General features: G+C 37.5%; 2 protein-coding genes across 2 annotated transcripts; both read left to right on the top strand.

Annotated features, from left to right (window-relative positions):
- Window positions 1–31,321: 31,321 nt before the first annotated feature.
- Window positions 31,322–38,623, top strand: LOC131627970 (uncharacterized). Its single transcript, XM_058898825.1, has 4 exons — window positions 31,322–32,120; window positions 35,395–35,489; window positions 37,956–38,091; window positions 38,607–38,623. Exons 1-4 carry the CDS (start codon window positions 31,322–31,324, stop codon window positions 38,621–38,623), a joined length of 1,047 nt encoding a protein of 348 aa, XP_058754808.1.
- Window positions 38,624–40,925: 2,302 nt separating this feature from the next.
- On the top strand, window positions 40,926–44,802 carry LOC131627969 (uncharacterized). Its single transcript, XM_058898824.1, has 3 exons — window positions 40,926–41,027; window positions 41,075–41,723; window positions 44,711–44,802. Exons 1-3 carry the CDS (start codon window positions 40,926–40,928, stop codon window positions 44,800–44,802), a joined length of 843 nt encoding a protein of 280 aa, XP_058754807.1.
- Window positions 44,803–72,089: the final 27,287 nt, after the last annotated feature.

The raw sequence follows: 72,089 nt of genomic DNA, 5'->3' as shown, positions 1-72,089 counted from the left end.
GATGTTGACAAAAAATTTCATTTTTGACTGTCTGTTGACTTTTCGGTCAAACTGGTCGTCTGTTGACTGTTTGAGCTGCTGACTGTGCGTCCGAGCGAATTGAAGTTTGAAAATTTGTCTGGTGGTACTTTGAGACATATGGAGGTCCATGAAATCCATTTGAGGTCTCAAAAAACTTGTTCTCCTGAAAAAAAAAACAAAAACCCTAATTAGGGACTGTTTGTGTAGGAGTCAGTTAAGCGTACCTGATTTTTGTGCAGTGTTGAGGCTCTGCTGATTATGTGATTATCAGAAGACTTTTAGGACAAAAATCTTGGAATTTTGAAATATGAAAGATTGATTTGAATGATGATACAAAACACGGAGAATCGTGCTGTCAGCGGGTTTGACTGTTAACTAGTTGTCCGGGCATTAACGTAACAGTTAAAGTGAAAACTTAACAGTTAAAGTTAATTTTTTTTCTTTTTGTTTTTGTTGTGTTAATGGTGAAAATTTATTTACATGAGTTGTTTAGAAAAACACAAACATAATAAATAAATAAAATATACCGTACGCGAACGAAATTACCGATAATAATCTTGAAAAAGATTTAATGCACAGAAAAATAAATATTTAACTAGCAATAAACACACATAATACTATCTTGATAATTAAACGACGGTACGACAGACAATACAATATTTAATACTGACAGTACAAATATTACATAATAATATAGCGAACAATACGACAAATAAAATGAACGGTACATTATTTGAAAGCAAAAGATACGTCAAACTTTAAGTATGACGATTGAAAACCCATGCTATAAATAACAATATATAGATGCACGGGAGTGTAAACATCCCATGTCCGCATTTTTCAGGACTATGCAGACAGAAAAAAGACATGATCACCACCAAAACAGTGATGACCATAAGAAAAAATGTGTCCATCCACTTTGCCATTTTTGTCGGGGAAGAAGAGAAAATAATTATGAGATAGAAATTTGGGAAATGAGTGAAATTTGATGTGAGAATTTATGGAAAAAATGAGGGGAATTTATAGAGTGAAAAGAAAGATAGAGACGTTGGGGTATTAAGCTTGATCGTATACCTATCATGTACGATAACACAAGTGCCATAAACTTGAGCAAGAATCCTGTTTTACACTCACGAACCAAGCATATTGAAATAAGGCATCACTTCCTAAGAGATCATGTAGAAAAAGGAGAAGTTATATTTGAACATGTAGAGAGCAAGAAGCAACTAGCTGACATCTTCAGCAAGAAGCAACATGTAGAGAATAAGCATACATCTAACATGTTTGGGCAGACGTTAGCGAGCATTGCATTAGTTCATTTCATGGCATTGCATCTCATTTCTGTCATGGTATTATGTCTTTTATTACTTGAACTTCAGCTTGGTTTGTACCTTTAAATATGTCTGGACATTATGCTCTATTTCTTTACTATTATGTTATGTAAGACATTGTTTTGTTTAGATTATTTTGTTATTCTCTTCTACTATTCTCCTGGTTTCTTTCTTTTGATGTTGTCAAAGGGGGAGATGAGTTGAGAGTACGGGGGAGCTTAGTACGGGGGAGCTTACACATACAAGACCGGGGGAGATTTCGTCATTTAATCAAATGTTTGCCATCATCAAAAAGGGGGAGTATGTAAGTACAAGCCTATACTTACCAAGGAGTTTTCGATTCATGGCAAACATCATAAGTGAGCAAACACAAAAGCACAAGTGGATAACTCAAGGAAAATCAAGTTTTGGCTATCTAAGACAATGTAGGTCGACCTACCCTGTGTCAAGGTCAACCTATAAAGCTCAAATTACTCAACATATAGTTTTGCATCAACTAGGCCGACCCAGTGCATCATTTGGTCGACTCAAATTAAGGCAAACAAAGAAGATACAAACATGCCACTGTTAGGTCGACCCACTCACCTTCCTAGGTCGACCTAAACTGAAGGAATTTACACATGTCACTGTTAGGTCGACCTACCCACACTCCTAGGTCGACCTAAACTGAAGAAAAGTCCCAAGAACGCATTTCAACTGACTTTAGGTCGACCTAACTGGCAACAACTGACTTTAGGTCGACCTAAACCTTCAACAGGTCAACCTAACTGGGAACAATTTCAACTCAACTAAATCTGCTTCTGTTAGGTCGACCTAGTAGGTCAACCTATCTGCTCAAAAAGTGCCAAATTGAATGTTTGCTCAGCACCAACATATCAGCTCCTTATATATCATCTTATGTTAATTATTTTCTCAACAACACCAACAACTGAAAGATACACAAAGGCTTCTCATCTTCGATCATCGACACAACTCCAACACAACTACACACAATCATTTTTGCGTTGAGGGTTTGCGTTCAAGATCGATAACGTCCATGGAACGGAATTGAAGATTCCTAGTGAGTGAAGATTTGTGGGTTTTATGGTGAATAAAATCTGAGGGTTTTGTCCTCTAAGATTGGTGAATTTTGGGGGTTTTTATCAAGAGGCTTTATCAAAGATTCAGCTGAGTGTGAAGATTGAAGAACAAGGGTTCAAGGAATTCAATACACTGCAGCAAGGAAATCAAAGTGAAGCTCTTGGAAGACCTTGATCTGGCTCAAGATTAAGGGGGAAGAAGATTCAAAGGATCAACATAATTAGTTTATCGTTTATCGCTTTGTTATCTTCTTTGTATAAACTGTTTTCAATAATAATGAAAGACATCCCAATTCCCGTTTGGAATTGGGGGCAGATGTAGTCGTAGCGAGGACGATCGACGAACTGCCTGAACAAATATCGTGTTCTTATCGCTTTTATCTTTTCATTTACGTTCTGTTCATATTTGGTTATAATTGCAAATTGATCAACGATTCAAGTGTTAAAATTGTGTATCAAGAACTTGTGTAAACATCACTATTCACCACACATTGAATCATAATCAATTTGGATATTATCACCAAGTGTTTGTCTTTTTGCTTCATCCATTATCAAAGCATTGGAAACAAAGTTTATCAATATTGAAGTTAATCGTTTTTCATTGGTGTAACGAATTGATTCAATAGTATATCCTTTCATTGTTAATCCTAATTATTTTGTGTTTTTATCACATATACAACCTTTTCAATAGTGGTCCGGAATAGATGCGAGTCGATTCAGAACCGCTTTCGCGTAAGTTTGAAATAATTCCGAAAAACTCTGAGAGATCTATTCACCCCCTCTAGATCCTTAAGCCTAGCGTCTAACAAGTGGCATCAAGAGCTCTGGTTTATTCCGTGCTACGTGAAACACTTATTGGAAAAATGGCTTCCGGACCTAAAGGGGCTCACAATAGAGCTCCAGTTTTCAACGGTGAAAACTATGGCTATTGGAAGGATTGTATGTGCGTTCATATCAATGCCATTGAAAGGAACATCTGGGCAGCAATTGTCAATGGTCCCTTTCAGATTACCATGACAAATGCAGCTGGTGCCGTTGTTCCAAAACCAGAAAATACTTGGGATGCTGAAGATGAAAAGAGATATGGATACGATTGGAAAGCGAGAAACAGTCTAATCTCAGCTCTAGGAGTTGATGAATACTATCGTGTTTCTCATTGTAGATCCGCTAAAGCTATGTGGGACACATTGCAAGTTGCCCATGAGGGAACGGATGATGTCAAACTAGCTAGAATCAATACGTTAACTCAAGAGTTCGAACTATTTCACATGGAAGATGGTGAATCCATCGAAAACATGCAAAAGAGATTCGTACATTTGAAAAATCGTTTAAATTCTCTTGATAGACCTGTTTCCAATGCAGTTGCTACTAACAAAATCTTGAGATGTTTGAACAGGGAATGGCAACCCAAGGTTACGGCAATAAAGGAAGCAAATGATCTAAATACCTTAGACATCACCACTCTCTTTGGTAAACTAGAAGAACATGAACAACATCTTAAATGCCTTGACATGCATGAGAAAAGGGCAAAGAAAGATAAGAACATGGAGAAAGAGGTAGAGAAGAAGTCAATAGCTCTAAAAGCTTCAAGCTCCAAGACCTCAAAGCAAGAGCTAAAGGATAGTGATACTAGTGATGATGAAGATTCGGATGATGAGGAAATGAGACTGTTCGTGCGAAGATACAACAAGTACATAAAGAAAAATAGAGCAAAACACTCCGGAAAAAGCTTGATTAATCATAAGAAGCAATTCGACAAGTTCAAACAAGGTGAGAATAACAAAGGAAAAACCAAAGGTCCTTGTTTCAATTGCGGCAAAGATGGTCATTACAAACCGGATTGTCCATATCTCAAGAAGGAGAAAGACAAGAATCAAAGCAAAAGTCACAAAAAGTCTAGAAAAGCTTATATAGCATGGGAAAGTGATTCCTCAAGTGAATACGCATCAAGCGATGAAGAAGAATCAGCAAACTTATGTCTTACGGCTCATCAACACAAGAAAAAGAAACGTGTAAGTCATCTTAAACCTGAACTTGTAGATAAGGTATCTCATGCTCAATTAAAATTAGCCTTTGAAGAACTACATAGAGATGCAATTGAAGCTTTCAAACTTTTGGCCTCAAATAAGAAATTTTTTTCATATCTTGAATCAAAAGTTGAGAAGACCGAAAAGGACATGGAAGCTTTGAAACAATCTATGCTAGATATTCAAAAGGATAAAATTGAGGAAGATCCTGCATCATGGTTTGGTTGTGAGACATGTCATATTTGGCAAAAAGAAGTGAGAGATCTAAAGGCCAAATTAGATAAGGCTCTACAACCAAAAGTGACCTTTGCGGTTGATCCAAATAAGTTCAAAAGATCGTATACTCCTTTATATAGTATATACACTTTTGTACCAAAAGTATCAACTAGCATAATAGCATACTCTCATAATATTACTTGTCACTATTGTTGCAAAAAGGGACATACCATTGAAAAATGCAAATTTAGGAGGATTTTAGTTCCTAAAGGAGTATTTCAATGGTTGCCTAAGTGCAACAGTTTATGTACTCACCACCTAGGACCCAATGAAGATTGGGGACCTTCCACTCTAAATTAATTTTGCAGGAAATGTGTCTTGACATTGCCGAAAGGTTGTGGTTCCTTGATAGCGGATGTTCAAGACACATGACGGGAGACATATCACTCTTTGTTGAGTTCCACGCAAAGAAAAAGGGGTATGTCACCTATGGAAACAACAATCGGGGAGCTATACTTGGTAAAGGAAGTGTAGGTAACCCGTCTACCACAGCTATAACTGATGTGTTACTAGTAGAAGGTCTTAAACATAATATCCTAAGTATTAGTCAATTGTGCGACAAAGACTTCAAAGTAACTTTTACAAATTCTGGCTGCACAATAGAACATATTAAGAAAAGTGAGATCATGTTTAATGGCACATGAGTAAACCATATTTATATGCTAAAACTTGGACGAAGGCATATTTTTTTGGTTACTCTCAATCTAGTAAGGCGTATAGGCATATAGGTTCTCTCAATTCAGTTACTACTTATTGTTGAAGAGTCAGTTCATGTGTCCTTTTGATGAATCTTATGCAAAATGTGTCGAGAAAGGTATATCTTTTGATAGTGCAGGCCCATCTACTGAAGACATTGTCAAAGATAAGGAACACGAAAGTGAAAGTGTTGCAAAGGAAGATGTTAAGAAAGAGAAAGATGAGTCTCATGATAGTGTTGAAAAAGAAAGCATCTCAAACAATGAAGAACTTCCTAAGGCCTGGACAAATGTAAAAGATCATCCAATCGACAACATAATAGGGGACATCTCAAAGGGCGTGACAACACGCTCCAAGATAAGTAACTTTTGTCATCATTTTGCTTTTGTTTCACAAGTTGAGCTGAAAAACTCTAAGGACGCATTACTTGATGAGCATTGGCTAATGGCCATGCAAGAAGAATTAAACCAATTCAAACGGAATGATGTTTGGGACCTTGTCCCTCATCCGGGAGATCATCAAGTAATTGGCACTAGATGGGTTTTTCGTAACAAACTTGATGAAAACGGAGTTATTACTAGAAACAAAGCTAGATTAGTTGCTCAAGGTTACAATCAAGAGGAAGGTATTGATTATGAAGAGACATACGCTCCCGTAGCACGTCTCGAAGCTATTCGTCTCTTACTTGCTTATGCTTGTTCAAAAGACTTTAAACTATTTCAAATGGATGTTAAAAGTTCCTTTCTAAATGGCTATATAAATGAAGAGATCTACGTCGCTCAGCCACCCGGCTTTGAGAATTACATGTATCCAACTCATGGTTATAAGTTGAAACGTGCTTTATACGGTCTCAAACAAGCCCCTAGGGATTGGTATGAACGTTTGAGCAAATTTCTACTTAGTCAAGGGTACTTTAGGGGTAAAGTTGACACTACTCTCTTCATTAAAAGAAAATATAAAGATATACTCTTGGTTCAAGTTTATGTAGATGATATTATATTTGGGTCGACTAATGCAAAACTTGTCAAAGAATTTTCTAAGCTTATGCAGAGTGAATTTGAGATTAGTCTCATGGGAGAGCTGAATTTCTTCCTTGGCCTACAAATCAAGCAACTTAGTCATGGAACGTTCGTAAGTCAAACCAAGTATTGTACAGAGTTGCTTAAAAGATTTGGAATGAGTGAGGCAAAGGAGATTGACACACCTATGGCAACAAATAGTAACCTAGACAAAGATGAGAAAGGTAAAGAGGTTGATGTGAAATTGTACCGAGGTATGATAGGTTCACTATTGTATCTCACAGCTTCAAGACCGGACATCATGTTTAGTGTATGTATGCAAGAAACCAATCTTGTCCAAAGGAATCACACTTAAAAGCTGTAAAAAGAATTCTACGATATCTACGTGGAACTACTACATATGGTCTATGGTATCCTAAAGGTAATGAATGTTATTTGGTGGGATTCTCCGACTCAGACTTTGCTGGATGCAAATCCGACAGAAAGAGCACCAGTGGGACAAGTCATCTATTCTCAAATTCATTGATAAGCTGGCATAGCAAGAAACAAGTATCAGTTGCATTATCTACCGCTAAGGCAGAATACGTAGCTGCCGGAAGCTGCTGTGCTCATTGACTTTGGTATTAAGCTTGATCGTATACCTATCATGTGCGATAACACAAGTGCCATAAACTTGAGCAAGAATCCTGTTTTACACTCACGAACCAAGCATATTGAAATAAGGCATCACTTCCTAAGAGATCATGTAGAAAAAGGAGAAGTTATATTTGAACATGTAGAGAGCAAGAAGCAACTAGCTGACATCTTCACCAAACCTCTTGCAACGGAGCAGTTCTTCAACATTCGTAGGGAATTAGGGATATTAGATATCTCTAATTTGAGCTAAAGGCGTTTGTTTTCTTAATTTGATTCCTTTACTTTATATATATTGATTATGCTCAAGCTAACATCTCTCTTAGTATGAAGGTAGTTCATCATCAAATCAAGCATCATTTCACATTGACTAGATAATTATACTTCATTCTACGAAATGATGACGAGATACCTACAATTGAGAAAGTGGTAACATGTTTGTTGTTCACTTCCAAGACTATCATTGATGCTATAATATGCTATCAATTAACATGTTTATAGTGACTTCTTATATGCTTCTCAACCTATCTCATTTACATGTATATGTTGTTCATCATTACTCATAACATATCATGTTTGGGCATAAAAATAGTAGAATAAGCATACATCTAACATGTTCGGGCAGTCGTTAGCGAGCATTGCATTAGTTCATTTCATGGCATTGCATCTCATTTCTGTCATGGTATTATGTCTTTTATTACTTGAACTTCAGCTTGGTTTGTACCTTTAAATATGTCTGGACATTATGCTCTATTTCTTTACTATTATGTTATGTAAGACATTGTTTTGTTTAGATTATTTTGTTATTCTCTTCTACTATTCTCCTGGTTTCTTTCTTTTGATGTTGTCAAAGGGGGAGATGAGTTGAGAGTACGGGGGAGCTTAGTACGGGGGAGCTTACACATACAAGACCGGGGGAGATTTCGTCATTTAATCAAATGTTTGCCATCATCAAAAAGGGGGGTATGTAAGTACAAGCCTATACTTACCAAGGAGTTTTCGATTCATGGCAAACATCATAAGTGAGCAAACACAAAAGCACAAGTGGATAACTCAAGGAAAATCAAGTTTTGGCTATCTAAGACAATGTAGGTCGACCTACCCTATGTCAAGGTCAACCTATAAAGCTCAAATTACTCAACATATAGTTTTGCATCAACTAGGCCGACCCAGTGCATCATTTGGTCCACTCAAATTAAGGCAAACAAAGAAGATACAAACATGCCACTGTTAGGTCGACCCACTCACCTTCCTAGGTCGACCTAAACTGAAGGAATTTACACATGTCACTGTTAGGTCGACCTACCCACACTCCTAGGTCGACCTAAACTGAAGAAAAGTCCCAAGAACGCATTTCAACTGACTTTAGGTCGACCTAACTGGCAACAACTAACTTTAGGTCGACCTAAACCTTCAACAGGTCAACCTAACTGGGAACAATTTCAACTCAACTAAATCTGCTTCTGTTAGGTCGACCTAGTAGGTCAACCTATCTGCTCAAAAAGTGCCAAATTGAATGTTTGCTCAGCACCAACATATCATCTCCTTATATATCATCTTATGTTAATTATTTTCTCAACAACACCAACAACTGAAAGATACACAAAGGCTTCTCATCTTCGATCATCGACACAACTCCAACACAACTACACACAATCATTTTTGCGTTGAGGGTTTGCGTTCAAGATCGATAACGTCCATGGAACGGAATTGAAGATTCCTAGTGGGTGAAGATTTGTGGGGTTTCTGGTGAATAAAATCTGAGGGTTTTGTCCTCCAAGATTGGTGAATTTTGGGGGTTTTTATCAAGAGGCTTTATCAAAGATTCAGCTGAGTGTGAAGATTGAAGAACAAGGGTTCAACGAATTCAATACACTGCAGCAAGGAAATCAAAGTGAAGCTCTTGGAAGACCTTGATTTGGCTCAAGATTAAGGGGGAAGAAGATTCAAAGGATCAACATAATTTGTTTATCGTTTATCGCTTTGTTATCTTTTTTGTATAAACTGTTTTCAATAATAATGAAAGACATCCCAATTCCCGTTTGGAATTGGGGGCAGATGTAGTCGTAGCGAGGACGATCGACGAACTTCCTGAACAAATATCGTGTTCTTATCGCTTTTATCTTTTTATTTACGTTCTGTTCATATTTGGTTATAATTGCAAATTGATCAACGATTCAAGTGTTAAAATTGTGTATCAAGAACTTGTGTAAACATCACAATTCACCACACATTGAATCATAATCAATTTGGATATTATCACCAAGTGTTTGTCTTTTTGCTTCATCCATTATCAAAGCATTGGAAACAAAGTTTATCAATATTGAAGTTAATCGTTTTTCATTGGTGTAACGAATTGATTCAATAGTATATCCTTTCATTGTTAATCCCAATTATTTTGTGTTTTTATCACATATACAACCTTTTCAATAGTGGTCCGGAATAGATGCGAGTCGATTCAGAACCGCTTTCGCGTAAGTTTGAAATAATTCCAAAAAACTCTGAGAGATCTATTCACCCCCCTCTAGATCCTTAAGCTTAGCGTCTAACAAGTGGCATCAAGAGCTCTGGTTTATTCCGTGCTACGTGAAACACTTATTGGAAAAATGGCTTCCGGACCTAAAGGGGCTCACAATAGAGCTCCAGTTTTCAACGGTGAAAACTATGGCTATTGGAAGGATTGTATGTGCGTTCATATCAATGCCATTGAAAGGAACATCTGGGCAGCAATTGTCAATGGTCCCTTTCAGATTACCATGACAAATGCAGCTGGTGCCGTTGTTCCAAAACCAGAAAATACTTGGGATGCTGAAGATGAAAAGAGATATGGATACGATTGGAAAGCGAGAAACAGTCTAATCTCAGCTCTAGGAGTTGATGAATACTATCTTGTTTCTCATTGTAGATCCGCTAAAGCTATGTGGGACACATTGCAAGTTGCCCATGAGGGAACGGATGATGTCAAACTAGCTAGAATCAATACGTTAACTCAAGAGTTCGAACTATTTCACATGGAAGATGGTGAATCCATCGAAAACATGCAAAAGAGATTCGTACATTTGAAAAATCGTTTAAATTCTCTTGATAGACCTGTTTCCAATGCAGTTGCTACTAACAAAATCTTGAGATGTTTGAACAGGGAATGGCAACCCAAGGTTACGGCAATAAAGGAAGCAAATGATCTAAATACCTTCGACATCACCACTCTCTTTGGTAAACTAGAAGAACATGAACAACATCTTAAATGCCTTGACATGCATGAGAAAAGGGCAAAGAAAGATAAGAACATGGAGAAAGAGGTAGAGAAGAAGTCAATAGATCTAAAAGCTTCAAGCTCCAAGCTCCAAGACCTCAAACCAAGAGCTAGAGGATAGTGATACTAGTGATGATGAAGATTCGGATGATGAGGAAATGAGACTGTTCGTGCGAAGATACAACAAGTACATAAAGAAAAATAGAGCAAAACACTCCGGAAAAAGCTTGATTAATCATAAGAAGCAATTCGACAAGTTCAAACAAGGTGAGAATAACAAAGGAAAAACCAAAGGTCCTTGTTTCAATTGCGGCAAAGATGGTCATTACAAACCGGATTGTCCATATCTCAAGAAGGAGAAAGACAAGAATCAAAGCAAAAGTCACAAAAAGTCTAGAAAAGCTTATATAGCATGGGAAAGTGATTCCTCAAGTGAATACTCATCAAGCGATGAAGAAGAATCAGCAAACTTATGTCTTACGGCTCATCAACACAAGAAAAAGAAACGTGTAAGTCATCTTAAACCTGAACTTGTAGATAAGGTATCTCATGCTCAATTAAAATTAACCTTTGAAGAACTACATAGAGATGCAATTGAAGCTTTCAAACTTTTGGCCTCAAATAAGAAATTTTTTTCATATCTTGAATCAAAAGTTGAGAAGACCGAAAAGGACATGGAAGCTTTGAAACAATCTATGCTAGATATTCAAAAGGATAAAATTGAGGAAGATCCTGCATCATGGTTTGGTTGTGAGACATGTCATATTTGGCAAAAAGAAGTGAGAGATCTAAAGGCCAAATTAGATAAGGCTCTACAACCAAAAGTGACATTTGCGGTTGATCCAAATAAGTTCAAAAGATCGTATACTCCTTTATATAGTAAATACACTTTTGTACCAAAAGTATCAACTAGCAAAATAGCATACTCTCATCATATTACTTGTCACTATTGTTGCAAAAAGGGACATACCATTGAAAATGCAAATTTAGGAGGATTTTAGTTCCTAAAGGAGTATTTCAATGGTTGCCTAAGTGCAACAGTTTATGTACTCACCACCTAGGACCCAATGAAGATTGGGGACCTTCCACTCTAAATTAATTTTGCAGGAAAAGTGTCTTGACATTGCCGAAAGGTTGTGGTTCCTTGATAGCGGATGTTCAAGACACATGACGGGAGACATATCACTCTTTGTTGAGTTCCACGCAAAGAAAAATGGGTATGTCACCTATGGAGACAACAATCGGGGAGCTATACTTGGTAAAGGAAGTGTAGGTAACCCGTCTACCACAGCTATAACTGATGTGTTACTAGTAGAAGGTCTTAAACATAATATCCTAAGTATTAGTCAATTGTGCGACAAAGACTTCAAAGTAACTTTTACAAATTCTGGCTGCACAATAGAACATATTAAGAAAAGTGAGATCATGTTTAATGGCACATGAGTAAACCATATTTATATGCTAAAACTTGGACGAAGGCATATTTTTTTGGTTACTCTCAATCTAGTAAGGCATATAGGCATATAGGTTCTCTCAATTCAGTTACTACTTATTGTTGAAGAGTCAGTTCATGTGTCCTTTTGATGAATCTTATGCAAAATGTGTCGAGAAAGGTATATCTTTTGATAGTGCAGGCCCATCTACTGAAGACATTGTCAAAGATAAGGAACACGAAAGTGAAAGTGTTGCAAAGGAAGATGCTAAGAAAGAGAAAGATGAGTCTCATGATAGTGTTGAAAAAGAAAGCATCTCAAACAATGAAGAACTTCCTAAGGCCTGGACAAATGTAAAAGATCATCCAATCGACAACATAATAGGGGACATCTCAAAGGGCGTGACAACACGCTCCAAGATAAGTAACTTTTGTCATCATTTTGCTTTTGTTTCACAAGTTGAGCCGAAAAACGCTAAGGACGCATTACTTGATGAGCATTGGCTAATGGCCATGCAAGAAGAATTAAACCAATTCAAACGGAATGATGTTTGGGACCTTGTCCCTCATCCGGGAGATCATCAAGTAATTGGCACTAGATGGGTTTTTCGTAACAAACTTGATGAAAACGGAGTTATTACTAGAAACAAAGCTAGATTAGTTGCTCAAGGTTACAATCAAGAGGAAGGTATTGATTATGAAGAGACATACGCTCCCGTAGCACGTCTCGAAGCTATTCGTCTCTTACTTGCTTATGCTTGTTCAAAAGACTTTAAACTATTTCAAATGGATGTTAAAAGTGCCTTTCTAAATGGCTATATAAATGAAGAGATCTACGTCGCTCAGCCACCCGGCTTTGAGAATTACATGTATCCAACTCATGTTTATAAGTTGAAACGTGCTTTATGCGGTCTCAAACAAGCCCCTAGGGATTGGTATGAACGTTTGAGCAAATTTCTACTTAGTCAAGGGTACTTTAGGGGTAAAGTTGACACTACTCTCTTCATTAAAAGAAAATATAAATATATACTCTTGGTTCAAGTTTATGTAGATGATATTATATTTGGGTCGACTAATGCAAAACTTGTCAAAGAATTTTCTAAGCTTATGCAGAGTGAATTTGAGATTAGTCTCATGGGAGAGCTGAATTTCTTCCTTGGCCTACAAATCAAGCAACTTAGTCATGGAACGTTCGTAAGTCAAACCAAGTATTGTACAGAGTTGCTTAAAAGATTTGGAATGAGTGAGGCAAAGGAGATTGACACACCTATGGCAACAAATAGTAACCTAGACAAAGATGAGAAAGGTAAAGAGGTTGATGTGAAATTGTACCGAGGTATGATAGGTTCACTATTGTATCTCACAGCTTCAAGACCGGACATCATGTTTAGTGTATGTATGTGTGCAAGAAACCAATCCTGTCCAAAGGAATCACACTTAAAAGCTGTAAAAAGAATTCTACGATATCTACGTGGAACTACTACATATAGTCTATGGTATCCTAAAGGTAATGAATGTTATTTGGTGGGATTCTCCGACTCAGACTTTGCTGGATGCAAATCCGACAGAAAGAGCACCAGTGGGACATGTCATCTATTCTCAAATTCATTGATAAGCTGGCATAGCAAGAAACAAGTATCAGTTGCATTATCTACCGCTGAGGCAGAATACGTAGCTGCCGGAAGCTGCTGTGCTCATTGACTTTGGTATTAAGCTTGATCGTATACCTATCATGTGCGATAACACAAGTGCCATAAACTTGAGCAAGAATCCTGTTTTACACTCACGAACCAAGCATATTGAAATAAGGCATCACTTCCTAAGAGATCATGTAGAAAAAGGAGAAGTTATATTTGAACATGTAGAGAGCAAGAAGCAACTAGCTGACATCTTCACCAAACCTCTTGCAACGGAGCAGTTCTTCAACATTCGTAGGGAATTAGGGATATTAGATATCTCTAATTTGAGCTAAATGCGTTTGTTTTCTTAATTTTATTCCTTTACTTTATATATATTGATTATGCTCAAGCTAACATCTCTCTTAGTATGAAGGTAGTTCATCATCAAATCAAGCATCATTTCACATTGACTAGAGAATTATACTTCATTCTACGAAATGATGACGAGATACCTACAATTGAGAAAGTGGTAACATGTTTGTTGTTCACTTCCAAGAATATCATTGATGCTATAATATGCTATCAATTAACATGTTTATAGTGACTTCTTATATGCTTCTCAACCTATCTCATTTACATGTATATGTTGTTCATCATTACTCATAACATATCATGTTTGGGCATAAAAATAGTAGAATAAGCATACATCTAACATGTTTGGGCAGACGTTAGCGAGCATTGCATTAGTTCATTTCATGGCATTGCATCTCATTTCTGTCATGGTATTATGTCTTTTATTACTTGAACTTCAGCTTGGTTTGTACCTTTAAATATGTTTGGACATTATGCTCTATTTCTTTACTATTATGTTATGTAAGACATTATTTTGTTTAGATTATTTTGTTATTCTCTTCTACTATTCTCCTGGTTTCTTTCTTTTGATGTTGTCAAAGGGGGAGATGAGTTGAGAGTACGGGGGAGCTTAGTACGGGGGAGCTTATACATACAAGACCGGGGGAGATTTCGTCATTTAATCAAATGTTTGCCATCATCAAAAAGGGGGAGTATGTAAGTACAAGCCTATACTCACCAAGGAGTTTTCGATTCATGGCAAACATCATAAGTGAGCAAACACAAAAGCACAAGTGGATAACTCAAGGAAAATCAAGTTTTGGCTATCTAAGACAATGTAGGTCGACCTACCCTGTGTCAAGGTCAACCTATAAAGCTCAAACTACTCAACATATAGTTTTGCATCAACTAGGCCGACCCAGTGCATCATTTGGTCGACTCAAATTAAGGCAAACAAAGAAGATACAAACATGCCACTGTTAGGTCGACCCACTCACCTTCCTAGGTCGACCTAAACTGAAGGAATTTACACATGTCACTGTTAGGTCGACCTACCCACACTCCTAGGTCGACCTAAACTGAAGAAAAGTCCCAAGAACGCATTTCAACTGACTTTAGGTCGACCTAACTGGCAACAACTGACTTTAGGTCGACCTAAACCTTCAACAGGTCAACCTAACTGGGAACAATTTCAACTCAACTAAATCTGCTTCTGTTAGGTCGACCTAGTAGGTCAACCTATCTGCTCAAAAAGTGCCAAATTAAATGTTTGCTCATCACCAACATATCAGCTCCTTATATATCATCTTATGTTAATTATTTTCTCAACAACACCAACAACTGAAAGATACACAAAGGCTTCTCATCTTCGATCATCGACACAACTCCAACACAACTACACACAATCATTTTTGCGTTGAGGGTTTGCGTTCAAGATCGATAATGTCCATGGAAGGGAATTGAAGATTCCTAGTGGGTGAAGATTTGTGGGGTTTCTGTTGAATAAAATCTGTGGGTTTTGTCCTCCAAGATTGGTGAATTTTGGGGGTTTTTATCAAGAGGCTTTATCAAAGATTCAGCTGAGTGTGAAGATTGAAGAACAAAGGTTCAAGGAATTCAATACACTGCAGCAAGGAAATCAAAGTGAAGCTCTTGGAAGACCTTGATCTGGCTCAAGATTAAGGGGGAAGAATATTCAAAAGATCAACATAATTGGTTTATCGTTTATCGCTTTGTTATCTTCTTTGTATAAACTATTTTCAATAATAATGAAAGACATCCCAATTCCCGTTTGGAATTGGGGGCAGATGTAGTCGTAGCGAGGACGATCGGCGAACTGCCTGAACAAATATCGTGTTCTTATCGCTTTTATCTTTTCATTTACGTTCTGTTCATATTTGGTTATAACTGCAAATTGATCAACAATTCAAGTGTTAAAATTGTGTATCAAGAACTTGTGTAAACATCACAATTCACTACACATTGAATCACAATCAATTTGGATATTATCACCAAGTGTTTGTCTTTTTGCTTCATCCATTATCAAAGCATTGGAAACAAAGTTTATCAATATTGAAGTTAATCGTTTTTCATTGGTGTAACGAATTGATTCAATAGTATATCCTTTCATTGTCAATCCCAATTATTTTGTGTTTTTATCACATATACAACCTTTTCAATAGTGGTCCGGAATAGACGCGAGTCGATTCAGAACCGCTTTCGCTTAAGTTTGAAATAATTCCGAAAAACTCTGAGAGATCTATTCACCCCCCTCTAGATCCTTAAGCCTAGCGTCTAACAAAAAGAAGGATAGAGACGTTGGGGAATGAAGTGATACCGTACAAAAAAGGAAAATTTGAGTGGTAGTAGGATTTGAAAGAAAGTGTATGGAATAAAGTTAGGATTTGATTAGAAAGAAATAGATTTGAAGAGAAAGGAAAAGATTTGAAAACAATAGTATAGTACAAAAATTAGTGGGAAACAAAAACTAATAATAATTTAATTGTTACCTGTACAGTCTGAATCCCCGGACTTTGCGCCTGCAAAATTTTAATTCTATACCAATTGCGTCAGTATTATTTATCTGAAAATAAATCTCAAATAAACAGCGTGTGTGAAGTGATAAACAGTACTTGGCGTTTGTGTAAGAATAAATTCATGAGCGAATCAAAGTACCGTATAGAAATATTCTAAAAATTGAGTATTCATAAAATCAGGATATTTATGAAATAAAATCCCAGATTATATGAAACTCCCAATTTTTAGACAGAAGTCTGTTGCCTTCTCTCTGAAAAAAAATGCGGGCAAATTTTGGGGTATAACAGTTGCCCCTATTCAATCTTCTTAAACCTGAAGAGACCGATTGGAATCTGAAGGTAGAAGATGATTGAATATTTAGATGCCATGAAATTTGCACTTACCTCTGCCAGATGTGATGCTGGAATTTGCATTGAATGCTGTCTGAGAAATGTCGTTGGTGGATCCTAACATTACCTGAGATGGGCTTTCAGATGCCATCTAGCGAATGTGTTGATGGTTTGTTCATCAGAATGAATCCATTGATTATATCTTGATGAAGGATTTGAAAACCTCTGCGTTGACCGTTACGGAACCGTCCGAGGTTACCGCTTTAAATCTTGGAGGCTGATCGTTGCGGAACAGTCCAAAGTTTTTCCGATTTAGATTTTGAAAGTTTGATCTTTGTGGAACCGTCTGAGGTATCCGTTTTTAGATCTTGAAGGTTGATTGCTTTAAGGAACCGTCTGAGGTATCGACTTAGATCTGGAAGTAGATCATCAAGGAACCGTCCAAGGTATTGACTTAGATCTGAAGGTAGATCATTAAGGAACCGTCCAAGGTATCGACTTAGATCTGCGTTGCTTGTTTTGAGTTGATAGGTGGTTTGAAAAGAGAGAGCTCTTCAGAATGAATCTTTGGTTTGATTATATCTGAGGGGAATACTTTTCTGGACAGAACCCAGAAGAATATTGCATGTGATTGAGAATAACTTGCTGAGGATATTCGTCCACGTGAAAAACCAAGTTAGTGACATGCAATGTCATGATGCATGTAATGTATATGTTGAAATTCTCAATCTTAATGAGAAACGTGCATGTTATGTATGCGTTTGTCATGAATCATTATATGCTATGCATGAATATGCGTATGATGTATGCAGTATGGACATGACTTATGTAGTTTAGAGCGTATCAAACTTCTGGCTGGGAAAATAAATCCCTGCTTATTATTTTGGAAACGAAGGCATTATGATCGTTGATGATCTTTTCTATCTTGTTCGAGCATACTCATCTGGGGGAACTTCCTCACGGACCAGGATGCTCTGTTGAGGGATCTTTAATACCGCTTGAGGATGAAGGTAATTTGAAAATTTTGATTTTGATGCACCTTGAATGGGAATAAGAAAGATGTGTGATCCTCCGATGCACTATTTGATCAAACCTTGGTGTGGAGGATCACGCCTTTTGGGGATAGTGATCTTGAACAGCTTTGCTGGGGAATAAGGTTTCTCGAATCACTTTGTTGGAGAGAAAGATCTCATTGAGGAATCTGCCTGAGAAACGTATCTCTGTTGGGGAATTTTTCTTCTGATGCTGATTTCGGGATGATGTCCATATGATTGGGACATTACCTGAATGCTACTCCTGTTTTTCTTATAAACATCAATCATATTCAAATGCATATGTTCATTCAAAATTATTATGGGGATGTTTACGCGTTCAAAACAGAAAAAATGAAAGCATTGATTTTGAGCATGAACTGTATTGATTTTGAAAGAGAGCCATAATAGGCGGATTAGTACAAGGAGACAAAAATCCTAGTAGTAGGAAGTTGTCATAAAACTTTGAAAAGTACTTATAAAGGGAAATAGCTATGTGAAAACAATCTAGTCAAGTTTCAACTCTGCTATTGCCAATCTGTCTTCGAGTATCTCATCCCTCATTTGTTGGAAGAAAATGATTGGACTGATTGGTGCCTTTGATGTGTTGAACCTTGAAGGTGAGTAGGTTGCCAAACGGGACATAGTCGTACGCTTTTATTCCCTAACTTTTGCCTAGGCTGCCTTTTCAGGTTTTCAGCCTACCGGAATAATTATTATTTTTTTAGTCTCTAATTTTTGCCTGGATTGCCCTTTCAGGTTTTCAATCCACCGAGACGCTCATTTTTGCCTAAGTTGCCCTTTCAGGTTTTCAATTTAGCGAGCTTTTCTTTAAGCGAAGTACTTTTTGACTATGTCCGCATTTACAGGGTGTGGGAAATCCTCGCATCCATAGTGGTAAGCAACATGGCTCCGCCGGAGAATACTTTCTTGATTACAAATGGTCCCTCATAAGTGGGAGTCCACTTGCCCCGGGGGTCGCCTTGTGGTAAGATGATACGTTTGACAACCAAATCACTGGTTTGGTATGCCTGACTTTTGACTTTCTTGTTGAAGGCTTTCATCATACGTTTCTGGTATAACTGACCATGACAAATAGCTGCGAGCCTCTTCTCATCAATCAAATTTATCTGGTCCAACCGAGTCTGAATCCAATCGTCTTCGTCTAGATCGGCTTCTTTCATGATCCTTAGGGAAGGAATCTGAATTTCAATTGGAAGAACTGCCTCCATACCATAGACTAAGGAGAATGGAGTTGCCCCTATTGAGGTACGATAACCGTGAAGAGCAAAAGGTAACATCTCTTGCCAGTCTTTGTAGGTTACTGTCATCTTCTGTATGATCTTCTTGATGTTCTTGTTGGCAGCTTCCACGGCGCCATTCATCTTTGGCCGATATGGAGAGGAATTATGATGTTTAATCTTGAACTGCGTGCAGAGTTCAGTAATCATCCTGTTGTTTAAATTTGTGCCATTGTGTGTGATGATCCTTTCAGGGATGCCATACCGACAAATGAGAATATGCTTGATAAACCGGGCCACCACATTCTTGGTGACAGAAGCAAACGAGGCTGCCTCTACCCATTTGGTGAAGTAATCAATAGCGACCAGGATAAAACGATGTCCGTTGGAGGAAATAGGCTTGATTTCTCCAATCATATCGATTCCCCACATTGCAAAAGGCCAAGGAGCCGTCAGAACGTTTAATGGGACTGGAGGTACATGTACTTTGTCGGCATATATCTGGAATTTGTGACAAGTTCTGGAGTGATGATGGCAGTCTGTCTCCATGGTAGACCAGTAGTAACCTGCTCTCAGAATCTTTTTAGCCATTGTATGTCCACTTGAATGAGTACCAAAGGCACCATCGTGTATATCTTCCATAATCTGTTCCGCTTCTTTCTTGTTCACACAACGAAGCAAAGTCGAGTCATGGTTGCGTTTGTACAGAATTCCATTACATAGAAAGAATTTAGCAGCAAATCTTCTTAAAAACTTTCTATCGTTAATGGATGCCCCTTCAGGATATTCTTGGGCTTCGAGATATCTTTTTACTTCATGGAACCATGGTTTTTCTTCCACTCCTTCGGTATCAATCTCATTGCAATAGGCTGGTTCATCTTGTCTGTAAATGGTGATCATTGGCGCCACATTGTCCCACCTGACTTTGAACATAGATGACATGGTAGCTAGGGCATCAGCCAGTTGATTTTCTTCTCGCGGGATATGTTCAAAAGTGATTTCTTCAAAGTAAGGAATCAAACTCAGCACACATTCTTTGTAAGGAATTAGATTCGGTTGCTTCGTGTCCCATTCCCCTTTGACTTGATAAATTACAAGGGCCGAGTCTCCATAGACCTCCAGGAACTTGACTCTCAGATCGATTGCAGCAATGAGACCCCGAATACATGCTTCATACTCGGCTATATTGTTAGGGCAGTTGAAACATAATCTGGCAGTGAATGGTGTATGTCCTCCTGTAGGAGAAATGATTACAGCTCCGATGCCATTGCCAAGCGCATTAGAGGCTCCATCAAAAACCATAGTCCATCGGGATCCTGGCTCGGGTCCCTCCTCCGGTCCTGGTTGTTCGTAGTCAGTAACTAGCATAATATCTTCATCTGGGAAGTCAAAGTTCAACGCTTGATAATCATCCACTGCTTGATGAGCCAGATGATCAGCTACCACACTTCCTTTGATTGCCTTTTACGAAGTGTACTGATCGGTCACCATTTCTATTAAGTTTTGTCTTTCATCCGGCACAAATTTATCATCTCGGTAACACATTCGGTTGTTTTATTGCTTTTTAAGTTAAGTTTATCGCATTTACTAGTTTGCAGTATTGCATTGCAGTTAGTTTAAAGTTTATGTCAAAAGATCTTCTTTATGCCTTTGTTTGGTAGTGTTAGTATTATAGGTTGATGCGTGTGATCGGAGGAGCTAATGACAGGACTTGAGGGACTCCGGAAGGCTGAATGATGGGATTTGGTGAAGAATCAAGAGGTCAACACGGGCACCCGTGTACAACACCACGACCCGTGTTGAAATGTGGCTGGAAAAGTGATTTTGGCGCTGAAACAGAGCATCTACACGGGCACCCGTGTTCACAGACACGGACCGTGTGGAAAAGTGGCCATAAATAAGTTTTTGAGCCAAGGAACAGAAGATCAACACGGGCACCCGTGTGCAGCAACACGGCCCGTGTTGATGAGCGCGTGCTGAATTTTTGTTTCTATGTTTCCTCACTCAAATGGGATCATTAAGGGTATTTTTGGTATTTGGTTTTCAACCTAAAGGGAAGACACAATATAAAAATAACTTTAGGGCAAGAGAGAGAGAGGACTTTTGACAGATTAGAGAAAAGAATACAATAGAAGATTGGAGAAAGCAAGGGTTTGGGAGAGAAGAAGATCTTCATGAACGGAAGCAATTGAAGATTCAATCTCCTCCAATCTCTTGTAATGTCTTTATTCAATATCATGTTTTCTTTTAATACTATGAGTAGCTAAACCCCCCAATGCTAGGGGGGTGGCTCTGATTTAACTTTGTAATGACTATGAGTTTGCAATTGCAATAACAATCATGTTTTTATTTGTTGCTTTATTCTCTTGATGTTTCTAATGCTTTTCCTTTCGGACAAATTGGAAGTGATCTATGATTATCATTTAGGCGGACCACCATTGATAATGCTTTCATGAGAATATGCTATAATAGATATTACCTAGGACTAGGAATACCTTATAGCAACCGGATATTCTTGATAACTAATTGCTTGATTTAATTATAAATCTCTAAGGACTTAGGGTTTAGGATGAAGGATCAAAGGTTTTTTCACTAAGGACTTAGGATCAAACAACCTTGAGAACCGGCAATTGATTATTGAAAATAAGTTGTTGCAATAGAGAGTTCAGAGTTGTTACATTGTCAATCATTCACTATCCCTAGCATGTTACTCATATTTGTTACAAAGTCAATTTCATTTACTGCTTATTTTACTTTTCGCTAAGTGATAATCACCAAACAAAACCCCATTGAAGTTTTTGTTTAATTGAATCTTGAGTTGAACTCCTTATTCCTGCGCAGTCCCTGAGATCGACATTCGGGGAATTTTCCCTATTATTATAAGAGGCAAAATAGTACACTTGCTATTTTACCGATCATGTACTGGATGTCATACTCTGTTAAGATCATTTGCCATCTTGATATTCTTCCAGAGATAGCAGGTTTTTCGAACACATATTTGATAGGATCCATTTTGGAGATCAGGAAAGTGGTATGGTTTAGCATATACTGTCTTAGTCGGCGAGCCGTCCATGCTAAGGCACAATAAGTTTTCTCGAGCAGTGAGTATCTTGTTTCACAATCGGTAAACTTTTTGCTAAGATAGTAGATTGCATGCTCTTTTCGGCCAGACTCGTCATGTTGCCCCAGTACACACCCCATTGAATCTTCTAACACTGTTAGGTACATTATCAGAGGTCTTCCTTCCACTGGCGGTAACAAGATTGGTGGTTTTTGAAGATATTCTTTGATCTTATCAAAGGCTAATTGGCATTTGTCGTTCCATCTTTCCACTTGATCTTTCTTCAACAATTTGAAGATTGGCACACAAGTAGTAGTCAGATGGGCAATAAATCTGGCGATGTAGTTCAGACGTCCCAAGAATCCTCTGACTTGTTTCTCGGTACGGGGTATGGGCATTTCTTGAATGGCTTTGACTTTGGCAGGATCAAATTCAATACCCTTGCTGCTGACGATGAAACCTAAGAGTTTACCGGATCTTACTCCAAAGGTACACTTGTTCGGATTCAGTCGCAACCTGTACTTCCTGAGTCTGTCAAACAGCTTGTGCAGATGACCCAGATGTTCTTCTTCGGTGTTGGACTTTGAAATCATATCATCCACATAAACCTCTATTTCCTGATGAATCATATCATGGAACAGAGCTACCATTGCACGGTGATACGTTGCTCCCGCATTCTTTAAACCAAAGGGCATCACTTTGTAACAAAAGGTTCCCCAGGGTGTTGTGAAGGTTGTTTTTTCCATGTCTTCGGGCGCCATCTTGATTTGGTTATAACCTGAGAATCCGTCCATAAAGGAAAATACCTTGCATTGTGCAGTATTGTCAACTAGTACATCGATGTGAGGTAAAGGGAAATCATCTATGGGGCTTGCCTGATTCAGATCTCTGTAGTCTACACTTATTCTGACTTTCCCGTCTTTTTTAGGCACAGGCACGATGTTAGCTATCCATGGAGGATAACTCACAAATTTTAGAAAACCAGCGTTGAATTGCTTCTCAACCTCGTCTTTGATCTTCTTGGACATATCGGGCCTACTTCTCCGCAGTTTCTGCTTAACTGGAGTGCTTCCTTCTTTGATCGGCAAGCGATGAACCACAATATCCGTGTCGAGACCAGGCATTTCTTCGTAGGACCAAGCGAATATCTCAATGTAGTCTTGTAACATTTGAATCAGTCTTTGCTTGACACTGTCTTCTAAATCAGCCTTTATCTTGACTTCTTTCTTTTCTTCGTCACTGCCCAGGTTGATAACCTCAATTGGCTCTTCATGCGGTTGTATAGTCCTTTCTTCTTGTTCTAATAGCTGTCATACCCCAATTTTTGACCTAAGATACCACCTCATATCATCTGCATATGCATCATTTGCATCTCTAACAAACTGCATAGCTTGTGTTTGCTACTTGTGACTCAGCAGGATTTAATCAGGAAATCACTCATCAATACAAGTAACAATCAATTAGGGTTTTGTTCTCCCTTCATTTCAAATGAATCATCTTCATCAACAATTAACATTTGGTCCTCAGAGATTCATTTCAACAAGCTCAAAGACTTTGAATCGACTGAATTAGGGTTTTGACTGAAGACAGCATACTCTTGACTTTTGCTCAGAATTTGACCTAATGGCTTGGGACATGATATCAAGACCTCAAGTGCATCATTTTGACCTAATCCATTGGCTCATAACATCTCCTACACAAAGATTGATCAGACAAATCCTCAGATCAGGGTTTTAAACTATCAGGGACTGAAATCAGGGATCACATTTGGGAAACCATAAAAACCCCCAGGAAGTCAATCAAAGGTTTCAATCATCCTCAAATAATCCCTATGACAACATCCAATGGAAATTACATCTCAATTCAAGATCCACAGTCATCAATCTCATCAGGTCGACAATTAGGGTTTTTGACCTAATTCACTAAGCAACTGACTTTTTAATCAGGACATGGTGTCACAACTCAAACCATGGCTCAATATCCTCTAATGCTTCAATGTGATCCATTCATACCATTCATTTGATGAGGATAGCCTGTTTCATTTGAAATCTCCAGAAACGCGATTCGTCTGAAAAAGTCAACTGTACAAGATCACCATTGACTTTTGGGGAATTTTGGTCAACCATGACTTTTGAAGTTTTGAATCATCAATATATGATATATGAAGTCATTTGATCAAGAAAAATCAAGAAAATCAATCAAGAATCAAAAAGTCAAAGTTTGACTTTTCATACTTAGAAATTTTTCTAAGTGTTTTTCATGGTTTTTTCCAAACTTTGAAAGGGAATTTCTCAAAATTTCACCTACAAACTGAAAAAAACTTCCAACATGAAAGTTGTAGATTTTGATCCAATAAACAACTTTGACACATATAAATTTTTTCCATAAGATCAACCATTTAAGAGATATGGTGCTTCAAAGTTGGTACTTTTTGAAAGTTTCACTTGAAATCTCATTTTCTTCAAAGTTCATGGATCTTTTTCACCCACTTCCTTAAGGATCTTGAAGAAACTTTCAACTAAGCTTTTGAAGTGTGTAACATGAGCTTTCCAAAATGTCCAAGAGCATGAAAAAATATGGAGTGTAGCTATGGTTTTGAATTATGCATTTAGTGATCATTTTCACTTGAATTTTCACCATTTTTCACTAAGTTTCAAGACTACATGACCTATAATTCAAGCAATGATGCAAAGAAGCAATGATTGAGAGATATTTTCTGGTTTAAGATCAGATAGGAAAGAGATAAGAAGCTTGGCCAAAATAACCATGGTTTAGTTACTTTAACCATTTGCATTTAATGTGAAAGATTCCATTTTATCTCTTAAGCCAAATCATCATTCTTGAAGCCACTTGCAAGAGCTCTTCATTCAGAATCCTTGGCCTATAAATAGAGGTTCAAATCATCTTCAAATTCACACCAAAACCTCACAATTATAGGTTTTCTCCCTTCTTTCTTAAGTTGCAAGTTTCATAGTTTTCAAAGAGGTAGAAAACTCAACCTCCAAATCATTGAAGTTATGGCCAAAGTGATGGTTCTAACAACTCATAAACATCATATGGGATGTGTTTGAACCACTCACACACCCCAAATCACCCCAAAACTCAGATTCACTTTTCAATCTCCATATGAACATCAAATGAGCCTTATCATGCCAAAATCCACACAAGCTCATTTCTGTCCAAACTAATGCTTCTAACATCATCCATATATCACATATGAACTATCCAATCCATCACATATAGCCAATAACCTCAGAATTATCAGATTCGATTCTCACTCCAAGCTTATGCAGGTCGGGTACCATAGCCATGCCCAGATGAATTCAGATGATTCCAAGCATCCAGACACCTTCCATAAGGTCCATTGAAGCTATCCAGATCATCAAACAACTTCTGTAACACCTCTATTGCAGAATTCGATTCTCAGTTGGCCGTTTTTGAAGGTAAGCTCTCTTGAACTTCAAACTCATACATACATGCATCATAAATGAAAAATTGAGTTGCTATTTTGTTTCTGCACTATCACTGATCAATAGCCCTCAATCAATTTCACAATTCATCAATTATACACGATTTCAGATTGAAACTCAGAATTAGGGTTCTTAGTGTTCATCACAAAATTGATCACCTTAGAGCAAAAATAAATGAAATTGAAGGTCATCATCATGATCCTCGTCCAAAACCGAGTGAGATAGACCCTTTGATCAATCAAAACAACACAGTTTTGAAGATTTTTGAATTTCAGTTAGGGTGTGTTCTTGGCGCCAGATTTTCGTTCAAAGAATTCAAATAATTGTTTTAAAATATAATGTGTTGAACGCGTATCATATACAAGCTGCACGCGCAGCTCAGTTGGTTGTTGTTTTGGTTAGTGAGCAAGGGTGCGTGGGTTCAAGCCCTATTGGAGACAAAACCATTTTTTTTGCAACCTATTTTCTTTCATTTTTAACAAACTTTAACCATTCATTTAACCAATCAAAATTCATTATTTTCACTTCATTTTTTTTACACTCTTTATTTAATATGCATATTTTGACAATGTTTAAAAAAAATCACAAAAAAAAGATTCATTTGATATATTTTTAATTAGGTTTAAAATGATACATTTTTAAGTATTTTTAAATACTTTAAATATTGTTTTTTCATTTAATTTTCAAATTTAATCACTTGTAAATATTTTTTGAAGCAAACCCTAATCATCTAAATGTTAATTGAAGACAATCTTCTTGTTTATCTTGATTAAATTGATTTCTTTCAAAATTCAAATCGTTTTAAAAACGAGCGATCACGATTCTTTTCAAAAACGGTAAACCATTTCTTTTTGATTTTCAAAGGAAACTATTGATTAAATCCTTTTAATTGATCAATTGATTTTCAAAACGATGTGGGGCCTCTCGAATATTAGAGAGTATAAGTCCCTTTCGTCTTTCTTTGTACAGTTTTTTTTAACAGAAAACTTTTTTCCAAATAAACTTCCAAACAGTTTTTTTAACAAACAAATCTTTCAACTCTTTTTAAACCATCCACCATGTTTTATGAAAATAAAACATGGGCCTCTCGAATATTAGAGAGTATAAGTCCCTTTCCTTTTCTTTATACAGTTTTTCTTTGTACAGAAAACTCTTTCAAAACAAATCTTCAAACCGTTTTTTCAAACAACGCGTCTGTAAATAAACAGTCAACCATGTTTTGTAAATAAAACACGGGCCTCCACGTAGGTATAAGTCCCAAGCCCCTTTGTACATACCCACTCTAATACATGAAATTAGGTATTTCATTGTACGCCTTTTGTACATAGCTCAATCTATTTGTTTTAACTTTGATAACAAACCAAAAATGAAGGTTTCTTTAAATCTTCCCAAAAATATACCATGGGCCTCCATGTAGGTATAAGTCCCAAGCCCTTTGTAAATACCTGTTTACATAGCTTTGAATAAACTCAAATGGACCTCTCCCCGAGTGTGAGTCCCGAGCCCTGTGTATTCAAATGGATCATGCTTACAGGTATATTTCCTTCATAAACTCCATTATATACACACACTTTGTCATATATGTATAACTGTTCATATTTGTTCATGTACTTGTTCATGTTTGTTCGTACTTGTTCATACTTGTGATTGTGTTATATGCTTGTTCAACTTAGTACAACACTAGGTTCCCCATAGCCTCCTATTGGGCTTCGTGCAAAGAATCTCCACTAGTTTAGGTTAGGACATAGAGTATGGTTTCTCGGTGAAATCGCTCTAAGAACTCAAACCAACTATACCATGCCTCCCCTTGGGCTTTGTACAAACGAGTGACCCTCCCATAGCCTCCTCTTGGGCTTACAATGCAAGGACCCCGGATTGTCCCTCCCATAGCCTCCTCTTGGGCTTACAATGCAAGGACCCTCGGATAGCCTCCTCTTGGGCTTCGTACAAGGACCCACGGGCTTCTTATAAGCATCCCCAATATCCAAAACAAATACCCTAGGAGATTAGACATTTTTCATCTCTATGCTAGGAGTATCTCTTATATATCATCACAAACAATCAATCAATCAAAATCAAACCTTTTGCCACAAGGCTGGCTAATCAATCAAACTGTTTTACCACCGTACTGGATGATTAATCAAAGTTTTTGTCACAAGGCTGACTTCATTGAAACTTTTGCCACAAGGCTGGCTGATTAATCAAAGTTTTTGTCACAAGGCTGACTTCATTAAAACTTTTGCCACAAGGCTGGTTAAACAAACAAAAACATCTTTATCATTCTAAGCACCCTAAGTGGCATGGCCCCGGGCTTATAATGAAAAGATTTTCAAACAAAAACAAACAGATGTATGTGATGATATAGATTAGATACATCTAGCATTTAGACGACATTTGTCTATTTTTCTTTGCTTCCACTAGCATAAGTGGGAACTACGATTGCTCTGACTTTCTCAACATCCCTTTGAGAATACGTAGGCACAAGGTCGATCCTTGGCGAGCAAAACAAAACAAAAAAACCATTCAAACCTTAGCACCCGTAGACCCCGAGCTACAGATGCTCTGATTCCCTCTAGGGGATATGTATGCAGAGGATCGCGATGATCTTTGCGAGCATAATCAAACAAACACCTTAGGTCCCACCTATTTCACAAAAACCTCCACCACAACAAGAATGGAATAAACAAAACAAAGAAACCTATAGAGTACTATAGATACGTTGGGTGCTAATACCTTCCCTTCGTATAACCAACCCTCTTACCCGGAATCTCTCCCCCACTTTTAGGTTATTGCAGCTTTTTTCCTTTTCCTCCTTTGGAAACAATAAAAAGTTTGGTCGGTACAAAAGAAAAATCATTTTTTATGAGCACTCGAGCCCAAAGAAGGCATCAGGTGTCTCATCCCACAAAAAAGAGGAACACAAAAACGGTTTTTTCGCCCGCGACAGAGTTGTTTTGAATTATTAAGAGTCATATTTTTATTTGTTTTGAGTAATTCTGACATGTTTAGAGTTGTCAGTGTATAACGTCGGTGTTTGTTTTTCATTGGAACTTTAACAATTCATATCTTTTGAACCGTAACTCCGTTTGAGTCTCCGTTCGAGGCGTTAGAAAGCTAGCGTGATATTCTTTTCAATAAAAATGGTTTTGAGCAATAGAATGCTAGAAATTGGAAATGGAGTAGAAATTGAAGTGAATTAAATTAATATAGTTTGATATTAATTGGTTAAATTAATAGTTAAATTAATTGCAATGAATTTAATTGATTGGAATATACTTGAAGTTGGATCAATTATTCGGTTTGTCGGTAAATTACGGTATTTTGAGGATTCGTCCGTAATTGTGTTTTGGCTTGAATATGTATGTTGAGAATAATATATGTATATGCCATGATGTTGTACTAATATTGATTCTCTGTGATTAGTTGGTTAATATTAATTATAATGATTAATTGCTTGATGTTGAAAGTGTGTGTTCATGTATAATTGGCAAAATGAGAATTAAAATGAGATAGTATGGTTACTAGTATTAATTGGATTGTGTGAATCGTAATTGATTAATTGGCCTCTTGTATGTGAATGATGCGTGTGTTGTGAATGTTGTGTACAATTGGTGGATAATTCATAGGGTTGAATTATTGTGATATGCGGAAAGTTAAGATGGTAGAGATGATCTTAATTGCATATATTTGTGATATTGTACATACATTCATATCATAGTGTGCCTTGAAACACAGGTGGATTTGCTTTGAAACACAAGCGGGCTTGGATTCTAGAGTGAATCGGAAGCCGTAAACTATATGTTTACAATTGGTGGACTTTGGTCTTGTCCGGATCGGAAGTGTGGCTTAGATTCTAGAGTTATGAATCGGAGGCCGGTGAAACTTAGAATTTCACATTGGTACCACATGCATAGTGTCAGATGTTTCATTGAGTCACATTAGAGTTATGTGATAGTTTATTATGTGCATTATGTTGTGATAAGTGTACGAGTGAACAATTGATTATGTGCATTGATGTTGTGATGCTATGTGTATGAGTTTGGTAATTGATTATGTACACTTGGTGTTGTAGTGATAATTGTATTAGTTGATAATTGAGAAGAGGTGACGTTTGAATACGTAATTGGTTAAATGCGAGAATATGTGATAATGATGGATTGTGTATATATTTGGAATAATAGTATTGAATCCTGTGATTATTATACGATTGAACTTCGTGCATACTTGAATATGTGAAATTTATTGGATGATACTATTTACATAATTATGACTTGTTGTGCGATGAAAAGTATGAGAGATTAATGAACTGTGGAAGTATGATGTGTATGGTAACTGTTGATACTTGCGATGTAATGATTTAATATGCCTGAATCCTATTATACAATTTATCATGCGCCCACTTATATGATTTGATATCTCACCCTTTTCTCTTGTTTCGCCGTTGCCTTTATATTGGTAACGTGCAGGTATTCAAGTATGAGGATTTAGTTGCCGTTACTCGAGTCGTTTATCGCTCTGATACGTAGCACTCTGGGGGGAACGATTTATGTCATTCATGATGTTGTTGTTTAATTGTGTTATCTTGGTTGAACAAAATGATAAGTTAACTGAAGATATTTTATTGAATACTTGTTTAAGTGATTCCGTTGTGTTTTAATAAAATAAGTTATTCTGTTTCAAAGGTGCTATGTATCCGCTTTATGCGACGAGTTGATTTGTTTTGTTTTATTATGTGACGCCTCATTTGTTTATTGAGAAATTTTGAAAACTCTGATTTATATATATTTGTCGGGTAGAAATTGGGTGTTACACTTTGCCTTATGCCTCGGAATTACTGGCAATGTTCTAAGTTGGGAGTTTTACTCCAATGGTACCACATGCATATGCACAGTTGAGTCACATTTGTGTCGTTGTTAGTTGTTGTTGGTCGAAGTTTCTGTTTATGCATTGTGATGCTTATGTGTTGATTTGTTGAAGATGCCGATGTGTTGATATCAAGACTATTCTTTGATGATGTTCTTTGTGTTGTTTATGTTGATGTTGTGTGAAACGGTGATTCATTTATATTCCTTACCTAATATATGATTTATCATAATCCTATTTATATAGTTTGATATCTCACCCTTTCTGTTTGAATGTTGCCTCCACGTGGGTAACGTGCATGTAATCCAGATGAGTAGTTGTTTCCGCTTATAGTCGAGTTTTGGGTGTCATTGCTCTGATACGTAACACTCGGGGAGAAATGAACACTTGTTTGATGTCGTTATTTGTTTATTGAACCTTATGATGTATTTGAGGAGTTGTTTGTATTGTTGCTTTTTATGATTCAAAAGATGCTATGTCTTAATTGTTGAATCATAGTGTGAATCTGTTGCATGTTGAACCTAAGTTTGGAATATGCTACGAATACTATGTTATTCAGAAGTTGAGATATATGTTATGAGTTTTGTTCACTCCAATCCTGATAGTGTTATGTATTAGTTTAAAAAGCATGACAAGTGTATGTTTATGTTGAATGTGTGACATCCTGATTCTGTTGAGAATTTTAATACTCTGATATTTTCCACATAAATGCTTGGGGTAGATTTGGGGTTTTACATTAGTGGTATCAGAGTAGGTCGGTCTTGTCCGGCCAAGTGTCGAGTCGTAGTGTAGTCTAACAATCGTGTATTGTTGTTTGTGCTGATTGTTTTTATGTTGTAGTGACGTTATGGCTGGGAGGAATGATGTTGCGATAGCTGCTGCTTTGGAAGCGATGGCTCAGGCTATGCAGAACCAATCGAATGCTGAAGAGAATGCTGGATCTCGTAGTTTGGCGACTTTCCAAAGGGAGAATCCGCCGGTGTTCAAGGGTACGCATGACCCTGATGGTGCTCTTGATTGGTTGAAGGAGCTCGAGCGAATCTTCCGTGTTATGGATTGCACTCCTGCTCAGAAGGTCAGATATGGCACTCATATGCTGGCTAAGGAAGCTGATGATTGGTGGTTGGAGACGCTTGCTAGGTTGGAGTTTTCAGGTGAGGAAGTCACTTGGAATGTGTTCCGTAGGGAATTGTTAAGGAAGTACTATCCTGAAGATGTTCGGGGTAAGAAAGAGATAGAATTCCTAGAGTTGACGCAAGGGCACAAGTCTGTGACCGAGTATGCTGCCAAGTTCACTGAGTTGATTAAGTTCTATCCTCACTTTGATGGCGAAGGTGCTGAATTTTCTAAGTGCATCAAGTTTCAGAATGGGTTACGCTCGGAGATTAAGAAGGCTGTTGGGTACCAAAATATCCGTTTGTTTTCTGATTTGGTTGACATTTGTAGGATCTTTGAGGAAGATAGTAATGCTCATCACAAGATGGTTAGTGATAGAAGGGGCAAGAATCAACAAATCCGTGGTAAACCGTATGATGCTGGTAAAGGGAAACAAAGAGTTACTCATGGTCAGAGGTCTAGTGGGGGAGATGCTCCTACTAGGATTGTATGTTTCAAGTGTGGTCAACCTGGTCATAAGAGCAATGCTTGTACTGCTGATGCGAGGAAGTGTTTCAGATGTGGTAAGATGGGACATGCAATGTCTGATTGCAAGCATAAGGACATGGTATGTTTCACGTGTGGCAAAGAGGGACACATTGGTAGCCAGTGTCCAAAAAAGAAGGCACAATCTGGTGGAAAGGTGTTTGCTTTAGCTGGGACTCCTACAGCTAGTGGAGACCGACTCATCAGAGGTATATGTTTCATTAATAGTACTCCTTTAATCACTATTATTGATACTGGTGCTACTCATTGTTTTATTGCTTCTGATTGTGTTGAAAGATTGGGTCTTATGTTGTCTTCCATGAATGGAGAGATGGTTGTCGATCTTCCAGCTAAGGGATCGGTGACTACTTCTCTGATGTGTTCAAAGTGTCCTTTGTCGATCTTCGACAAAGACTTTGTTGTTGACTTAATTTGTTTGCCATTGAGTGGATTAGATGTGATCTTGGGTATGAATTGGTTAGAGTATAACTATGTTCATATCAACTGTTTTAACAAGTCCTTGAGGTTTTCTTCTCCCGAGGAAGAAGGAGTTGGTTTGTTGACTGGTAAGCACTTGAAGCAATTGATGCAAGACGAAGCACAAATGTTCTCGTTGATGGCGTCATTGTCTTTTGAGAATCAAGTTAGAATTGAAGAGTTAAAGGTGGTGCGAGAATTTCCTGATGTGTTTCCTGATGAAATTCCTGATGTACCTCTAGAAAGAGAAGTTGAGTTTGCGATTGATCTTGTACCTGGTACCAGACCTGTTTCTATGGCACCGTACAGGATGTCTGCTGTAACACCCCAAATCTACCCAACGAATATTTAATAAAATCAGAGTGCGGAAATTCAACATACAATTGGGATGTCACATTCAACGTAAAACAACAAACAACTTAATCACATATATCATAGATACATAGCACATAACTCGGATGAACCAATAAAACCTGTTTACTCTTTTAAAAAAATAAAACAACTTTTATTAATAAAAATAATAATATCAATTATTCAACTTCACTTCGCATAATACTTTTATTAAACTAAAACAACTTCACCAACATCATATTACTTCATAAATTACACTTAAAAGTTAACAACTTATAGTTAAAACAACAATTAAAAGACAATCGTTCATCCCCCCGAGTGCTACGTATTAGAGCAGGACCCAACTCGAACTAACAGTAACTAAAGACTTCATAAAAATACTTCGACTTCCACAACTATTCTTGAGTACCTGCCCATTTTCCATGGTAGGGGAAACATCAGTAGAAGGGTGAGATATCCAACAATATAAACAAGCGTATGATAAATCATATATTAAGATTAGATCATACAATTTCACCACTTAATACTTATTCAAACAATAGTTATAATAAAAAATAGCAACGGTTATAATAATTATTTACCAACAACAAGTATAATAACAATTATCAGCAACAAGTATAACAACAACAACTTATAACAACAACAACGTAATAACAACAACAACTTCAAATGCGACTCAACTGTGCAAATGCATGTGGTACCATTGGAGCAGAACTCCCAACTTAAACATATGCCAGGTTATCGAGGCATTTCAACTTAAACAGGTGCCGTCAAGGCCAACTTAAACAGGTGCCGTCAAGGCCAACTTAAACATTTTGCCAATCCAGGCCAACGTAATATGCAAATGTATGCATGCAACAATAACAACAACTACAACGTCACAACACAACAATGCAACAACCGCAAACAACTTAATCAACCTTGGTCATTAGACCTGCAACTTAATCAACGTATCCACAACAACAACCAGAACAACAGCAACGAAAACAACAACTTAAACATGCATCAAATGCATCAACTTAATCATTACAAAACAGCCCATAAACATCTAGGTACTAATTCCAATTATGCTACTAATTCAGCCTGCTACATATATCATCGTTATTACTACTGCTATTTCTTCTTCACACCAATTCCATCTTTATACAACTTAATCCATTAACTACATATCTCATCACTAAGAATCATCACTATAATTTCTACTAATTAAATTAATCAATTCCAACGGTATAATATTCTAATTAATTTAAACCAATTTCTTCACTAATAATAATTATAATTCTTCTCAAGTTAATCCTACTAAGGCTTGATCCCAACAACCAACATAAAACATCAACAGCCAGAAATCAAAACATATTTCTAAAACTCGTATAGCACGCGCCGCGAACCTCTCTTTGCGCCGCGGACACCACAGAAACCTTCAGTTCGCGCCGCATCCAAACCTTGGCGCTTACCTGCGCTGACAGCATCTTCCAACAAAATTAAAACTCAATTTTCTCCCTTCGATTCCAGTACAGTTCAATTTCGACCATCACAGGAACATAGCAATATTATAGTTATACTCCACCAACATCTAGCAATTTTCTACAAATAATTCCTCAATAATAATAATAATTATAAACCCTAGGTTAATTTCCCACAACCATTGATTGAACTTTTATAACCTTATTCACCGACGTCAATCAATTTCAACATTCAACAATACAATCACAACACACAAAACAGAGGCAATCATACAACCATAACCCCCACATATCATTCATCATAATCCCGTTTATAGAGCTAGAACCCCACCCTTACCTTGGATATGAGATTTCTCTACTCTCCCGGTTGCCATAGCTTATGCCGCCGCTTCCAACTTTTCTCCAAAAATCTTTTCTAACAACGTGCAGAGACGCACCAAAAACCTGTTCGGAAATCGCTTTGTCAGACGGACTTAAAATCATCAAAACGAAAATAGATCCGGTTAGAAGTTACCTCTATGAGTCTGGAACGTTGTGTCCAAGAACCGCGATGATCCAACGGTTGGATTAGAAGAAACTTCCGTTTTACTAAGGTGTCTCACTGCAGAAACTTGCTGCGAAAATTGGACTTCCTCTAGCTTTTCTCTTCCGCCATGGCTCTCTTCTTCACCTCTCCTCCAAACTCTATTCCTCTTTGTGTTATGATAGCTCTTCCTTCTTCCAATTCTAAATCCAACATAGTAAGGTTATTTTATTTAATCACTTAAATAATTTAATTGGGCCTAAGTGACATACCCCCTCCTTACTTCACAACAACTCAAATTAAACCCAAAGTTATTTTTAAGCTCATTAATAAAATAACACTTCAACTTTATTTCACTAAATTAATCCGATTAATTATCATGCCAACTTAATAAAATAATTCCGACTTCGTCGATAAAATTCGAATTAAATACAAATAGTTCAATATTAATAATAATATTATTTCTACTATTATTTCTTCAACGAAATCAACTTTATTAATTCTCTGACTAACTGAATAAAATTCGACTTTAACTTAATAATCCAAATACGCTTCCCAAAATAATACCGACAATTCCGATTGATCCACGAACTTCGATTAAATCCAATGATTAAATTCTTAAATAATTTAATTAACTAGTTAATTAAATTCGGGGTGTTACATCTGCAGCTGAGTTGTCTGAATTGAAAAAGCAATTAGAAGAGTTGCTTGAGAAAAAGTTTGTAAGACCAAGTGTATTACCGTGGGGAGCTCTTGTGTTGCTAGTAAAGAAGAAAGATGGGAGTATGAGACTTTGTGTTGATTATCGGCAGTTGAATAAAGTGACGATAAAGAATAAGTATCCACTTCCAAGAATTCATGACTTGATGGATCAATTGGTGGGTGCTAGTGTGTTTTCTAAAATTGATTTGAGGTCCGAATATCACCAGATTAGAGTAAAAGAAGATGATATTCAGAAGATCGTGTTCAGGACTCGGTATGGACATTACGAGTATTCGGTGATGCCCTTCGGTGTTACTAATGCGCCGGGAGTATTCATGGAGTACATGAACCGTATTTTTCATACTTACTTGGATCGGTTTGTAGTGGTATTCATTGATGACATTCTAATTTACTCTAAATCTGAAGAAGAGCATGAAGAGCATCTGAGAATTGTGTTACAAGTTCTGAAAGAGAAGCAGTTGTATGCCAAGTTGTCTAAGTGTGAATTCTGGTTACATGAAGTTAGTTTCCTTGGTCATGTCATTTCTGGTCATGGCATTGTCGTGGATCCTTCTAAAGTTGATGCTGTGTTACAATGGGAAGCTCCGAAGTCAGCTACTGAGATTAGAAGCTTCTTGGGTTTTGCCGGTTACTATAGAAGGTTTATCGAGGGATTTTATAAATTGGCACTCCCGTTGACAAGGTTGACTTGCAAGGGAAAAGCCTTTGTGTGGGATATTCGATGCGAAGAAAGTTTCAATGAGTTGAAGAAGAGGTTGACGTAGGCTCCAGTTTTGACTTTGCCTAATCCGGGAGAGCCTTTTGTTATGTACTGTGATGCTTGTCTGATGGGGTTAGGTGGTGTGCTTATGCAGAATGGTAAAGTGGTTGCTTATGCGTCTAGGCAATTGAGAACTCATGAAAAGAATTATCCTACGCATGATCCAGAGTTGGCTGCAGTGGTCTTTGTGTTGAAAATTTGGAGGCATTATCTTTATGGTTCTAGATTTGAAGTGTTTAGTGACCATAAGAGTTTGAAGTACCTTTTTGATCAGAAAGAGTTGAATATGAGGTAGCAAAGGTGGTTAGAATTATTGAAGGATTATGATTTCGGTTTGAATTATCATCGCGGAAAAGCTAATGTTGTGGCTGATGCTTTAAGCCGAAAGACCTTGCATATGTCGGCTATGATGGCTAAGGAATTATAGTTGATTGAGCAGTTCCGAGATTTGAGCTTAGTTTGTGAAGTAACACCGCATAGTGTTATGTTGGGAATGTTAAAGATTAACAATGACTTTTTCGACAATATCAAAGAGGCTCAGAAGCTAGATGTGAAGTTGGTGGATTTGATGGCAGGAACCGATCGAATTGAGAAGGATGATTTCAAGTTAGATGCGCATGGTGTGTTGAGATTCCGAGACCATATTTGTATTCCTGATGATGAATAGATTAAGAAAGTGATTCTTGAAGAGAGTCATAGAAGCAGTTTGAGTATTCATCCAGGAGCTACAAAGATGTATCAAGATTTGAAGAGTTTGTTTTGGTAGCCTGGTATGAAATGTGATGTGGCACAGTTTGTGTATGCTTGTTTGACTTGTCAGAAGTCAAAGATTGAGCATCAAAAGCCTGCAGGGTTGATGCAACCGTTAGAAGTTCTAGAATGGAAATGGGATAGCATTTCGATGGACTTTGTAACAGGATTACCTAATACCTTGAGAGGATTTGATTCGATTTGGGTGATTATTGATAGGCTTACGAAGTCGGCACACTTTATACCTATTAACATCACATTCCCGATTGCGAAGTTAGCAGAGATATATGTTAGGGTGATTGTAAAGTTGCATGGTGTTCCTTTGTGTATTGTGTCGGATAGAGATCCGAGGTTTACTTCTGATTTCTGGAAGAGTTTGCAAGAGGCGTTGGGTTCTAAGTTGAGGTTGAGTACGGCGTATCATCCACAGACTGATGGTCAAACCGAGAGGACTATTCAGTCATTAGAGGATTTGTTGAGAGCGTGTGTTCTTGAGCAGGGAGGTTCGTGGGATACTTATCTTCCGTTGATTGAGTTCACTTACAATAACAGTTACCATTCTAGTATTGGGATGGCACCTTTTGAGGCGTTATATGGTCGGAGGTGTAGGACTCCGTTGTGTTGGCATGAATCGGGTGAGAGTGTGGTACTTGGACCCGAGATTGTTAGGGAGACTACTGAGGAAGTGAAGCTTATTCGAGATAAGATGAAAGCTTCTCAAAGTAGACAGAAAAGTTACCATGACAAGAGAAGGAAAGATTTGGAATTCCAAGCTGGTGATCATGTATTTTTGAGGGTCACACCTGTGACTGGTGTTGGGCGAGCTCTGAAGTCTAAAAAGCTCACTCCTCGTTTTATTGGTCCGTATCACATATCGGATCGAGTTGGGAGAGTTGCTTACCATGTGACGTTACCGCCAAATCTTGCTAATTTGCACGATGTGTTTCATGTGTCACAACTCCGAAAGTATGTTTCTGATCCGTCTCATGTGATTCAGATTGACGATGTGCAAGTGCGTGATAATCTCACAGTGGAGACGATGCCGGTGCAAATTGTGGATCGCGAGATGAAGGTTCTAAGAGGCAAGGAGATTGCATTGGTGAAAGTTGTTTGGTTAGGAGCTGCTGGAGAAAGTTTGACCTGGGAATTAAGAGCAAGATGCGAGATTCCTATCCCGAGTTATTTGAATCAGGTAAATTTCTATTTTCGAGGACGGAAATATTCTAGTAGGGGAGAGTTGTAACGCCCGGAAAAATAATTATTTGCTTAATTTAGACATTTGTGATGTTTTCTGAAACTTTTGCGTTTTGGGGCGATTTAGTCGGTATTAGTTCGGGATAGCGGATCGACATTTAATCGATAATTTTAATATTTTTAGTATTAGAAATATTAATGAGTTAATATTTAGCGTTTTGGGAATTTTCTGAGTAATTAAGTTTAGACCGGAAATATGAGACACTGAGTAATAAGTCGGTATATTAAAATAATCGGATTTTATTTTAATGGAGTTTTAGTGGAAGTATTATTTTTATATTAAGTGTGGAAATAATATTGGGCTAAATTAATGACATCTCTAAGTATTAAGGGGTATATTTTGTTAGGCCCATTTGTGTATTAATAATTAAGATAGTCTTTTTGTGAAAAATAGAAGTAAGAGAGAAGTAGTATCTTCAGTAAAAGAAAATAAAAAGGGAACCGAGGGAGAGAAAGAAAAGAGGGGTTAGGGTTTGAAGAGGAGACCCAAAGTGTTGCTCTAAAGTGCAATTGTTCTCCAATTTTCCATTGAATCTTCTTAGAGCTGCACTCAATCCAAGGTAGGGGGTTCTTACTACCTAAATGGGAATATGATGGATTGTATGTGAGTTAGGGGTATAGATTAGTTATTATGTTGTGATGAATTTGTTTCGGTTCTGTTTGAAATTGCTGTTGCTGAAATTGAAAATATTAAAATCAATACTGTTCGTACTAGATACAAAAGGAAGTGGTGGATGCTGTGTGGATTTTGTTTTTCTTTTTCTTGTTTTCATGTAATTCCAAATGGTATGCTGATACTTTATTCATCCATGCCTTGTTTTTTTTTTATTATTATCTCCATACTATGTATATATTTAATTATACTATGTATATACTTAATGGTACTATATGGTAGAAATAAATCTTAATTTATGAAATGAGGATACAATTGAAACAGTAGGAAACTAAAGTGTAGAACAAGCATTTGTAGTAGTAAATGCTAGAATTAGAAATGGAAATTGAAGTGAATTGAATTAGTATAGTGTAAGATTAATTAGTTGAATTAATTTCAATAAGTTTAATTGATTGGAATAAATTTGGAATTAGATCAATTATTCGGTTTGCCGATAAATTACGCTATCTTGAGAATTTGTTTGTAATTGAATATTTGATTTGAGAACAAAATATTATTAAGTCAATAATGTTTTTTTTTATAATTAACGATATCTATTTGGTTAGATGTTAATTTGGAAGTTGTTTGGCTTAATTGGTATATTGACATATTGCGATTATTTTGAGAATTTACCGAAAATTGTGATTTTGCTTTAGATGTTTTTGTTGCGGTTAATATTGTGATTTTCCAATACGATTATTTTGTGCACTCTTATGTGAATAGCCTCATAGTGTGAATTATAGCAAATTTTGATATTGTGTATATAACGCTATGAATTGATAAGTTGTGTTGTGAGCCTTTGACTAAAGTGGAACGGTGTGATGTTGATATGTGACCGTTGTTGTGTTGTTGTTATGTCGTTGTTTCATTGTCAAATCGTATTCGTTGTATGTTTCCGCATAGCATAGCATAACATAAAGTTGAACGGTGTGATGTTGATATGTGACCGTGTTGAAGGCTTTGCCTTATGCGTCGGAATTACTGGCAATGTTCTAAGTTGGGAGTTTTACTCCAATGGTACCACATGCATATGCACAGTTGAGTCACATTTGTGTCGTTGTTAGTTGTTGTTGGTCGAAGTTTCTGTTTATGCATTGTGATGCTTATGTGTTGATTTGTTGAAGATGCCGATGTGTTGATATCAAGACTATTCTTTGATGATGTTCTTTGTGTTGTTTATGTTGATGTTGTGTGAAACGGTGATTCATTTATATTCCTTACCTAATATATGATTTATCATAATCCTATTTATATAGATTGATATCTCACCCTTTCTGTTTGAATGTTGCCTCCACGTGGGTAACGTGCAGGTAATCCAGATGAGTAGCTGTTTCCGCTTATAGTCGAGTTTTGGGTGTCATTGCTCTGATACGTAACACTCGGGGAGAAATGAACACTTGTTTGATGTCGTTATTTGTTTATTGAACCTTATGATGTATTTGAGGAGTTGTTTGTATTGTTGCTTTTTATGATTCAAAAGATGCTATGTCTTAATTGTTGAATCATAGTGTGAATCTGTTGCATGTTGAACCTATGTTTGGGATATGCTACGAATACTATGTTATTCAGAAGTTGAGATATATGTTATGAGTTTTGTTCACTCCAATCCTGATAGTGTTATGTATTAGTTTAAAAAGCATGACAAGTGTATGTTTATGTTGAATGTGTGACATCCTGATTCTGTTGATAATTTTTATACTTTGATATTTTCCACATAAATGCTTGGGGTAGATTTGGGGTTTTACATTAGTGGTATCAGAGCAGGTCGGTCTTGTCCGGCCAAGTGTCGAGTCGTAGTGTAGTCTAACAATCGTGTATAGTTGTTTGTGCTGATTGTTTTTATGTTGTAGTGACGTTATGGCTGGGAGGAATGATGTTGCGATAGCTGCTGCTTTGGAAGCGATGGCTCAGGCTATGCAGAACCAACCGAATGCTGAAGAGAATGCTGGATCTCGTAGTTTGGCGACTTTCCAAAGGGAGAATCCGCCGGTGTTCAAGGGTACGCATGACCCTGATGGTGCTGTTGATTGGTTGAAGGAGCTCGAGCGAATCTTCCGTGTTATGGATTGCACTCCTGCTCAGAAGGTCAGATATGGCACTCATATGCTGGCTAAGGAAGCTGATGATTGGTGGTTGGAGACGCTTGCTAGGTTGAGTTTTCAGGTGAGGAAGTCACTTGGAATGTATTCCGTAGGGAATTTTTGAGGAAGTACTATCCTGAAGATGTTCGGGGTAAGAAAGAGATAGAATTCCTAGAGTTGACGCAAGGGAACAAGTCTGTGACCGAGTATGCTGCCAAGTTCACTGAGTTGATTAAGTTCTATCCTCACTTTGATGGCGAAGGTGCTGAATTTTCTAAGTGCATCAAGTTTCAGAATGGGTTACGCTCGGAGATTAAGAAGGCTGTTGGGTACCAAAATATCCGTTTGTTTTCTGATTTGGTTGACAGTTGTAGGATCTTTGAGGAAGATAGTAATGCTCATCACAAGATGGTTAGTGATAGAAGGGGCAAGAATCAACAAAGCCGTGGTAAACCGTATGATACTGGTAAAGGGAAACAAAGAGTTACTCATGGTCAGAGGTCTAGTGGGGGAGATGATCCTACTAGGATTGTATGTTTCAAGTGTGGTCAACCTGGTCATAAGAGCAATGCTTGTACTGCTGATGCGAGGAAGTGTTTCAGATGTGGTAAGATGGGACATGCAATGTCTGATTGCAAGCATAAGGACATGGTATGTTTCACGTGTGGCAAAGAGGGACACATTGGTAGCCAGTGTCCAAAGAAGAAGGCACAATCTGGTGGAAAGGTGTTTGCTTTAGCTGGGACTCCTACAGCTAGTGGAGACCGACTCATCAGAGGTATATGTTTCATTAATAGTACTCCTTTAATCACTATTATTGATACTGGTGCTACTCATTGTTTTATTGCTTCTGATTGTGTTGAAAGATTGGGTCTTATGTTGTCTTCCATGAATGGAGAGATGGTTGTCGATCTTCCAGCTAAGGGATCGGTGACTACTTCTCTGATGTGTTCAAAGTGTCCTTTGTCGATCTTCGACAAAGACTTTGTTGTTGACTTAATTTGTTTGCCATTGAGTGGATTAGATGTGATCTTGGGTATGAATTGGTTAGAGTATAACTATGTTCATATCAACTGTTTTAACAAGTCCTTGAGGTTTTCTTCTCCCGAGGAAGAAGGAGTTGGTTTGTTGACTGGTAAGCACTTGAAGCAATTGATGCAAGACGAAGCACAAATGTTCTCGTTGATGGCGTCATTGTCTTTTGAGAATCAAGTTAGAATTGAAGAGTTAAAGGTGGTGCGATAATTTCCTGATGTGTTTCCTGATGAAATTCCTGATGTACCTCTAGAAAGAGAAGTTGAGTTTGCGATTGATCTTGTACCTGGTACCAGACCTGTTTCTATGGCACCGTACAGGATGTCTGCTGTAACACCCCAAATCTACCCAACGAATATTTAATAAAATCAGAGTGCGGAAATTCAACATACAATTGGGATGTCACATTCAACGTAAAACAACAAACAACTTAATCACATATATCATAGATACATAGCACATAACTCGGATGAACCGATAAAACCTGTTTACTCTTTTAAAAAAATAAAACAACTTTTATTAATAAAAATAATAATATCAATTATTCAACTTCACTCCGCATAATACTTTTATTAAACTAAAACAACTTCACCAACATCATATTACTTCATAAATTACACTTAAAAGTTAACAACTTATAGTTAAAACAACAATTAAAAGACAATCGCTCATCCCCCCGAGTGCTACGTATCAGAGCAGGACCCAACTCGAACTAACAGTAACTAAAGACTTCATAAAAATACTTCGACTTCCACAACTATTCTTGAGTACCTGCCCATTTTCCATGGTAGGGGAAACATCAGTAGAAGGGTGAGATATCTGTCGCACGCTCGCGAAAAATGAACAGAGTCGCCACCAATATATTTATCCCATAAGGGAAAGGAATATCAGAAAACCTAACAAAGGAAGGAACAGGGTCTTGCGACCAGAGAATCAAGGTACGAGAGTCGGTTACGCAAGGGGAAGGTATTAGCACCCCTCGCGCCCATCGTACTCGATGGTATCCACCTATGTTTGTTTCTATCTAAAGGGTGTGTACTATGTCTATGTCTACATGCGAATGCAAAAAGAAATACGGGGAAAAGAAGGAATTATTTACAAGTGTGCTCGTTCAAGCCCCGCGACTTGATGCCTACGTATCCTTTTCAGGAATCAGAGTGCCGTAGTTCGGCTCCATAGTTTTGTTTGTTTTTGTGTTTTTTAGTTGGGCGGCGTTAACGTTCGCGCTCTTGCACAAGGGGACAGCCTAGGATGCAACGGAGCGGAAATAACGGTGCCCTTAAGAGAAAGAGATGAGAAAGAGACTTTGAGCGTTTCGAGGAAATCCCTTAAGCAAGGGAAACTCGAGTTACTCTTTGGTTTGTGTTTTTTAGAGGTTGGAAACTTACGCCTGAATGGAACCCTTAAGCAAGGGAGCTCCAAGCACTCGAACATCCCTTAAGCAAGGGAAGTTACAAGCTATCATTCCCTTTTTATTAGTCAAAGTATTTATTAGTCATTTTTTATGAGTTTTCTTGATATTTTTTATGGGAATTTATTCAAGTATTTTTAAATGGATTAAAGTTGAAAAGAAAAAGAACTAGCCTGAGAAAACTAGCCTAATATGAATGGGGAATTCTACTTATTATTATCATGGTTTCTACCTAAGGTTAGGATTTAAAAGAAGCATGAAAAATAAAGCGGTAAGTGGAATATTGAAAATAGCATAAAGGCATGAAATAGAACAAGTCAAAATATAGCACAAAAGTGAATTAAAAGTACTATTATTTTTATGGTTTTTATGAAGGAATTTAAATGTCAAAATTACCTAAAAACTACCATTTTTATGATTTATTTGAATGAAATTTCTAAAAGTCTAGCATTAATCCTAAGATCACCCAATTGAAACTAACAAATTTGTTATTGATTTTCATGAAGAAATTTCTAAAAGAAACTAAAAATTAAACTCTAAAAAATCTATCAAGTTTTTATTGATTTTATATGCATTTATTATCAAAATGTAGTAAAAAAAAACCTAGAACTATCAAGCTCTTATGTGAATTAGGGGAGTGTGAAATCAGAATAGTGGTGCTGTTAGCAGTTATATCTATGGAAGGCCCAAAGGCGAATTGTAATAGTGACCAGCCAAAAGAATTAACATGGGCCAAGGGGGTGTATTAAGGAATTCGTGACAAGGCCTAATGCTGATTTTGATTCATTTTATTATTTTTCAGTCTTTATAACAGAATTAATTAAACAAAATAAAAACAAAAAAACAAAAAATAGAAAGAGGGCAATTAGGGTTACCTGTGCGTGTGACTATTGAGATCTCTTCTCTCCTTCTCACGAACGCGACACAGCGACGGCGCTGGAGGGAAGCTCCTTTCCGATTTGCTGCTCCGTTCGTCTCTCTCAAGCAAGTGGCGGCGATAGCTCACGTTCTCACCTCCAATCAAATTTTCGTCGCGGCTCTCATCCCCTCGCGCCCGTTACGAAGTCAATCATGACTCATATCCAATCATTCAAGCTCTCCGTCGGAACTTCGTCTCTCCGATCACAATCTCTATTTCCGATTCGGATTGAACATCGAACAACTCTCCAGGTGTGTCGCCTTCTTCCTTCTCTTTCTTTGTCTATCTTCTGCTACTTGCGTTTTTGTTCCGGTTTTGCGATGCTATTCGTAACGAAGGTGTTGATGCAGATGTTGAAGTCTGTTATATATGTGAGATTGATTTTCTGTATGAATTCAAGGTGAAGCTGGCGGTGATTTCGGTGGTGATTCTGAGATAACGTTGAAGGCCATGGAGGAGGCGAATTACAGTGTTAATTCTGAAGATTTTTGAATGGCAGGATTGAAAATGACGAAGATTGGGGAAGTGAAGATTCGGTTCCGAGAGAGAGCTTCTTCAAGAGTTTGTTACGTTTCTTCTTTTTCTGTTATGAATTTCTTCTTCTTTTTTCTTTTCGGTTTCTGTTAACTTTGTTGAAAAATCAATTGATGAAGGATGAAGAAGATGAATGAAGGTGGGAACTGAATCAAGAGAAGGTGGAGATTGAAGATAAATGAAGATTGGAGAAGAGGGATGATGCAATGGTGTGAAGCAGTGAAAGAATGGTGAAGAATTGAAGAGTGGGAGAAGAGTTCTGAGTGAGAATGGTGATGAAGATTGAAGATTGAAGGTGGTGAAGAAGGTGGAAGAAGATGGTGAAGAAGGTGGAAGAGTGAAGAATTGGATGAAGACGGAAGAGTGTGAGGAAGAAGATGAAGATGAGTGGAGAGTGGTGTGTGAGAGTGTAGAATGGCGTGTTGAGAGAAAAGCAGAGAAAGATGGAGGTGGAAAATGGTGATTATGGCGTGTGTTTTGAACTTTTAACTGTACACTTCTTCTTTCAACGTTTGCAAGCGAAACGATGATGAAGCTTGTGCTTTTTCTTCCCCCCTCTTTCCTGAATGGTGGCACTGACTTTTATACAGCAATGATTGGGTAATCATTGTGAGTTCTTGAATGTGGGACTCAGAATTATCTTGCAAGGTGTTTTTTTTCAATCTCTTGAATGTGGGACTAATATCTGATTTTTGATTTTTTGCTTTGGTTCATGGTGCAGGTTTTCTTTGATTTGTAGGCACGGCTGCAAGTGCGGGCTTTTTCTAATATGCAGGGCTTGTAGGTACCGGAGCTGAGTTTTATGCAAACTTGAACTGAACCGATTTTGTTAATGAGTGCAGGGCTGGTTTATTTGTGATGCAGGGAATTTGGATTCAAGTGAACATAATGGGGCTGGATATGGAGAAACTGTGGTGCCGGGGAGCTGCTTCAAGAGTGGAACAAATGTGTGTGGCTGCCTTACTGTAGTACTAGTCGCTGAAACCCGAGATGATGAGCTGGCAGTTGCATGTATGAAAGCGGCGAAGCTTGGATCGATGTTCGAGCTAGCTTCAAAGGTGAGTTGCAATCCCATTACGAGATTTTAGTAGTTAAAACTGTTGGTTTAGGTTAGAACTGAAATTGAATGTTGGTTTTTTTTAGTTAGGGATGGTGTAAGTTCTGAGTCTTTATGTATGTAGGGTGATGGTTTTGAAGGGCTGAATTGGTATATTATTATGTGATTTTTTGGTTTGAGTTTATTGTGGTTGTTTCTATGTGAATATGAAATGGATAGAGGTATAAAATTTGTAGCTGTTAGGAGTTTATATGGTAATTGTGTAGGGACTGTTTTTGGTATGGATGTTTAGACTGGCAGCCTGTTATGTTTTGTTTGTAATGTGAAATATGAGCTGAAGGTTAGTCATTTGGTTTTGAATGGGGAATGTATGGTTTATGTTGATGAATGTTAACGGGGCTGTTTTGGAATGAATTGGGATGTGTATTGAATGGTTAGCGATTCTGGTTATATTAGTTTCGAAACTATTAGGAGATGTTAACACAGTTAGGAGGTTAGTTATTAACGTGTTTTTCTGTTATGCTAATTCTGAATTGGTGTTATGGTTATAATGCTGCAGGTTTCATGAAGAAAAAGTGGAGGTTAAAGCTGGATTTTGGTACTGAGTTTGAAGATGCTAATAGAAAGGAGTTGATCATGAATGAAGATTAGTGGGGCCTAAGATTAGGAACAATAGGCTAACAATATTTTTGTGTAATCCTTTTTGTAGTTTGATTTTTGTAATGGATATGGTTTTGATGTGTAACGTAGATGGTGTATTAGAATGACTTGAAGTGTTATGTAGAGAAATGATTTTCTTCTAAGTCTCATGGTATGTGTAAGATGTGTGATGAATGGATATTGAAATGGGATTGATATAATGGGGTCTGAGACATGCTTTAAAAAACAGAGGATTTGAATTGTGTTCTTTTGTACTCTCTTGAATTCCAAGTGCCGTCTCCATGCGATTCAATGGCTTTGTATTTGAGAAGAATTCCCTCCAATGATCTTTTTTTGAATTTTCAAACCTTTCTCCGACTTGTGATATTAAATGAGCCTTAGCATCCATGAGATGGGGAACTACAAAAACTTAATGTGAACCTTTGGTCAGTGAGTTAGCCTTCCATATTAGCCAAAAAATCCAAGCTTCACCCTATGCTTTTCAAACTTATAAAGACATACAAAGTCCACCATGTTTCACTGGAATCTTGCACAAAATTCGCTTGTAACACAAATAATCAAAGTGAATTCTAGGATCGAACACAAGGATGTGAGCATCAATCCCCAATCAACGGGGAGTGTCCAAGTTCAAAGAATCCGAGTGAAGCCCAATGGAAAGAATTGTATTACAATGAATAATGAAGCCACTCCGTAAATGATGAATAGCCCCAATGATTAGCAAAACCCCCAGACGATCATAAGGCCCAAACCTCAGGACTTATCTGATAATCCCAAGCATACAGAGAGTGCTTTAATCCATGAACAATGAACTTCTCTTGTGAACAAGTTTGCATAATGTAGAAACCCTGGATGTTGTGAAACCTTAGATCCCACGCTTTAGAGGTTTATTTGATGAATGAATGCAAAGTGTTAGATGACCTAATGGAAGGTATATACATGAATGCAAAAGTCAGAGCCAGTTAGAAATTAAAGGGTAGGACAAATTTGGGGTATGACAGCTGCCCCTATTTAATCATCTTAAACTTGAAGGTGAGATTGGCGTTAGCCTTTCGAACATTCAAGGTTTAAGAAGATTAAATACCAAAACCATAAATTTGTCCTGAAAAGAAGGTGTAAGTGTTATCTTTATTTTTTGTTTTGATATCTGCTGGGGAAAGGAAAATTTTTGTTTTTCTGGTGGAAGAATTTACAGTGAGTAATTGGACGAATGGAGATAGCTTGTAACGTAGCAGTGGTGCCAATACAAGGTTCTCAATGGAAATGATTGTTGTATGAAACTATGATTGGAAAGTATGGGTCCGATGGAAAGGTAGGACCTACGGTCCGTGACTCGAAACTAAGGTAAGGTCAACGGACCTACGACCCTAAAGAATTGAAAAAGATGAGGATAAGGTCAACGGACCTACGATCCACAAGAATGAAAAAGATGAGGATAAGGTCAACGGACCTACGATCCACAAGAAATGAAAAAGATGAGGATAAGGTCAACGGACCTACGATCCACAAGAAATGAAAAAGATGAGGATAAGGTCAACGGACCTACGATCCACAAGAAATGAAAAAGATGAGGATAAGGTCAACGGACCTACGATCCACAAGAATGAAAAAAGATGAGGATAAGGTCAACGGACCTACGATCCACAAGAAATGAAAAAGATGGGGATAAGGTCAACGGACCTACGATCCACAAGAATGAAAAAAGATGAGGATAAGGTCAACGGACCTACGATCCACAAGAAATGAAAAAGATGGGGATAAGGTCAACAGACCTACGATCCACAAGAATTGACAGAAAGGATAAACATCAACACTGGGGTTGGAGGATATCAACGCTGAGGTTGGAGCATGTCAACACTGAGGTTGGGGGACATCAACACTGAGGTTGTGAAAGGAAAGGCGTCGACACTGAGGTCGAGGACATCAACACTGAGGTTGGGACGAGGAAAGATAAACATCAACACTGAGGTTGTGAAAGGAAAGGCGTCGACACTGAGGTCGAGGACATCAACGCTGAGGTTGGAACGAGAAAAGATAAACATCAACACTGAGGTTGTGAATGACGATTGGCATCGACGCGGAGGTCGGTGAAGGAGTGATAGGCATCAACACAGAGGTTGGACAAGGAAAGGATAAGCGTTAACACTGAGGTTGGAAAAGAAAGGTATCGACACTGAGGTCAAAGGAAGAAAGAATTAATATCAACACTGAGGTTGGAAATTAGTTTTGAAATGGTTTGCCAGGACGGAAGGCAAAGAATACACAACACGGGGGTTGGATCTAAAAGTTTTCCCGTACGAGGGAAGAGATCACGGAGACTAGTCACGACTAGACTCGATCAAAAGACATAATCACGAAGATGTTGATGCTGGCGAAGCATAAGAATTACATTAATCCCTCAGGCCAAAGGCGGGGTGTAACTCATCAAGAGCGGCAATCGTTCGAATTGCCACACACCAAGTATGGTTATTCAAATGATTGAAAAATGAGGTGGGTTGAATGCCCACCCTCACTCACACTCTAATCTTCACGCAGCACACGGGAAATAACCTCGGAGACAACGATTCTGACGAAGAAAGACAGGAGAGAGAAGATAAGATTTCTTTTGGGGATTGAGAATACCAGGTATTGGCACCATGGTTTGAGGAGATTTGTGATGTAGTAGCAGATATCAATCCGAGTTTGTAAGGACAACTTTTTCTGTGGGGATGTATCATCGTCTTGATTGAGTGTTGATTTGTATTATCTGGCTTATGCTTTGTATGCGTGTTTGAATTTTTCTATGGCGTAATGTTCCATTTTGATGGATATGCTACGCTTTGAGGATGCAATGCTGTATGCAATGGATTCTATATGCAAAAGTGCCAAATAAAGGCGTTAGTGAGATAGAGAAGCATGATCATTGGGGTCCGTTGCTTGTTGTCTTGAGATGTCATTATGAGTTGGTGTTGGAAACCATGCAGTACCAAAGATCTTTAGCAACTGCACTGAGGGTTGGAATGTAGTTTCGTTGGGGAGGAAGTGACTTCATCTGACTTTCCCTACATCTTGAACTGCTTGGGGATGGTGAGTTTGAGGAGATTCCCTTGTTTCACCATGTTGAGGATGAGAAATTCAGATAAGGTGATCAGGTTGAGGAAGTGGAACAACTCCCATGAGAAATAAACTCATATGCTTGGGGAGAGGCCAAAGTTCCAGGAGAAATAAACTCCTATGATTAGGGAGAGGACAATAAAACTCAGAAGATTGTGCCTCAAGCTTCGTGACTTATGGAGGAATTCTCCTCAAAGGATCCTCGGAGAGATTTGTCGAATCTCGACGTAACTGCCCCAGATTGGTCGAACTCAAGAGAGGTTCCTCGACTTGATTGCCCCAGATTGACGGAACCTTGAATGGATGCCTCAGTTGGCAGAGTCTTCACACAACTTGCCCTTTGGAGTAATCAGCCTTTGAAGTGAATGGCTCATGGAATCGATCAACTTTTTCTGCAGTTGTTCATTGTTTGATCTTCCTTGATGTCAAATGTTTATTCACAAGTAAAAGATATTTGTTTTGAAGATGGTAATCTTGATGCAATGCTTATGCTAGCTTCGAGATCAAAGTTATTAAAACAAAGTTGTGACATTCAGTGTTTGAGTTATTTGTCATATCGATATCAACATAAATGGTAAGCAAACATCTAGGAGTCAGTTTTACGCAACTTGGTATAGTATGCTCTTGAAATAAACCCTGCTTCAATTAGGTCTTTTAAGGGTTGTAACGTGGTCTGGTTCACGGTTTTTAGAAAGAAAGGATTTAAGGCTCAAAGTCTAACCTAACCCACCCATTCTTCGTGATGTTCTCCAGTCCTAAATTCAACTTAACCCGATACGAGCGTTCATCCTTCAATAGGAGTTTGAGATGATTGAGGAACCAATGATGCCTTCTAGACATGGCGGTCACTTTACCTTTCAGTTTTTTTTTTGTGTCTGATCACACGACTTCGTTCCTTTGATGAGGATCTTTATGTTGTAATCCTCGTTTTTCGCTTCTGCTTTGTTTTCTTTTTGTTTCCCTAACTTTTGCCTGGACAAATTCTTTTGAATTTTATTTTGGAGTCCAGCGGGATGCCCTAATTTTGCCTAAGTCACTTGTTTTCAAGTTGTTGACTTAGCGGGCTTTTTTTTTTTTTTTTCAATCCTTTCTTTTTGAATAAGTCGTGTGATCCTGAAACTCTGACTTGTGGGAGTGATTGTGACTGCCTCATTCTTTGATTGATGAGGGATTTCCATTGTGGTATTGACTTTTCTAAACCTTTTGAAGGATAACCATTGTTGTATCCTTGGATGCAAACTCTTGATGAATTTTGATTGATCGATCAGGTTAATTGAACGCTACCCTGCCCCTGGGTTAAATGTGAGGGTTTTTTTTTTGTATAGAAAAGAATTTCCTACTTCAAGGCTCAAAGGGGTTAACGATGGTCTATCTCCCTTATATCTCCAGTGTTTGGGGATTTGAAACAATGCCTGTACATCCTCAGCGGGGTTTTATTCAAAAGCACATGATTAAAGATTTTTGCAATTATTATTTTTTCATCATTCTCCTTTTGATATTTTTTGCTTAAACCAGAGTTTGATATCGATAGACAGAAAGATATGAGTGAACACGAATGGATTGATTCGAAACTAGCATATGCAGTGCATTTTTTTTTATTGAAAACAAACAAGTTTTACATGGAAAAACATTTAACAAAACAAAGAAAATTACAAATGAAAATGCAGAAATGAATTGATGATTGCCATTGTTGAGGAGGCTTGGCTCCGTCTGGACTTGTTAATCTTGAATACTTTTGCAATTCCTTCCAAACACTTCAGGTTACTTCAAAAGAAAATTCCAACGAATTCACCCAAGAATTGTAATTAATTTTTTTTTTTTACTTTACTTTAGGGATTCGAGCAATGCGAGTAATGCAATGCTCAAGATAAGAGTACGTCTTGCTTATCCCTCGTGCGGGAGCCCCATGAACCTTTCAATTTATGTGAAGACCATTTGGAGTGAATGATATCGCTTTGGAGTCGATGAGATCTTGGACTTTGTGTTTCAAAATATTACAATCCTCAGTTGAATGTCCAGATGTCCCAGAATGGTACTCACACTTTACATTTAAGTCATATCCTTGAGGAATCGGTGTTGGAGGGGGCTTAGACTCCCTTAATTCGACCAAGGATTCATTGAGTAAATGGGAGAGCAGTTGACTATAAGTCATAGGAATCGGGTCAATCTTCCTTGGTGGTTTCCTCGGCCTTCGTGGACCTTGTTGTTGGTAATTCTGGTGATAGTTAAGAACATGAACCTGAGGATAAGCAGGGATTTCCTCTTCTCCATTCTCTGAAGTTGCATTTGTTTCACTTTTCTCTTCTTCAGTGAATTCAGGAACATTGACCATATCTTGGATTTTACCCATCTTTAAAGCATTTTCAATTCGTTCTCCTACGACAACCAAACTTGAGAATTCGGAGGAAGCACACCCAATCATCATGTTCAGATAAGGATCTTTCAGGGTGTTCATGAACATGTCTACAAGCTCTCGTTCCAAAAGAGGAGGTTGAACTCTGGAAGCTAATTCTCTCCATCTTTGTGCATACTCTTTAAAAGACTCATCAACCTTCTGAGTTAAACTTTGGAGTTGTAGCCTAGTAGGAGCCATGTCACTGTTGTAGTTGTAATGCTTGAGAAAAGCCTCTGCTAATTCATCCCATGTACGGACATGGGTTCGTTCAAGTCGTGTATACCACTCAAGGGATGCCCCACTAAGACTATCTTGAAAGAAGTGCATGAGGAGCTTGTCATTTTCTGCATACGGTGCCATCTTGTTGCAAAATGCCTTTATGTGACTCATCGGACAAGTGGTACCCTTGTATTTCTCAAAACTGGGGACTTTGAATTTAGCAGGAATCTTGATATCAGGCACTAGGCACAAATCAATAGCATTCAAACCGGAGGAGCTTCGACCTTCTAAAGCCTTCAATCTTTCTTCCAGGAGATGGAATTTGTTCTCATTTTCCTCGATCGGGAATTTGAAAGCTTCCAATTCAGAATCGTTCTCATGATGTGAGTCCTCCTTGTTGGGAACTTCCACGGGAACAGGTTTCGATCCCCCATTAGCAACAGTGGTCGAAGTATCATTGATCAACTTTACAACACTTTGTCTGAGCTCTTCTTGCCCTTGAACAACAACATTGAGAGTCTCCAAGAGTTGGGTCATCCTCTCCCCCATAGTATCCAAGTCCTTACGAAGTTCAACCTGATTCTGTTCAAGACGGTCCATGATTCTCCTGATTAATCCTTGTATGCTACAGATGTAGGGAAGTCAACTTTGATGATGAAGCAAAAATCTGGATTGAAAGGGACCCCAATAAGCTTCTGATATGGAACCATGAAATGCAATATGATGTGAATGCAATGTTTCATTTCCGAGGAATCCTAAAGTCTTTTCACACATTCTTCTCTTTTATCTTTTTTGAGATCAAAGCTTTATTTTTTATAGCATATCTTTTGTTTTCTTTTTTTGCTTTTCTTTTTTCTTTTTTCTTTTTTCTTTTTCTTTTTTGGAAATAGACTTTAGAATTCCTCACAAATGAAGTGGATAAAATAATGATGTTATGCAATGCAAGCATGGGATCAAGGTCCGTATGATCTGAGTAACCACCACACAATCCTCTGAATAACTGAGGTGAAACTTCTGTACAGGCCAAGTATCACAGGATCAAAGGTTCGACGCCTTTTTGAATACCAGAATATCAAGCACCATGAGAACAGACCAAATAAAGGTCCGACCTCAAATATGAAGAGCCATGGTGTGTAGGAGTCAAGGTTTCCTGTCCCACCCCAATCTCACGGGTATGAAGTCTAGACACGGACAATTGGTCCCTAATGGTCACTAGGGTCTACAGTTCCCATGGGGTACAAAGTGTTTGAGGCAACAAGCGTGCCAGACACAGTGTTCCATGAAAGAACCTCGCCCAGTTGTGGTACCCCATGTCAATCTCATCCATAGCAAGCGCTACGGGAGTCAACATGAGCATCCACGCTAATCCTATATGTCACTTGGCCTAGGTAGTGGGCCTTTTACCTCAAAAACCCCCCACCTGCAAAACAGAACAGAAGTCCCCAAGGAGCACAGAATATAATCCATATGCATGATGTGCAAACAGAAATAAACATGACATGCAGGCAAAGAATAAGCATGCAAACATATATACAAAGTATAGACATAAAAACAAGTAAACACCCAGTAAATAAACAAACAAACGCAGGCTAGGATCGACTCACTAAGGATGGACCAGCAACAGGTCTAGCAACATCCCCAGCAGAGTCGCCAGCTGTCGCACGCTCGCGAAAAATGAACAGAGTCGCCACCAATATATTTATCCCATAAGGGAAAGGAATATCAGAAAACCTAACAAAGGAAGGAACAGGGTCTTGCGACCAGAGAATCAAGGTACGGGAGTCGGTTACGCAAGGGGAAGGTATTAGCACCCCTCGCGCCCATCGTACTCGATGGTATCCACCTATGTTTGTTTCTATCTAAAGGGTGTGTACTATGTCTATGTCTACATGCGAATGCAAAAAGAAATACGGGGAAAAGAAGGAATTATTTACAAGTGTGCTCGTTCAAGCCCCGCGACTTGATGCCTACGTATCCTTTTCAGGAATCAGAGCGTCGTAGTTCGGCTCCATAGTTTTATTTGTTTTTGTGTTTTTTAGTTGGGCGGCGTTAACGTTCGCGCTCTTGCACAAGGGGACAGCCTAGGATGCAACGGAGCGGAAATAACGGTGCCCTTAAGAGAAAGAGATGAGAAAGAGACTTTGAGCGTTTCGAGGAAATCCCTTAAGCAAGGGAAACTCGAGTTACTCTTTGGTTTGTGTTTTTTAGAGGTTGGAAACTTACGCCTGAATGGAACCCTTAAGCAAGGGAGCTCCAAGCACTCGAACATCCCTTAAGCAAGGGAAGTTACAAGCTATCATTCCCTTTTTATTAGTCAAAGTATTTATTAGTCATTTTTTATGAGTTTTCTTGATATTTTTTATGGGAATTTATTCAAGTATTTTTAAATGGATTAAAGTTGAAAAGAAAAAGAACTAGCCTGAGAAAACTAGCCTAATATGAATGGGGAATTCTACTTATTATTATCATGGTTTCTACCTAAGGTTAGGATTTAAAAGAAGCATGAAAAATAAAGCGGTAAGTGGAATATTGAAAATAGCAAAAAGGCATGAAATAGAACAAGTCAAAATATAGCACAAAAGTGAATTAAAAGTACTATTATTTTTATGGTTTTTATGAAGGAATTTAAATGTCAAAATTACCTAAAAACTACCATTTTTATGATTTATTTGAATGAAATTTCTAAAAGTCTAGCATTAATCCTAAGATCACCCAATTGAAACTAACAAATTTGTTATTGATTTTCATGAAGAAATTTCTAAAAGAAACTAAAAATTAAACTCTAAAAAATCTATCAAGTTTTTATTGATTTTATATGCATTTATTATCAAAATGTAGTAAAAAAAAAACCTAGAACTATCAAGCTCTTATGTGAATTAGGGGAGTGTGAAATCAGAATAGTGGTGCTGTTAGCAGTTATATCTATGGAAGGCCCAAAGGCGATTTGTAATAGTGACCAGCCAAAAGAATTAACATGGGCCAAGGGGGTGTATTAAGGAATTCGTGACAAGGCCTAATGCTGATTTTGATTCATTTTATTATTTTTCAGTCTTTATAACAGAATTAATTAAACAAAATAAAAACAAAAAAACAAAAAATAGAAAGAGGGCAATTAGGGTTACCTGTGCGTGTGACTATTGAGATCTCTTCTCTCCTTCTCACGAACGCGACACAGCGACGGCGCTGGAGGGAAGCTCCTTTCCGATTTGCTGCTCCGTTTGTCTCTCTCAAGCAAGTGGCGGCGATAGCTCACGTTCTCACCTCCAATCAAATTTTCGTCGCGGCTCTCATCCCCTCGCGCCCGTTACGAAGTCAATCATGACTCATATCCAATCATTCAAGCTCTCCGTCGGAACTTCGTCTCTCCGATCACAATCTCTATTTCCGATTCGGATTGAACATCGAACAACTCTCCAGGTGTGTCGCCTTCTTCCTTCTCTTTCTTTGTCTATCTTCTGCTACTTGCGTTTTTGTTCCGGTTTTGCGATGCTATTCGTAACGAAGGTGTTGATGCAGATGTTGAAGTCTGTTATATATGTGAGATTGATTTTCTGTATGAATTCAAGGTGAAGCTGGCGGTGATTTCGGTGGTGATTCTGAGATACCGTTGAAGGCCATGGAGGAGGCGAATTACAGTGTTAATTCTGAAGATTTTTGAATGGCAGGATTGAAAATGACGAAGATTGGGGAAGTGAAGATTCGGTTCCGAGAGAGAGCTTCTTCAAGAGTTTGTTACGTTTCTTCTTTTTCTGTTATGAATTTCTTCTTCTTTTTTCTTTTCGGTTTCTGTTAACTTTGTTGAAAAATCAATTGATGAAGGATGAAGAAGATGAATGAAGGTGGGAACTGAATCAAGAGAAGGTGGAGATTGAAGATAAATGAAGATTGGAGAAGAGGGATGATGCAATGGTGTGAAGCAGTGAAAGAATGGTGAAGAATTGAAGAGTGGGAGAAGAGTTCTGAGTGAGAATGGTGATGAAGATTGAAGATTGAAGGTGGTGAAGAAGGTGGAAGAAGATGGTGAAGAAGGTGGAAGAGTGAAGAATTGGATGAAGACGGAAGAGTGTGAGGAAGAAGATGAAGATGAGTGGAGAGTGGTGTGTGAGAGTGTAGAATGGCGTGTTGAGAGAAAAGCAGAGAAAGATGGAGGTGGAAAATGGTGATTATGGCGTGTGTTTTGAACTTTTAACTGTACACTTCTTCTTTCAACGTTTGCAAGCGAAACGATGATGAAGCTTGTGCTTTTTCTTCCCCCCTCTTTCCTGAATGGTGGCACTGACTTTTATACAGCAATGATTGGGTAATCATTGTGAGTTCTTGAATGTGGGACTCAGAATTATCTTGCAAGGTGTTTTTTTTCAATCTCTTGAATGTGGGACTAATATCTGATTTTTGATTTTTTGCTTTGGTTCATGGTGCAGGTTTTCTTTGATTTGTAGGCACGGCTGCAAGTGCGGGCTTTTTCTAATATGCAGGGCTTGTAGGTACCGGAGCTGAGTTTTATGCAAACTTGAACTGAACCGATTTTGTTAATGAGTGCAGGGCTGGTTTATTTGTGATGCAGGGAATTTGGATTCAAGTGAACATAATGGGGCTGGATATGGAGAAACTGTGGTGCCGGGGAGCTGCTTCAAGAGTGGAACAAATGTGTATGGCTGCCTTACTGTAGTACTAGTCGCTGAAACCCGAGATGATGAGCTGGCAGTTGCATGTATGAAAGCGGCGAAGCTTGGATCGATGTTCGAGCTAGCTTCAAAGGTGAGTTGCAATCCCATTACGAGATTTTAGTAGTTAAAACTGTTGGTTTAGGTTAGAACTGAAATTGAATGTTGGTTTTTTTTAGTTAGGGATGGTGTAAGTTCTGAGTCTTTATGTATGTAGGGTGATGGTTTTGAAGGGCTGAATTGGTATATTATTATGTGATTTTTTGGTTTGAGTTTATTGTGGTTGTTTCTATGTGAATATGAAACGGATAGAGGTATAAAATTTGTAGCTGTTAGGAGTTTATATGGTAATTGTGTAGGGACTGTTTTTGGTATGGATGTTTAGACTGGCAGCCTGTTATGTTTTGTTTGTAATGTGAAATATGAGCTGAAGGTTAGTCATTTGGTTTTGAATGGGGAATGTATGGTTTATGTTGATGAATGTTAACGGGGCTGTTTTGGAATGAATTGGGATGTGTATTGAATGGTTAGCGATTCTGGTTATATTAGTTTCGAAACTATTAGGAGATGTTAACACAGTTAGGAGGTTAGTTATTAACGTGTTTTTCTGTTATGCTAATTCTGAATTGGTGTTATGGTTATAATGCTGCAGGTTTCATGAAGAAAAAGTGGAGGTTAAAGCTGGATTTTGGTACTGAGTTTGAAGATGCTAATAGAAAGGAGTTGATCATGAATGAAGATTAGTGGGGCCTAAGATTAGGAACAATAGGCTAACAATATTTTTGTGTAATCCTTTTTGTAGTTTGATTTTTGTAATGGATATGGTTTTGATGTGTAACGTAGATGGTGTATTAGAATGACTTGAAGTGTTATGTAGAGAAATGATTTTCTTCTAAGTCTCATGGTATGTGTAAGATGTGTGATGAATGGATATTGAAATGGGATTGATATAATGGGGTCTGAGACATGCTTTAAAAAACAGAGGATTTGAATTGTGTTCTTTTGTACTCTCTTGAATTCCAAGTGCCGTCTCCATGTGATTCAATGGCTTTGTATTTGAGAAGAATTCCCTCCAATGATCTTTTTTTGAATTTTCAAACCTTTCTCCGACTTGTGATATTAAATGAGCCTTAGCATCCATGAGATGGGGAACTACAAAAACTTAATGTGAACCTTTGGTCAGTGAGTTAGCCTTCCATATTAGCCAAAAAATCCAAGCTTCACCCTATGCTTTTCAAACTTATAAAGACATACAAAGTCCACCATGTTTCACTGGAATCTTGCACAAAATTCGCTTGTAACACAAATAATCAAAGTGAATTCTAGGATCGAACACAAGGATGTGAGCATCAATCCCCAATCAACGGGGAGTGTCCAAGTTCAAAGAATCCGAGTGAAGCCCAATGGAAAGAATTGTATTACAATGAATAATGAAGCCACTCCGTAAATGATGAATAGCCCCAATGATTAGCAAAACCCCCAGACGATCATAAGGCCCAAACCTCAGGACTTATCTGATAATCCCAAGCATACAGAGAGTGCTTTAATCCATGAACAATGAACTTCTCTTGTGAACAAGTTTGCATAATGTAGAAACCCTGGATGTTGTGAAACCTTAGATCCCACGCTTTAGAGGTTTATTTGATGAATGAATGCAAAGTGTTAGATGACCTAATGGAAGGTATATACATGAATGCAAAAGTCAGAGCCAGTTAGAAATTAAAGGGTAGGACAAATTTGGGGTATGACAATATCCAACAATATAAACAAGCGTATGTTAAATAATATATTAAGATTAGATCATACAATTTCACCACTTCATACTTATTCAAACAACAGTTATAATAACAAATAGCAACAACGGTTATAATAATTATTTACCAACAACAAGTATAATAACAATTATCAGCAACAAGTATAACAACAACAACTTATAACAACAACAACAACAACAACGTAATAACAACAACAACTTCAAATGCGACTCAATTGTGCAAATGCATGTGGTACCATTGGAGCAGAATTCCCAACTTAAACATATGCCAGGTTATCGAGGCATTTCAACTTAAACAGGTGCCATCAAGGCCAACTTAAACAGGTGCCGTCAAGGCCAACTTAAACATTTTGCCAATCCAGGCCAACGTAATATGCAAATGTATGCATGCAACAATAACAACAACTACAACGTCACAACACAACAATGCAACAACCGCAAACAACTTAATCAACCTTGGTCATAAGACCTGCAACTTAATCAACGTATCAACAACAACAACCAGAACAACAGCAACGAAAACAACAACTTAAACATGCATCAAATGCATCAACTTAATCATTACAAAACAGCCCATAAACATCTAGGTACTAATTCCAATTATGCTACTAATTCAGCCTGCTACATATATCATCGTTATTACTACTGTTATTTCTTCTTCACACCAATTCCATCTTTGTACAACTTAATCCATTAACTACATATCTCATCACTAAGAATCATCACTATAATTTCTACTAATTAAATTAATCAATTCCAACGGTATAATATTCTAATTAATTTAAACCAATTTCTTCACTAATAATAATTATAATTCTTCTCAAGTTAATCCTACTAAGGCTTGATCCCAACAACCAACATAAAACATCAACAACCAGAAATCAAAACATATTTCTAAAACTCGTATAGCACGCGCCGCGAACCTCTCTTTGCGCCGCGGACACCACAGAAACCTTCAAATCGCGCCGCATCCAAACCTTGGCGCTTACCTGCGCTGACAACATCTTCCAACAAAATTAAAACTCAATTTTCTCCCTTCGATTCCAGTACAGTTCAATTTCGACCATCACAGGAACATAGCAATATTATAGTTATACTCCACCAACATCTAGCAATTTTCTACAAATAATTCCTGAATAATAATAATAATTATAAACCCTAGGTTAATTTCCCACAACCATTGATTGAACTTTTATAACCTTATTCACCGACGTCAATCAATTTCAACATTCAACAATACAATCACAACACACAAAACAGAGGCAATCATACAACCATAACCCCCACATATCATTCATCATAATCCCGTTTATAGAGCTAGAACCCCACCCTTACCTTGGATATGAGATTTCTCTACTCTCCCGGTTGCCATAGCTTATGCCGCCGCTTCCAACTTTTCTCCAAAAATCTTTTCTAACAACGTGCAGAGACGCACCAAAAACCTGTTCGGAAATCGCTTTGTCAGACGGACTTAAAATCATCAAAACAAAAATAGATCCGGTTAGAAGTTACCTCTACGAGTCTGGAACGTTGTGTCCAAGAACCGTGATGATCCAACGGTTGGATTGGAAGAAACTTCCGTTTTACTAAGGTGTCTCATTGCAGAAACTTGCTGCGAAAATTGGACTTCCTCTAGCTTTTCTCTTCCGCCATGGCTCTCTTCTTCACCTCTCCTCCAAACTCTATTCCTCTTTGTGTTATGATAGCTCTTCCTTCTTCCAATTCTAAATCCAACATAGTAAGGTTATTTTATTTAATCACTTAAATAATTTAATTGGGCCTAAGTGACATACCCCCTCCTTACTTCACAACAACTCAAATTAAACTCAAAGTTATTTTTAAGCTCATTAATAAAATAACACTTCAACTTTATTTCACTAAATTAATCCGATTAATTATCATGCCAACTTAATAAAATAATTCCGACTTCGTCGATAAAATTCGAATTAAATACAAATAGTTCAATATTAATAATAATATTATTTCTACTATTATTTCTTCAACGAAATCAACTTTATTAATTCTCTGACTAACCGAATAAAATTCGACTTTAACTTAATAATCCAAATACGCTTCCCAAAATAATACCGACAATTCCGATTGATCCACGAACTTCGATTAAATCCAATGATTAAATTCTTAAATAATTTAATTAACTAGTTAATTAAATTCGGGGTGTTACATCTGCAGCTGAGTTGTCTGAATTGAAGAAGAAATTAGAAGAGTTGCTTGAGAAAAAGTTTGTAAGACCAAGTGTATTACCGTGGGGAGCTCTTGTGTTGCTAGTAAAGAAGAAAGATGGGAGTATGAGACTTTGTGTTGATTATCGGCAGTTGAATAAAGTGACGATAAAGAATAAGTATCCACTTCCAAGAATTGATGACTTGATGGATCAATTGGTGGGTGCTAGTGTGTTTTCTAAAATTGATTTGAGGTCCGGATATCACCAGATTAGAGTAAAAGAAGATGATATTCAGAAGACCGTGTTCAGGACTCGGTATGGACATTACGAGTATTCGGTGATGCCCTTCGATGTTACTAATGCGCCGGGAGTATTCATGGAGTACATGAACCGTATTTTTCATACTTACTTGGATCGGTTTGTAGTGGTATTCATTGATGACATTCTAATTTACTCTAAATCTGAAGAAGAGCATGAAGAGCATCTGAGAATTGTGTTACAATTTCTGAAAGAGAAGCAGTTGTATGCCAAGTTGTCTAAGTGTGAATTCTGGTTACATGAAGTTAGTTTCCTTGGTCATGTCATTTCTGGTCATGGCATTACCGTGGATCCTTCTAAAGTTGATGCTGTGTTACAATGGGAAGCTCCGAAGTCAGCTACTGAGATTAGAAGCTTCTTGGGTTTAGCCGGTTACTATAGACGGTTTATCGAGGGATTTTATAAATTGGCACTCCCTTTGACAAGATTGACTTGCAAGGGAAAAGCTTTTGTGTGGGATATTCGATGCGAAGAAAGTTTCAATGAGTTGAAGAAGAGGTTGACGTCGGCTCCAGTTTTGACTTTGCCTAATCCGGGAGAGCCTTTTGTTATGTACTGTGATGCTTGTCTGATGGGGTTAGGTGGTGTGCTTATGCAGAATGGTAAAGTGGTTGCTTATGCGTCTAGGCAGTTGAGAACTCATGAAAAGAATTATCCTACGCATGATCCAGAGTTGGCTGCAGTGGTCTTTGTGTTGAAAATTTGGAGGCATTATCTTTATGGTTTTAGATTCGAAGTGTTTAGTGACCATAAGAGTTTGAAGTACCTTTTTGATCAGAAAGAGTTGAATATGAGGCAGCGAAGGTGGTTAGAATTATTGAAGGATTATGATTTCGGTTTGAATTATCATCCCGGAAAAGCTAATGTTGTGGCTGATGCTTTAAGCCGAAAGACCTTGCATATGTCGGCTATGATGGCTAAGGAATTGGAGTTGATTGAGCAGTTCCGAGATTTGAGCTTAGTTTGTGAAGTGACACCGCATAGTGTTATGTTAGGAATGTTAAAGATTAACAATGACTTTCTCGACAATATCAAAGAGGCTCAGAAGCTAGATGTGAAGTTGGTGGATTTGATGGTAGGAACCGGTCGAATTGAGAAGGATGATTTCAAGTTAGATGCGCATGGTGTGTTGAGATTCCGAGACCATATTTGTATTCCTGATGATGAATAGATTAAGAAAGTGATTCTTGAAGAGAGTCACAGAAGCAGTTTGAGTATTCATCCAGGAGCTACAAAGATGTATCAAGATTTGAAGAGTTTGTTTTGGTGGCCTGGTATGAAATGTGATGTGGCACAGTTTGTGTATGCTTGTTTGACTTGTCAGAAGTCAAAGATTGAGCATCAAAAGCCTGCAGGGTTGATGCAACCGTTAGAAGTTCTAGAATGGAAATGGGATAGCATTTCGATGGACTTTGTAACAGGATTACCTAATACCTTGAGAGGATTTGATTCGATTTGGGTGATTATTGATAGGCTTACGAAGTCGGCACACTTTATACCTATTAACATCACATTCCCGATTGCGAAGTTAGCAGAGATATATGTTAGGGTGATTGTAAAGTTGCATGGTGTTCCTTTGTGTATTGTGTCGGATAGAGATCCGAGGTTTACTTCTGATTTCTGGAAGAGTTTGCAAGAGGCGTTGGGTTCTAAGTTGAGGTTGAGTACGGCGTATCATCCACAGACTGATGGTCAAACCGAGAGGACTATTCAGTCATTAGAGGATTTGTTGAGAGCGTGTGTTCTTGAGCAGGGAGGTTCGTGGGATACTTATCTTCCGTTGATTGAGTTCACTTACAATAACAGTTACCATTCTAGTATTGGGATGGCACCTTTTGAGGCGTTATATGGTCGGAGGGGTAGGACTCCGTTGTGTTGGCATGAATCGGGTGAGAGTGTGGTACTTGGACCCGAGATTGTTAGGGAGACTACTAAGAAAGTGAAGCTTATTCGAGATAAGATGAAAGCTTCTCAAAGTAGACAGAAAAGTTACCATGACAAGAGAAGGAAAGATTTGGAATTCCAAGCTGGTGATCATGTATTTTTGAGGGTCACACCTGTGACTGGTGTTGGGCGAGCTCTGAAGTCTAAAAAGCTCACTCCTCGTTTTATTGGTCCGTATCACATATCGAATCGAGTTGTGAGAGTTGCTTACCATGTGGCGTTACCGCCAAATCTTGCTAATTTGCACGATGTGTTTCATGTGTCACAACTCCGAAAGTATGTTTCCGATCCGTCTCATGTGATTCAGATGGACGATGTGCAAGTGCGTGATAATCTCACAGTGGAGACGATGCCGGTGCAAATTGTGGATCGCGAGATGAAGGTTCTAAGAGGCAAGGAGATTGCATTGGTGAAAGTTGTTTGGTTAGGAGCTGCTGGAGAAAGTTTGACCTGGGAATTAAGAGCAAGATGCGAGATTCCTATCCCGAGTTATTTGAATCAGGTAAATTTCTATTTTCGAGGACGGAAATATTCTAGTAGGGGAGAGTTGTAACGCCCGGAAAAATAATTATTTGCTTAATTTAGACATTTGTGATGTTTTCTGAAATTTTTGCGTTTTGGGGCGATTTAGTGGGTATTAGTTCGGGATAACGGGTCGACATTTAATTGATAATTTTAATATTTCTAGTATTAGAAATATTAATGAGTTAATATTTAGCGTTTTGAGAATTTTCTGAGTAACTAAGTTTAGACCGGAAATATGAGACACTGAGTAATAAGTCGGTATATTAAAATAATCGGATTTTATTTTAATGGAGTTTTAGCGGAAGTATTATTTTTATATTAAGTGTGGAAATAATATTGGGCTTAATTAATGACATCTCTAAGTATTAAGGGGTATATTTTGTTAGGCCCATTTGTGTATTAATAATTAAGATAGTCTTTTTGTGAAAAATAGAAGTAAGAGAGAAGTAGTATCTTCAGTAAAAGAAAATAAAAAGGGAACCGAGGGAGAGAAAGAAAAGAGGGGTTAGGGTTTGAAAAGGAGACCCAAAGTGTTGCTCTAAAGTGCAATTGTTCTCCAATTTTCCATTGAATCTTCTTAGAGCTGCACTTAATCCAAGGTAAGGGGGCGGGGGGGTTCTTACTACCTAAATGGGAATATGATGGATTGTATGTGAGTTAGGGGTATAGATTAGTTATTATGTTGTGATGAATTTGTTTCGGTTCTGTTTGAAATTGTTGTTGCTGAAATTGAAAATATTAAAATCAATACTGTTCGTACTAGATACAAAAGGAAGTGGTGGATGCTGTGTGGATTTTGTTTTTCTTTTTCTTGTTTTCATGTAATTCCAAATGGTATGCTGATACTTTATTCATCCATGCCTTGTTTATTTTTTTATTATTATCTCCATACTATGTATATATTTAATTATACTATGTATATACTTAATGGTACTATATGGTAGAAATAAATCTTAATTTATGAAATGAGGATACAATTGAAACAGTAGGAAACTAAAGTGTAGAACAAGCATTTGTAGTAGTAAATGCTAGAATTAGAAATGGAAATTGAAGTGAATTGAATTAGTATAGTGTAAGATTAATTAGTTGAATTAATTTCAATAAGTTTAATTGATTGAAATAAATTTGGAATTAGATCAATTATTCGGTTTGCCGATAAATTACGCTATCTTGAGAATTTATTTGTAATTGAATATTTGAGTTGAGAACAAAATATTATTAAGTCAATAATGTTTTTTTTATAGTTAACGATATCTAATTGGTTAGATGTTAATTTGGAAGTTGTTTGGCTTACTTGGTATATTGACATATTGCGATTATTTTGAGAATTTACCGAAAATTGTGATTTTGTTTTGGATGCTTTTGTTGCGGTTAATATTGTGATTTTCCAATATGATTATTTTGTGAATTCTTATGCGAATAGCCTCATAGTGTGAATTATAGCAAATTTTGATATTGTGTATATAACGCTATGAATTGATAAGTTGTGTTGTGAGCCTTTGACTAAAGTGGAACGGTGTGATGTTGATATGTGACCGTTGTTGTGTTGTTGTTATGTCGTTGTTTCGTTGTCAAATCGTATTCGTTGTATGTTTCCGCATAGCATAGCATAACATAAAGTTGAACGGTGTGATGTTGATATGTGACCGTGTTGAAGGCTTTGCCTTATGCCTCGGAATTACTGGCAATGTTCTAAGTTGGGAGTTTTACTCCAATGGTACCACATGCATATGCACAGTTGAGTCACATTTGTGTCGTTGTTAGTTGTTGTTGGTCGAAGTTTCTGTTTATGCATTGTGATGCTTATGTGTTGATTTGTTGAAGATGCTGATGTGTTGATATCAAGACTATTCTTTGATGATGTTCTTTGTGTTGTTTATGTTGATGTTGTGTGAAACGGTGATTCATTTATATTCCTTACCTAATATATGATTTATCATAATCCTATTTATATAGTTTGATATCTCACCCTTTCTGTTTGAATGTTGCCTCCACGTGGGTAACGTGCAGGTAATCCAGATGAGTAGCTGTTTCCGCTTATAGTCGAGTTTTGGGTGTCATTGCTCTGATACGTAACACTCGGGGAGAAATGAACACTTGTTTGATGTCGTTATTTGTTTATTGAACCTTATGATGTATTTGAGGAGTTGTTTGTATTGTTGCTTTTTATGATTCAAAAGATGCTATGTCTTAATTGTTGAATCATAGTGTGAATCTGTTGCATGTTGAACCTAAGTTTGGGATATGCTACGAATACTATGTTATTCAGAAGTTGAGATATATGTTATGAGTTTTGTTCACTCCAATCCTGATAGTGTTATGTATTAGTTTAAAAAGCATGACAAGTGTATGTTTATGTTGAATGTGTGACATCCTGATTCTGTTGAGAATTTTTATACTCTGATATTTTCCACATAAATGCTTGGGGTAGATTTGGGGTGTTACACCTTGCATTGGATATTAAGGGTCATCGAGATTATCGTTCGCCATAAGATTGTCCCTACCATAAAGAGGGCAGGTAGTCTTTAGGGAAGGATATAATAGTCATTAAGGCAACCATGAGGATACATTAGCATTCAAAGGGACGATCATCATTTTATTCGAGGCAACATCGAGGGACTAGATCTCATATGATGATTTTATTCGTAGGCAGCAGGCTAAGGTATCCTCGTATTCAAGGTACTTGACTATTTTTTAAATTGAAAGGCAACAGGCAGCATAAGAAGGGTTACCATTAAAGGTGTGTGTGTGACACAATCATGCGGTTAAATTCTGATATTTATCTTGTTGATAAGTGGGCTAATTCATTTTAACAAGGCTTGCACTCCCTAAGATTACTAACCACGCAATTAAAATAAAGGCAGAATTAAAAGTTCTTACGCTATTAGAATAAACTCCTGTAGGGCAGAAAAATAAAGGCAGGAAATAAAACCTACAACTATTACAAGAAAACTTATTGCGACCTATACATATTTTCTAATATTTAAAAGACAGAAAATTAAATAATTGAAATAAAGGCAGATAATAAAATAAAAAGGCAGAAATAAAAGGCAAAATTAAAAGGGGCAAAATATTTAACAGAAAGCATTCGACAATCACAGAGTATAGGGTAAGGAAAGAATTCGCGCATAAAAAAACCTCAACAATTATAAGGTAACAGATCAAAAATTAAAAGGGTTAGGGAAAACAGTGATTAATAGTCATGATGAAAATAGTTTGCCAAAAAATAAAATCAGGGTTAGAAAACCTAAAAATAAATTAGCCTAAAAGTCCTAATTTGATTAAATTAACCTAAGTCTAAAAATGTTATTGTTGAATTAACCTAAATTTTAAAAAATTAATTATTTAAACCTAAAAATAAATATTACTCTAAATTATTAATTTAATAAATTAATTATTTAAACCTAAAAATAAATATTATCCTAAATTATTAATTTAAATTAAAAAACAAATTAATTTTATAAAAAAAGATTTTAGAGTGATTTATGAAAATGACATGAATTTTATGGTTTGAGAAAAAAAGATTAAGGTTTTAGTGAAAATTTAAATAATAAAACAATAAATCAATAATTAAAAAAATGAATTAAAGAAAAATCAGGAATTGATCTGATATGGTGTGGCTGGAGGTCCATGGGATGCCAATGGGATTTTCGAAGAAGCAAAAGCTTTATGCCATAACAATGGTAAACTCATATTCCTGCACCGCTCCTCTTTAGCCAAAGGAAGTACCTTTTAACCTCAAATCCTTACCAACTATGCTACGTCACTTATTCGAAATAAAATGACGTTTACAAATGTATGAGGGCAAATTTTGGGGTATGACAGCTGCCCCTGTTCAATCTTCTTATACCTGAGGATGTAGATTGGCTGGTGTGCCTGTCGGAATCTGAAGGTAGAAGAGGATTGAACACTAGAATACCCAAAACTTTGCACTTGCTGATGCAGGCGCTTATGCTGGAGATGGGCTTGTAGATGCCATCTGGATTTGATTATATGAGTAAGAACAAGTCGTACATTAGACTGTATCTGTGGTGTCAGAATTAAGTTGTTGGCTCGATTGCTCTGAGCGTCTGGAACATATAAGTGAATTGATTGTCGTGACTCTATTGTAATGACTCAATTGTCGTAAATCCATTGTCGTGACTCAATTGCCGTGACTCTGTCGTCGTGACTCTATTGTCATGATCGTTTCTGAACTGAATACCGGGATTAGATATGTGACTTAACTGTCGTGACTCAATTGTCGTGATTCCATTATCGTGACTCAGTTGTCGTGACTCCATTGTCGTGACTCAATTGTCGTGATTCCATTATTGTGACTCAGTTGTCGTGATTCCATTATCGTGACTCAGTTGTCGTGATTCCATTATCGTGAATCAATTTTCGTGATTCCATTATCGTGACTCAGTTGTCGTGATTCCATTATCGTGACTCATTTGTCGTGATTCCATTATCGTGACTCAGTTGTCGTGACTCCATTGTCGTGACTCAGTTGTCATGATTCCATTGTCGTGACTCAGTTGTCGTGATTCCATTATCGTGACTCAGTTGTCGTGATTCCATTATCGTGACTCAGTTGTCGTGACTCAGTTGTCGTGACTCCATTGTCGTGACTCAGTTGTCGTGATTCCATTATCGTGACTCCATTGTCGTGACTTCATTGTCGTGACTCCATTGTCGCGACTTCATTGTCGTGACTTCATTGTCGTGTTCTTTTCTGAATTGAATGTCATGATTAAGTCTGTTTCTTTCTTTGATCGCGTCAACACCGTTCGTGGTGACCGAATTAAATCTTTGAGGTTGATCGTGTCAGTACCGTTCGTGGTAACTGGATTAGATCTTTTAATGTTGATCGTGTCTACACCGTTCGTGATGATAGAATTAGATCTTGGAATATTAATTGTGTCAGTACCGTTCGTGGCAACTGAATTAGATATTTGAAGGATGATCGTGTCTACACCATTTGTGATGATAGAATTAGATATTGGAATATTGACCGTGTCAGCACTGTTCGTAGTAACTGAATTAGACCTTGGAAGGATGATCGTGTCTACACCGTTCGTGATGATAGAATTAGATCTTTGAATGTTGATCGTGTCAGCACCGTTCGTAGTAACTGAATTAGACCTTGGAAGGATGATCGTGTCTACACCGTTCGTGATGATAGAATTAGATCTTGGAATGTTGTTCGTGTCGGCACCTTGTGGGGTAACCAATTTAGATCTTGGAATGATCGTCTCCACCATTTGTATTGATGAATTTAGATCTTGAATTGTTGATTTTGTTTATCTGTTTGTACCTGTATTCTGAAAAAGATAAAGTTAGTCTTTATGCAATGTCATGATGCATGTATTATATGACGAGTCTCTCAAAATAAATAAGAAACTTGTATGTTCATTATGAAGTAATGTATGCAATGTATGAATATGTTTATGCTATCTGGAGTATATTAGTGATTTTTTTTGATTGAGAAAATAAATCTCTATATCATTGTGATTTTGATGTCTGATCTTGTTTTGAAGATGCTCAGCTGGGGGTTTATGATTTCTGCTTGGGGATAGCCATTTGAATGATTGATCTTGATGTACCCTGGCCGGGGATAAGAGAGATGAATAACCCTGTTTGGAGAAGAGAAAAGTGTCGGGGAACCGGCAGTGTCAAAGATGTAAACTTCGTTGAGGAACTAAGTCTTTTTTAGACGAGAACATTTGAAGATATCTTCTTAATGATTACTCTATGGGGATATGATCCTGTGAAATCGGCTTTGTGGGAAGACATGGATGTCTTGAACGTTGCCCCCAATATTATAGTAACTGCCATTCCTGGATTTGTATTGATCGGGACACACCAATGAGTGTTGGTTGAAGTGTCAAACAGGCTTTGCACAGCTTCGCCCCTGCTAGTAGGGACTTTGGAGAGATTCGCCTTGTGAGGACCTGTAATACGGTGAACTGACTTTTTCGGAATGTCGCGGTAAGCAAGAGTCGCCACCGACTTTTATTTTATCCAAATTATCAGAAAGGCTAAAAGAACAGGAAAAACCTTTTAAATAAAAACTGAGTTCGGGGGGTAATTTATGCAAAGGGAAGGTGTTAGGCACCCTTTGCATCCATGGTTTTCCATGGGCTCTTAATTGCTTTGCTCTTTTGAAAGAAAAAGTGTAGAAACGAAATAAGACTTTAGCTTGTAAATAAGCGTAGCTTTTTGAAAGTATTTTAGAAAAAGATGTAGAAAAAGATTTTTTAGAGCAAGGCAACTAGGAGCAATTACCTGGTTAGATGAAAAATGTTCTTTAGCCTTTCAGGGTGAAAGGGTCTATCCATGCCATAAGAGGGCAGGAAGTCTTTCGTTTGGATATTAACGGGACATCGAATTATCGTTCGCCTTAAGACTGTCCCATACCATAGGGGGGCAGGTAGTCTAAGGGAAATATCAAAATAGCCTTCTTCGTTAGGCAACCAGAGGATACCTCAGCACTTCGTAGGCAACTTCGAGGGACGAGGTCATATTTGGCGAATCGAAGGCAGCGTCATTAGGGACTTATGACCTTGAGAATGAACTGAGGGCAACATTGCTGAAGTATCCTCGTATTCGAGGGACATGGCTATTCTGCAAAAAACACAAGGCAACAGGCAACAGGCAACAAGAGAGGTACCATAAAAGGTGCGTGGGTGCAACAATCACGTGATCAGATTCAAAATAATTTATCTTGTAATTAAGTGATTCTAGTTCAATTCAGGGTTACCACTCCCTAAATTACTAACCACATAATAATATGAACAATATTAAGTGCCTTCAAGGCCAAACAATACAGCCTCGAAGCAGTTACAAAAATACCATGGGGAAAGGGTAAAAGAAACCAGCGGACCAGCAGTGCAATAGGTTTGACATAAATAATAATTAAAGAAAGTAAATCAGATAGGTTTTAAGGTTACCGACTATCGAGCTTTGGCGGTTGGCAAACCCTGAAAATTGGAAAAGGGAGAAATAAACAGGAAGTAGTGAGTGTATGGCTAATTCAATGACAATTAAGGCTAACCCTAATTTGATGAAACAAACAAAATAAAATAGAACGAATATTTAAAATAAATATGAAATAGGACTTAGCTTTTGATTTGATCTGATATGGTTCGTAGTCGGGAGTAGCCTCGGGGTTAACCTTGAAAAAATTGCACAAAGAAATATTTTTTCAGTGTATGTGTGATCTCCGTAATCCCTGATTAGGATACGAATTAATTAACAATTAACAGAAAAATATAATTGATTTAATTAATTATTGGTTTTTCAACCTAATTAATTAAATCGATAAAAAAATTGAATTCGATTAAATATGTGACATTCTCATAATTTTTTATTAATTAAAAGAAATTAATTAAGATTTTATAGAATATTCAACTAAATAAATCAAATTAATTAACATATTTGAAATTAAATAAAATAAAGATTATATTAAAAAGAAAATTAGAAAAAATAAATTTGTTAAGAAAATTATTATAGAAAAGAAAAAGAATAAGAAAAAAACAATATATATATATATATATATATATATATATATATATATATATATATATATATATATAAATAATAAATAAAAAATGGTTTATGTAATTAAAAAGAATTTTTTTTGGAAAAACTTAGCTTGTGATCTGGTGCTGCACGCGCTGAGGGTCTATGGTGGATGTGCAGAATCAGGGACGTTTGATTGATCTGGGCACGCATCCAACGGTTGATAAAGCAAAAGAACATGGTAAGGTCCTCCATCTTAATGCACAGGAACGGGCCGTATTTGAAATAAAAACGCGCGCGAGGCTAACCAATCAGGAAGCGCCATGCAGTCACCACCAACCTCTGTCCGTCGTCTAAAGTCTGGTATTGACTTTTAGCGACGGTTTTGAGACGTCACTACAAGTCAGTCTCTACGAATACGGCCAAGACACCATATAAATGCTTCGCGAGGCCATGGACAAACTCGTCTCATCCTCACGAACAACGTAGCACCTGTAATTACCTGCAATTTGTCCGTGAGCGATTTTGGATGTTTCTGAACGTGTTTCTTGCGTGTGAGGATTGAAATAGCTTCAATAATCTTCAAGGCACGTGCTGGGATCAATAGAACACCAAGAATTAGCTTGTAATTCAGAACTCAAGTTTGAGATTTTCTTGAATTTTTGTTCTCGAATTTAGAGTTCTTGAGGCAGAATTCTTGTCCCCTAATGCTTTGTATTATTTTAGTACTTATAGGTGTGTGATTAGGTCAATATAAACTGGATAGAATCTTTGTAAATCTTTGATTGGAAATTTTTGGAAATTTGATTTGTATGTGTTTCTAAAATTAACCAAGTTTGATTCAATCTCCTCCCAATCTTTCCCATCTCAATTCTCACGAATTTGATACTCAATATTTGGTATTTATGTGA

Source organism: Vicia villosa, unplaced genomic scaffold, assembly GCF_029867415.1.
Source record: "Vicia villosa cultivar HV-30 ecotype Madison, WI unplaced genomic scaffold, Vvil1.0 ctg.000417F_1_1_2_unsc, whole genome shotgun sequence".
In the NCBI taxonomy this organism is placed as follows: Eukaryota; Viridiplantae; Streptophyta; class Magnoliopsida; order Fabales; family Fabaceae; genus Vicia; species Vicia villosa.
This window is presented reverse-complemented; position numbering and strand designations above follow the sequence as displayed.

Coding starts and splice junctions, on each gene's coding strand:
- LOC131627970 (XM_058898825.1), top strand. CDS start 31,322: ATGGATTGCACTCCTGCTCAGAAGGTCAGATATGGCACTCATATGCTG. Junction 32,121..35,394: donor TGGAGACCGACTCATCAGAG/GTATATGTTTCA, acceptor TTACATCTGCAG/CTGAGTTGTCTGAATTGAAA. Junction 35,490..37,955: donor GGGGAGCTCTTGTGTTGCTA/GTAAAGAAGAAA, acceptor CATGTGATTCAG/ATTGACGATGTGCAAGTGCG.
- LOC131627969 (XM_058898824.1), top strand. CDS start 40,926: ATGGATTGCACTCCTGCTCAGAAGGTCAGATATGGCACTCATATGCTG. Junction 41,028..41,074: donor TTGCTAGGTTGAGTTTTCAG/GTGAGGAAGTCA, acceptor TTTTTGAGGAAG/TACTATCCTGAAGATGTTCG. Junction 41,724..44,710: donor TGGAGACCGACTCATCAGAG/GTATATGTTTCA, acceptor TATGAATTCAAG/GTGAAGCTGGCGGTGATTTC.